The sequence below is a fragment of the Tenrec ecaudatus genome, chromosome 6, assembly GCF_050624435.1.
Source record: "Tenrec ecaudatus isolate mTenEca1 chromosome 6, mTenEca1.hap1, whole genome shotgun sequence".
In the NCBI taxonomy this organism is placed as follows: Eukaryota; Metazoa; Chordata; class Mammalia; order Afrosoricida; family Tenrecidae; genus Tenrec; species Tenrec ecaudatus.
Genome location: NC_134535.1, coordinates 4375549 through 4446578, shown reverse-complemented (window position 1 = coordinate 4446578; position 71030 = coordinate 4375549). Strand labels below are relative to the sequence as shown.

The following is a 71030-nucleotide window of genomic DNA, read 5'->3' as shown; positions in this document are numbered from 1 at the left end:
GCAATTCCACTACTGGGCACATAGCCAGGAGAATAAAGAAGTAGACAACAGCCAGCCATCTGTTCTCCAATGTTCACTGCTGCACAGGTCACTGTCACAAAAAAACTAGAACCAGCCTAAATGTCCACCAATAAATGGATGGATTTAAAAACTCTGATTTAGGGGTGGGGAAATAAAAAACCCAAAAAACAACTCTGATATACAGACACAATGGAAAACTACACATTCCTAAAAAATAGTGATGAAACGAGGAAACGCCTCATGGAAATAGTTGGGGGGGGGGGGGTATTCTGCTGAGCAAAGTTAGCCAAACACAAAAGATCAAGTACAACATGAGCCCACAGAGGGAAGTCCAAACAGCAGATGGGCCTAAGGGAAAATTCACGAAGCACACAATTCCTGGGCTGAGGACCAGATACTCTGGCATGAGCCAGACCAATCTTAATGATACATATCATCAAACAAAAAATAAAATAATATATTGATGCAGATAGCACCTGTGTGGAATGGCATCTTTTCCACCCCTCTCATATATTTTTTAATGGAACAATTTATTTTATTTTTTAAATAAATAATTTTATTGGGGGCTCTTACAGCTCTTACAACAAACTATACATCAAACATATCAAGCACATTTTTATACATGTTGCCACCATCATTTCCAAACATTTTCTTTCTATTTGAGCTCTTTTTACCACCTCCTCTTTTTAAAAAAAAATCATTTTATTAGGGACTCATACAATTCCTATTACAATCCATACATACATCAATTGTGTAAAGCACATTTGTACATTCGTTGCCCTCATCATTCTCAAAACATTTGCTCTCCACCCAAGCGCCTGGCATCAGGTCATTTTTTCCCCTCCCTCCCTGCTCACCCCTCCCTCATGAATCCTTGATAATTTATAAATTATTATTTTTGTCATATCTTGCTCTGTCCCATGTCTCCCTTCCCCCACTTTTCTGTTGTATGTCCCCCAGGGAGGAGGTCACATGTAGATCCTTGAAATAGGTTCCCCCTTTCCAACCCACCCTCCCTCCACCCTCCCAGCATCGCCACTCTCACCACTGGTCCTGAGGGGATCATCCACCCTGGCTTCCCTGTGTTTCCAGTTCCCATCTGTACCAGTGTACATCCTCTGGTCTAGTCAGACTTTGCAAGGTAGGATTCGGATCATGACAGTGGGAGGGGGGGGAGGAAGCATTTAGGAACTAGAGGAAAGTTGTATTTTTCATCATTGCTACATCACACTTTGACTGGCTTGTCTCCTCCCCAAGACCCTTCTGTAAGGGGATGTCCAGTGGCCTACAAATGGGCTTTGGGTCTCTACTCTGCACTCCCCCCCTCATTTGCTATGGTAAGATTTTTTGTTCTGATGATGCTTGATACCTGATACCTTGACATCTTGTGATTGCACAGGCTCGTGTGCTTCTTCCATGTGGGCTTTGTTGCTTCTGAGCTAGATGGCCGCTTGTTTACCTTGAAGCCTTTAAGACCCTTGTTTACCTTGAAGCCTTTAAGACTCCAGATGCTATATCTTCTGATAGCCAGGCACCATCAGCTTTCTTCACATTTGCTTATGCACCCATTTGTCTTCAACGATCATATCATGGAGATGAGCGTGAAATGATTTTTTTTGTTCTTTGGTGCCTGATAACTGATCCCTTCAGCACCTCGTGGTCACATAGGCTGGTGTGCTAATTCCATGTGGACTTTATTGCTTCTGAGCCAGATGGCTGCTTGTTTACCTTCAAACCTTTAAGACCCCAGATGCTATCTCTTTTGATAGCCGGGCACCATCAGCTTTTAAGGCACACAGAGGGCTGGGGGAAGAGAAACTATGACAATGGGGGACCAGAGCACTAATCCACCCCAGGGGAGGGTATATTTATGTCTCACAGGAAAGGGAGGCTGAGAGTAGACCTTATTCCAGAGTGCCAATCCTTAGGTGTGATGTTTCTGTGCAGAGCAGCTCATTCCCAGAGATGACTGCCGTGCTGGCCTTAGCTTGAGATGTGACTTCCTGTCCCTAGATGATGGCGCAATAGAGGATGTCCCTGAAGACACAGTTCAGGGAGAGTAGCCGGGTTGAGGTGCACACATGGAGGCAAACTAAGAACACTGAACCAGACCAGCGATGGGAGCAAAACCTCGAAGTTCCAAGAAATCCTAATTGTAAACTTCTGATTCTGGGGGCACACTTGGCATCCTACCCAAACTGGTTGGGGGTTACTCACTAGGGGGCCACACTTAAAGTTTAAAGGTGTTAACAGGATGGGAGGGGACACTAGACCCCACCATCCCTAACTGCAGAAAGAGCAGTGGAGACCTGCAGCATGTGTTCCTATCAGAGACACAGGCTGAGGACTAAAGGTGTAAATGCTGTTAGGTAAGCAGGTCTAGGGATGGAACCCTGAAAGAAAAAGGGATTGGGCTGAGGTCCTGCCTGCTGTTTAACAGAGAGATATTCATCTGCTCTGAGTCAGGACATCAGTTTGACTTGGAACTATTCATATATGCTCTCTCTCTCTCTCTTGGTTTGTTGTTGATCTATATAAGATAGACAAGCAACCCATGGAGACAAGCAACCCATGGATACAGCAACAGGACCAACAGTTCAGAGGGTGAGGAATGGACGTGGGAGGAGAGGAGGCAGAAAAAGGTGAGTGGTAAGCCAATAATGACAAGGACAGGAATAATAAGAGTTATAAAATTGACAGTGAGGCGGGTGTAGCATTCCTGGTCCAGTTAGAGCAATCAAAGAGAAGAATTACTGAGATGTAAACAATGAGTAAGCATAATAGTAGGGCAGGGTGAAAGAAGAAAAAAATCAAATATGTATATATAGGTATATAAATATATAAACATAATTATAGAAATATATGTGTATTTGTCTTTACATGTATACATATATGGAAATGCAATGAGGAAGCATGAACTTTGGGCTTCTACTAAAATCTCATCTAAATACAGAATGGTTTGTTCTAATAATGTGGCACTGTGTTATGCTCACCTTCCCAACATGATCACAGAAGATAAAATGGGAGCATGAGCAAATGTGGTGAAGAAAGCTGATGGTTCCTGGCTATTAAAAAATATAACAAATGGGGACTTAAAGGCTTATAGTCTAACAAGTGGTTATTGAGCAGGGAAGCAACAACACCCACATAGAAGAAGCAACACCAACCTGCCTGTGTGATCATGAGGTGTCGACAGGAATAGGTATCAGAAATTCAAAACCAAACAATCAAATGGATGTGAAGGAGTGTTTACTAAATGAATACCCAAACCCCACCTACAAGGCAATTGGATAGGCTCTCACAGAGGGTCCGCATGGGACGGCGAGGGGGATTGAGGAAGTCAGGCTGCAGTATAGCACTGATGAAACTCATAACTATCCTCTGGTTCTTTAATATGTCCTCCCCTTACTATTAAGGCTTATGTTTCACTTCATTAATACTGTTAACCCTACATATGTTCAGGAATGCCAGGATGGATGACCTTACAGAAACAACAATGGGAGTAATGATTCCCTGATTATATGGGATACAGGGGGCAGTGGGGAGAGGGGAGCTGATAGCAATGATGACTGTAGAATTCCACTCGAGGGGAGTGAATAACAGAATTGTAGGTGAAAAATAAAAATATATAATAGAATATATATATATATATATATAAACAAGGGAGCAAATAACAGAATTGTAGGTGAAAATATATATATACAATAGAATATATATATATGTATGTATATCAACAAGGGTTCCTGGGAAAAAGGGTAGGGGAGGAAGGGGATAAAGGGGAGCTGATATCAAAGAGTTCAAGAAGAAAGAAAATATTTTGAAACTGATTGTGATAGCAATTGTACAATGACGCTGCAACTATTTGAATTATGGAATGTTATGAAATCTGTAAGAGCTCCCAATGCAATGGTGGACTCAAAAAGGTATGCTAAGTAAATTATGTGCCAATGAACCTTTAAAAATATATAAAATTTTTGATAATTTTAAAAGAAGTACAATCACAGTGCTCCTTAGAGGCAAGGATGGAGAGACATTGTCTAATGCACTTTAGGAGAGACCAGTCCCTGGAGAAGGACATCATGCTTGGTAATATAAGAACGCAGAACAAAAGGGAGCCCTTTGAAGAGATGGACGGACACAATAGCTGCAACAATGGGCTCAAACATAACGACAATGTGAGGTGGTCTTTCATTCTGCCCACACAGCATCATGAGGAGTTGGAACACAGTCTTGGGCACTTATGAACAGTGCTATTGAGCACCTTTTCCTGAATTTGTCAGTCATTTCTACCTTCTGTGGAGAATCATGGTTCGTTTTTAATTAGCAACTGAAATTTTGGGTCAGTTTATTTTCACTGGACTTTTGCTTTCTAACACATGCCATCCCTACTCATTTTCCCCCACTCCCTGCTCCCCACTCTGCAGTTCGATCTGTGAACCCAAATGGATGCATGGTCGGTGCACACCTTGGCCCATTTCCACGAAATGAAAGCAGAAATAAAGGGTGGCCTGGAATTCATGCAGCGCTCAGAGAACAGGAAGGTACTGTTCCATGGTGGGTCACCTGCCTGAGAATCGCACTCAGCTGTGGCATTCTGGGGTACGTTTGGGTTCTTGGGATACTTGGAGAAGTCCTTAGAGGTGTTTCTTCCTCACAAGTCTCCCCTGGAGGCTGATCACCCAAGACCATCTGTGTTAGCACTTTGCAGGGGGTTCTAGAACTGGTGTTCACTGAAAGACCTGGTTGTTGTTGTGGCTTGGTGCCATCAAATCATTGCCTACCCATAGGTACCTATATACAGCAGAACAAAACACTGCCCGGTCCTGGGCCATCCTCACCATCGCTCCATGCTTGGGCCATGGCTGCAGCCACCGGGCCAGTCCATCTGGTCCAGGGCCATCCACTTTACCGAGCGTGAGGTCCTTCTACGGGCACTGGTCTCTCCTGACCACAGGTCTTATCGTGCTAGTCTCTAAGGAGCCCTCTGGCTTGTCTCTAAGGAGCCCTCTGGCCGTCCTTCTTCCAAGCCAGCTCTGGTTGTTCTTCTGGCAGTCCGTGGAGCTTTCAGTGTTCTTCTCCAGCACCTCAGTTCAAATGCATTGATTCTTCTTCGGTCTTCCTGATTCAATGCCCAACGTTCCCGTGTTCCCGAGGGCTGCTGTACGTAAGTGTCAGCACTGGAGGGGTAACACAACAGAAAGGGACGGTCTTGGGCTTCAGAGGCCAGACGTCTGCGGCCAGGAGGAGGCATGTGCTCAGTGAGGCTCTTGTCTTTTCTATGTTCCGGAGGTTCCACCTGCACCTGGCTCATCCTGAGTCTCTCCGTTGCCGCATGGCCATCTCCGCGCTGAGTCCCTCCACCTTGTCTTACAAGGACACCACTCTTGTCGAGTCGGGACTTGCCCCACCCCTGGATGACCTCCTAGGAACCAAACTGATAACATCTTCAGAGACTATATCCAAACAAGGTCAGGTGCTACAGTTAGGATTTCAACACATTCTTTTATATTTTTTTTAAAAGCTTACTGTGCTTTTGGTGAAAGTTGACACATCCATGTGGGAATATTTATACACTTTGTTCAGGGACACTCGTTACACTTGGACATTGAGTTCACAGGCCCTCTGGATTGTGGGCTGGTGGCTCCATTTCTGGCACTCAAGTCTCCCCCTACCCCTTTTCTGCGTACCTTTGCATTGTACCTGGCTTCTTGGTCACGCACAGGCGGCTTCTTCCCAGAGCACCACGCGCACAGGTAAGCCCTGGGTTTGGTGAACCTATCGGTCATTTCACCAACGAGACCTCCAGGAGCACGTTCAGTTCAAGGTTTCAAAGGATGCTCAAGGGGCTAGTTTCAGAGGATCCTCTGACCTCAGTAATAACTATGATGCTGGCAAAGAATATTGAAAGTACCACAGACTGCCAAAAGAACCAAATAACATATTTCAGAAGAAGTACAGCAAGAATGCAAGGGTGGCAAGACTTCATCTCACATACTTCATTCTGTTGTCCGTCGGTCGCTGTGAGTCGGCACTCCCTTGACCGCACCTCGCAGTGACACACATGAACCCCAGGACCTTTGCTTTCCAGGGGGAGCATGAGGCTACGCTGACCATTTATGACAACCACGTGAGTCCACCTCCTCCTTGGGTCCTGGTCCCGGTCCAGGCAGCCACAGCCTCGCTTATCCCGAGGCCGGGGGCGGGGTCAGCCGGAACAAACCTCCAGAGGCCAAGGGGGGAAGCCTCCTGTGGAATGCCTCCTGGGTCCGGGTTGCCCCTCTCACTGATGGAACCCAGCAGGGGCAGCCAGTCATGGGCTGATTCTGTTTCCCCATGGGTGTGGGTCCATTTATACATGCAACTAGACCACGTGGGCCGTCTCCGACTTTCAGGAATGTTCTAGATTGGTTTGCTTCACTAAGAGTTGCTCTGTGACTGGCCTTCCTTTCAAGGAGAATAAAAACCCCCGTCTTAATGACTTCAGAGATCCCTAGACCCAGGACAACCAGTTGCTGTCAAGCTGACTCCTGCTGCTGACGACCCCGTGTGGCTCAGACTAGAAGTGCACCCGCAGGGTTTTCTGTGGCTGAAGGAGCCCTGGTGGCCTAGTGGGTTCCTGCTTTGGGCTGCTCACCAACTGCATGACCAGCAGTTTGAAACCACCAGCCGCTCCGAGACAGACAAACAGAACATTCTCCTCGCCTAAAGACTTCCAGTCTCAGACACCCACAGTGGCAGTTCTACTCTGTCCTACAGAGTCGCAATGAATCTGCATCAGCTCCAGGGCAGGGAGTTTGTTTGAGTTTCGGGATCTTTGGGAAGTGCATTGCCAGCCCCTTTACCTGAGGCTCCCCTGAGACTCAAAGAACCAGCCTTTCAGTCAGGCGCCCGGCGTGTTAGCTGTTCACACGAGGCGTATGTCCTGGACACAGGGGACCCCAGTGGGAAACTCATGATCATTGCAGCAGGGACCGTGCTGGAAGGAATCCTTTGGGGCTGTCAGAGACCAAGGGTGAAACCTGCCCAGAGGGCTAGACCAGGTGGCCCACTGAGCACTGCTCAGTCCAGTGCTGTGGAAGGCAGCCCTGTCCATTGGAGGGTTGAGCCTTGGGGCTGGGCGGCAACAAGGTCAGAGCCACCCTAGCCGAGGCTCCACACCTCTGGGTGCCCCTGGTGAGGTCGCATGGTCTGATATGGATGTGGTGGGAACCATGGAGGCGGGTCCCATTGGCTGAGGGGCGTCTCTGGGCCAGGGTCCCCTAGGCATGGCTGTCCCTCTGACCACTCATCTCTGTTCCCTGGGCGCTGCCACTGGTGACCTTGTCTTCCAGATCTTGCCCAGCCTGCAGGCCAGTGGCGCCATGCTGGACGTGGTGGACAGTTGCTCCATGCTCTACCGGCTGCAGCTGGAAGGTAGCCCCAGCCCTGATCCCACCCCCCACCCCAGCCCCCACTCCCACAGAACTCGGGCCAAGGGCACAGCAAGAACCCATCCAGACAGCAGCCAGACCCAGCCTCTGGCCTGAAGACAGGTATGCTAGCACTAATCACCACCCCCTCCACACACACCACCTCCCTTTCCCCCAGTTCCCCCTCCCCTCTTCACCAGACTTTAAGCTGTGTATCCAGGGGAGGCCTGCCATACTCACACCTGCCCTGCAGGTACAGGTGGCACCTGGCCGCGGCCTTAGAACACAGTAGGCGAGTGTTTCTCAACTCCCTGGAATCTGAGAGGTTTCTCATGCCAGGACCGCATGCTCTGCAGGGCGTTGGTATGGGGCTGGCCATGACTCCGGGGGACTTCTTCCCTTCCCCAGGCTCAGCATGTCCAAGTCTGTACCCACACACACAGGCCTGGGGCCCTGGGGCCAGTGGGCCATGTGGGGATGGAGCCTGGGCAGGGCACTCTGAGGGCCTGAGCAAGAACACAGCGAGCTGTTTCTGGAGAGTTCTTAGAAGCTTCCCTTGTGTGGGTGAAATGTGACGGCAGAGGATGTGTGGTATCTTTGGCAGGTTCCAGGAAGGCTCCGTGGTGGAAGTGAAGTGTGAGGCCAGAGGATTCCTGGGTCTTGCGGAGGGTTCTGGGAAGGCTCTTTAGTGAGGTGAAGTTGAGACAGGATGTGTGGGAGAGTGCCGGGCAGATACAAGGAACAGACATTACATGTGGTGAACATGGCAGGCTGCCACACTGGACCTAGCTGTCAGTGGCTCCTTGAAGGGCGGAGGGAGGGAGGATTGGTGTGGTCAGTGGGGACAGGAGGAGGCTGGAGGTGGTAGCACTGGAGAGTCCAGCAGAGAGAGCCCTCACGGGAGGACAGGGCTGGGTGGCCTGGGAAAAGGGCCCCTCTGTGGCAGGCTGAGGAAGGAGGCTGAGGCCCAGAATTCCCAGGGCACAGCTGAACTGAAACCCCGAGATGATGGGCACAGGGAGTTTGTGTCTCGTTCATTAAACGTCCCAGAAGCTGATGGAGAGGAAGGGGCCTGGGGCTGGTCTGCACGGACAGAGCTTGAAACTATCCAGAATGTTAGAATAGTTGTACTCAACCTTCCTAATGCCGTGACCCTTTCATACAATTCCTCATGTTGTGGTGACCCCCCCAACCATAAAACTATTTTTGTTGCTATTTCATCACTGTAATTTTGCTATTGTTAAGAATCGAGCCGACAACTCCTGTCAAAGGGTTGAGAACCTCTGCTCTAGAAGTTGACATGTTGACCTTGGACCACCTGATTGCAAGTGTGAGGAAGGCTTGCAGAAGGGCCAGGGACCCCATACTCAGATACAGGGTTGGGGGAGCTGAAAGGCAGGGGTGTGAGTGTCAGTTTCCTCACTGTGCAAAGAAGGCACCTCAGAAGACTTGTCTGATCTGGTGGGTTGCGAAGGATGGTGAGGGCAGCGTCTACACACACGAAGGAAAGATGGACTGAGAAACACTAGGAGTGCTCCCAGCCCCCACCCTACAATCAATCATGGCACCTTCTAAGAATTTCCCACACAGTACTTCAAGGCCAGACCCTAGCTGAGCTGCCCCTAGCCTCCTGGAGGTAGCTGGGAACCTCTCAGGCTCATGCCCTTCAAACCTGGGTGAGCTATGGGCACCCCTGTTCCTCTGTCCTGGGAAAATTTGGCTGTTGTCAGGTCGTTACCCGATGTTGAAGGATGACTTGGTTGAGGAAATCCCCAAGGTGAGCGTGCTGAAAATGTGAAAGGAGGAAGGCCAATCTAACTGAGGCTTCTGCTAGGAAAAAAACCCAGGTGACTGTTTCCAACCAGGGCATCATTTTGGCGTGACAAATTTTGTGGGTTTTGTTGTCTTGTGTGTTTTCGTTTTTAAGAAGCCAAGGCCAAAGTTGTACTGTCCAGCAGATGCACCAGTCAGCTGGTGTGGCAGGTACTAAGAATTGGGAACAAGTAAAAGCTTTTCTTCCTATGAAATTGGTCAGGAGGTCGCCCTCACCCAGAAAAGATCTCACCTCAGTCAGCAGGTACCCCCTCAGATGTCTTTTCCTCAAATGAGGCTGGTTGGAGGCTTGGGGAGCCGCGAACTCTGAGGAGCTGTTTTGGACAGAAGCTAAAGGCTCCGTGAGTCTGATCTACTGGTCCGCGTGGGCTGAAAAGGGAACAAAGACTGAGAAACCACGTTTGTCCCGCATGTGCCGTGCGATGGTGGCTCCCACACTGGCCACTGCACTGAGGACTTGTCCACGGAGCCGCCTGCTCGCGGAGGACAAGCAGAGCCATGCTGAGCACTGTCTGCACTGGGGGAACTGGGGCTCGAGGGCTTTGAGTGCTTGACTACTAAGCAGACCCATGGTTCCCACCCACCAAGGGCTCAATGGCACAAAAGGAGGGCCTGCTCCGGGGCAGATTTACAGCCATGGAAACCAGTGGCACAGTTCTATCCCATAGGGCCACCGTGAGTCAGCATCCGCTCCACGGGAATGTGTTTGGCTTACAGGATCTCTGTGAGTCAGCAGTGACTGCAGTGTGGTGGGTTTGGGGTTTGGGTAGGAGTTTTTAAAAGAAATGGTGGCAGCACAATGGTTCAGCCCGAGGCTGCTAACTGCAAGGTTGGTGATTTGAGCCCACCATCCGCTCCTCAGGGGAAAAGAAAGGGCAGTTGGCCTCTGCAGAGATGTCTTGGAAATGGACTGGGAGGACTTCTTCCATCCTACAGGGTCGCTGTGCATCAGAATCGACTGGAGAGCCACGGTTCACGTGTTTAAACTCTCAGTAGCTGGCCTGGCCCACAGGCGCCCTGTGATTTTTTTTTTTACAACACAGACAGGCTCATCAAGGCCTAGGTCAGCTTCCTGTGGTCAACAGTGTTTGCTTGGAGAATAAGCTTTCATGGATTTTTGTGAAATGAAAACAAATTTGTTTTCTTATTATATATGCAATATATGGTATGATTCAAAAGTGAAATTAAGATAGATTGATTGATGTCATCACAATTAAGGGAAATAAAAGATATCTATGTCCATTGGTGTCATTTTGATTCTGACTCATAGGGACCCAATCTGTTAGGACAGAGTTGAACTGACCCCCAGGGTCTCTGAGGCGCTGGTGATTTATGGAGTCAGACAGCGGCGTTGATGCTCTGCGGCAGCAGGTGGGTTCCAGTTGCTGATATTTTGCATCGCTGCTGAGCACTTGGCCATGATGCCGCCACAGCTCCTTAAAGGGAGGCAAACACTTGTATTTTACAAATACAACTCAGAATCCCCAGTGAAGTTTTCAAATCTAAATTCGTTAATACAATGTGAGATCCATTTTCTCAAATCTGTAACTCGTTGAGTTGGAGAGCCTCTTTTGACCCTATGTTATCACTTCATAAAACATAAAATATAACTGGTTATTAAGAAAAGGTTGCAGCGGACAATTGTTTTGTTCAGAGTCTCAGAGGGCTGAAATCTCCCTTTCAATGGTATCCAATAGACCTCTTAATTCCAGTATGTCCTGTGTATGCTGTCAGGAAGGTTATCCTCATGCTTCTGTGGTAGAAGTCGTTAGATGCCACTGGGTCAGTTCCCACTCATAGTACCCTGTGTAGAACAGAATGAAACACTGCCTGGTCCTAGGCTGTCCTCACAATTGTTTTCATGATTGAGCCCCTGGTTACTGCCAGCTTTCATGTTTGTTTGTTTTTTCTAGAGTAGGGGCTACACTAGCCTCATCCTCTTTCCCATCCAACCAGCATCTAAATGTGTTAGTACACCTGACCCCCCCAGCATCTTGCAAGCCAGCATCAATCCCCAGAACTTGCGCCTCCTCTGGAAAGACCAGAACACAGTCAGGGCACAGGGAGCATCCAGTCTCCTCCTAGCTCAGTGGGATACCTTTGGAGAGGCAGGGTCTCAACCTCAACCCTGCCCCCTCAAGAAAATGGGGGCACCAAGGGCCAGGGATGGCAATCTTACCTCCCGAGGACCCTTGATGCCCACAGGCTCTGTTGTGGCGAGCGCCCTGGTCTCTGCTTCATCTGGATTGCCTTCTGGGCACTCGCTTATCCCACATGCCCACTCAAGGTACCTTGCATCAGACTGGCCTCCTCACACCGTGCCCTCCAGCCAGCAGGCTAAGAGCACCAGAGGTGAAAGCCGGTATCTTCTGAGTGAGCATTTTGGAGAGCAGAGGCCCAGGTCTATGTGTGTCAGCAGAGGGACCAGAAGGGCTGAAAGAAGCAGCGCTGCCTCTTTGTCTCTGGACCCTCGGGCCAACCACACCAGGCCAAGACACAGGAGGAGCTGGACAGGGCCCTGGCTGGGCTTGCTAGCTGTCTGTTCCAGGTCTGAGCATTGCTGCTAAAGACCAGCTTCCCTGACCACGCGGGGCTACGAGGCAGCCTGGTGTGAAGGCTCCTATGGGCTGCTGGCCTGGCACCCACTGCCCTCAGGTCCTAGAGCTCGGTTTACTGCAGGGCATCTTTGCAGGGGTCTTCTGCTTTTCCTAGTCTTGCTGGATTTCCTGAGGGAAAGCAGCAATGTTCTCCCAGACACACGGGAGGCAGAATCTCTTGGCGAGGAACACACTGCACTCCTGAAAAAGGAGCAGAGCACCTGGGACTAGGAGCAGCTTTGCCTGGAACCTGGATCCCCTGGGATGGGCAGAAACAAGTTAGGGGTTGTGCAGGGGGGTGAGGAGAGGCCAGGGCTAGAACGAGGGGTGCGGCCTGGTAGGCTGCCACAAAATTGATTTTGGCCAACCAGAAAAGGGGAGTTGGTGACACTCTATGAGTAGAGGTGACAATAAGGCTAAGATGGTACAGGGAATTGGGTCAGGGCACACAGAGACTGGAAGGTGGGGGTGGGGTGGGATAATGAGACCAGAAGTGAGGTCACAGCCATGCAGGAGGGAGGGCATGTGACTGGTGGGGGCTCTGCTAAGGAGGCAGAAGCAGGAGGCAGCTAGGGGGCTCGGCTGGGGCTATGGACACCCCAGGGAGTAGGATGCTGTGAGCAGGCTCTTAGCAAGGGTAGAACTCCAGCAGGGAAGGGACAGCATGAGACAGGTAGAGTTGACACAGAGGCTGATTCTTGCTTTAAAAGCACTGCCTTGAAGGTCCAGTAACAGCAGGAACCTGCAGCTGTGACCCATCTCAGGGACAAAGAGAGTTGAGACCCTGGACCCATGAGAGTTCCTCTTGACCTCCCAGGACTAGATCCACAGGGCCAGACCCCAGGCTCAGACATGACCCTTGTCCTTGACTACTGAGCCCAAACCCTTTGGGCACCAGGGCATGGCCACATGCCTACATGTATCCTGGTTGGGATGTCATCGGAAGTTGTGCCCACCACTTTTTGGTCACCCTTCAAGGGAATGAGCACCAGGTTCTCAACCCTTTCCCGGGGCTGGGAGTCAGGTGGAAGGTGGGAGATGGAAATGCCACAATGGACCCGAGAGAGGACCCTCCCCACCTTGGACAGCCTGCTTCTGGGTTCACATACAGAGGAGTAAGAAAATGCCCCTTTCCATTAGTGAGGCCAGTGTTTGGGGTGTCTTTGTGACAACAGCCTAGAACGCACCTCTGGGACATGAGACCCCACTTCCTACTGTTCTTAGAGTCACTGCCAAGGTCAGATCAGGGAGATGAGGCCGTCTTTCTAACAAGAAGAATGTGCAACTTCCTCAGAGCTGTATGGACCCCCAGTTCCGAAGTGTGGGGTTCCAGGGTCCTCACCACCTTGGCCCCACCTGCCCTCCTTCCCCAAGTGGTTCCACACACTCCTCAGGGACTCCTGACAAGGCTGCCACAGCCTCCTCACTCCTGGACACAGGCAGACCTTTGAGGTGGAGCCTGACTTGAAGCATGGTCTGTGCCTCAGATCTCCTTGCTGCCTGCACCCCCAGGGAACAATACTGGGGGATTCCTCACACCCAAGTCACACAGGTCCACTGCCACGAGGCAGCCAAGGGTCTCATACAGAAGGTTTGGCAAACGAGGCCCACTCTGCCTCTCTGAACCTCAGAGCCCTCAATTCTACAATGGGTGCAGTGTGCTTTCCCTGACAAGCTGTGGGGGGATGGATGAAGCTTCACCTGTAACACAGGCCCCAAGCCCGCACCTGGCACACAACAGAGATCCACGAAGAACACATAATCCTCCTCACCTCACCGCCAATCCCAGGAGCAAGGAGTGTGTGTCACCATCCCTAGCAATGCAGGGAGGGCAGGGAGCACTGCAGAACCTCCAAGAATCAGTTTCCCTGCATTCCGCAGGCCACACAGAGATCCTCTAACTGGCCCCTTCCATGCTGCCTCCCAGGCCCCACCCTCTCAGGGCTGCAGGGCCTCATCTATAATGGAGGAGCCTGACTGCTCTCCCACCTAGTGTCTGCAGGGCTCCTGGGGGTGACCAAGGTGAAGCAGGGGAGCACTAACCACCCTTGACAAGGCTCATCTCGTGGCCACCAGTGGGGGTGCCCATCCCGAGTCGCTGACTCACCGGGGCCACACACACCAACTTGCTACACCCATTGCATTGTGAGCCAACGACTAGGAATTTGTCCTTGGTGGTGAAGGGGTCATTCAGGACATAGCTCTCCTCAAGCAGACTGCAGAGAAGGGCAGCACCTGACAGAAGGGTGGGACACTTGTCATTGGGATGGTCAGGGCTGGTCACCCAGGACAAAAAGTGTGAGAAAAAGAGCCCATGGATGTTATGGAAATTAACTGGAGCTAAACAAGGAGCTCTGGCAGCATAGTGGTTAAGCTTGGGCTGCTAACCACAAGGTCCAAAGTTCAAACTCACTAATCACTCCTGGGGGAAAAGACCAGGCTTTCTACTTCCATAAACAGTGACAGTCTTGGAAACCCACAGGAGGTCCCTTTGAGGCAGAATTGACTCGATGGAAGTTGAGTTTGGTTTTCTGGTTTTTCTAGTCCCATAAAGAGTTACAGTCTTGGAAAACCACAGGGGCAGTCTACCCTGTCCTAGAAGGTCCGAGAAGTCAGCGCTGACTCAATGGCACCAAATGTTTTTTATAGCCACACAGGAGAAACCAGTCCCTGGTAAAGCACATCCGGTATATACAGTCAGCAGTCAGCAAAAACAGAGGAAGACCATCAAGGAGATGGATGGACACAGTGGCTGCAACAGTGAGCTCACATATAGCAATGATGGTGAGGACGGCGCAGGGTCAGGTGACGTCTCCTTCCTTTGTGCATGGGAGGTCTAGCAGTCAGAACCAATCTGAAGGTACCTAACACCCCCATACATTCAGGATCTGGGCACTGCGCTAGTTATGGCATTGATTCTTGAAGACTGATATTGACAATATTATCGATCATTGAATTGCAAAATGGAGTACCGGCTGCTATCTTGTCACTTGGCAGTGTGCTCGTTTATGGCCTTAGGACATTACGCTAGCAGGAAATGTGGTTTCTTCTATGAGGCTAGCAGTGATTCCGCTGTGGAGGCCATTACAGAGATGTGGGCTGGATAGGGTCCCTGGGTGGAAGCCAGAAGATTGGGAGTAGGTGCTGTCTTCTGGGGTGCAGGGGAGGGTTTGGGAGGCCCCTCACCAATCCCTAGTGGAGTCAGGCTGGTGCCCTTTAGGCTGTGGAGGTGCACTGTGGTCTCCACTGTGAGCTGTCACCAAGTCTGCTCGGGTCACAGCTGCAAGATCCATGGCCTGGGCTGGAATAGGCCTACACCACCTCACTGCCTGGTACCTACAGGCATGATGGCCAGCCCGGCCAGCAGCTTGGGGCAGGTGCATCCTAGGCCACAGGCTAAGGAAATATGAACTCACAAGACCGATAGGAGTTGGGGAGCTTTTGCTCCACAAAACTGTATGGAGTTGACAAAGCACAGAGCTGAAAAACACACCCAGGACGTGGCACTCTGCCTCAGATGCCATTTGCAAGATGGAGAAGCAGGGCAAAGAATTGTGTCTTTAACTGTGGTTTCTGGCAGTGTAAATAAAGTTGGGAATTTGTTGTTGTTGTTTTTCAAAATTTACTACGTCACCCATGCTTCTCAGGGCAAAGTCTTTGGATAAGGATTTGATATTTATTATTTTTTAGAAACGTGGGGGCAATAATTACTTCAAGTAATTCTGCCCATTCTCTTTCTCCTTCTGGGACTCCTTCTGGGACTCCAGCCGGAAATACAACGGAACCTGTGAGTGCCAGAACCGCATGCAACGGTCTTGTTTTCCTGAGTCTTCTAAGCTTTCATCCTTGACCGGCTAACATGTTTGTACCAGGCAGTACCATCTGACCACTTCTCTGAGTTTTCCTTCTCTGGCAGATTAACACCTTGTACAGTGTGTTAGTCCAGGCAGACTAGAGAAACAAATTCATAGACACTCATATGTGTAAAACAAAGAGCTTTACATACAAGAGCAGGTGAACATTGAGAAAACATCCCAGCCCAGTCCAGATCAAGTCTTTAAGTCTGATGTTAGCCCATATGTCTGATATCAATCGATAAAGTCCTCTTCAGACTCATGAAACACATGCAATTGCACCTAATATAGGACAATCACAGGCCAGTGGGTAAAAAGTCTGTGGGTCCAGTGATGTTGTAAGCATCTCAGTGCTGGCAGAGGTCTCTACATGGTTTCTCCAGCTTCAGAGGTCTGATTGCATCAGGGTAGGTCCGTGTGGCTTCTCTATGTGGGCTTTGTTGTTTCTGAGCTAGATGGCCGCTTGTTTACCTTCAAACCTTTAAGACCCCAGATGCTATAGCTTTTAATAGCCGGTCACCATCAGCTTTCTTCACCACATTTGCTTATTCATCCGCTTTGTCTTCCACGGTTGTGTCCGGAAGGTGAGCATCATAGAATGCCAATTTAATTGAAGAAAGTATTCTTGCATTGAAGGAGTACTTGAGTGGAGGCCCAATGTCCCTCTGCTATCGTAATACTAAACCTATAAATATATGCACATAGATCTATTTCCCCATCCTCATATATAAATATATTTGCATAGATACATGTCTTTAGCTAGACCTCTATAAATTCCCTTTGCCTCCCAACTCTTTCCTCTATTTCCCTTGACTTTCCTCCTGTCCCACTATCATGCTTAGTCCCCACCAGGGTTTCAGCAATTCCTCTTTGTTACATTACCCTTGATCATGCCCTACCAGGCCTTCCACACCCTCCTCACCACCAATTTAGATCACTTGTTGGTCCCTTGTCCCTGAGTTTGTTAACACCACTTCCTTTCCCCCCCACCTCCCCCTCTCCCATGTCCCCCCGGAACTGTCAGTCCTGTTGTTTTCTCCTCCAGATTGTTCATCCAGCCTATATTATTTAGACAGACCTGAGGAGATAATAACATGCACAAAAACAAGACAGAGGAAAACCAAGCAACAATATACAACAAAACAACAACAAACCAATGACAAAAACAAACAGAACAAGAAAGAAAAGCTTGTAGTTAGTTCAAGGATCATTTGCTGGCCTTGAGGAGTGTTTTCCAATCCAGTCTCTTGAGGCACCATGCCCTGGTCCCAAAGTCCACCTTCAGCATTCCCTGGGGACCTTGCCGCTCCATTCCCTTGCTGTTCTGTTGCATCCCCTTAGTGTTTTGCCTCAGGGTGGTGGGAACAGATCGGGTGCAATTTCCACACTGTGTCTTCAGTGTTGTCCTCTGTAGAGCTATGGGTCAGTGAGGGGCGTGATGTCTCATAGTGGGGCTGGCCATGTGGTCATCTCTGGGGATTGGCTGCTCTAATTGGGGTCATAGTCCTCAAGGCCTGGTGGGCCAGGATGTGCTCCACTCTCTCCTCCTCCCCCTTCATCTGCTCCTGTGTGCTCCAATCAGATATTTCCCTCTCCCGGATCTGCAGATTCAATGCCGTCTTTTGAAATAAATTCTTCTGGGGGAAGGGGCAGGTGTCCACTTAGTAGTTGGGATTGGGCCGGCCCCCCAGACCTCTCCACTAGTTCCCTACTCCACGCCAGCATGTTGCATTCACATCTTGGAGCACTGGGTTGAAGGCTGGTCCCTCTTTCCCTGTGGAGATATAAACAATACCCTCCCCCTTGGGAGTGTTAGTGCTCTGTCCCCCTGCTATCCTTTTTTTTTTCCTTTCCCCATCTCCTTTTTACTTGACTACCATGTGTATCCCTGTATTTGTTCTGGTCCCTTCCATATTACCTGGTCCTCACCCCAGGAATGTTTGTATATAGTAGCTTTTTCCCTATATCCTTTTTGCATTTTTTTTAAAAGCTTACCTCAGTGTACTCATAGTGTACTTGTCCTTTTGTGCTTGACTTACTTCTCTTAGCATGATTTCCTCCAGTTCTTCCCATGCAGCGATGTGCTTCATACGTTCAGCACTGCATTTTAGCGATGCATAATACTCCATTGTATGTATATACCAGTTTTTTAATCCAATCGTCAGTTGATGGAAATTTGGGTTGCTTCCAACTCCTTGCAATTGTGAACTGTGCCGCAATAAACATTGGAGCACAGATGTCTGGCCTTGGTTTGTTTCTTGCCTCTTCTGGGTATATGCCCAGTAGGGGGATTGCTGGGTCGTATGGTAACTCAATTTCCATCTGTTTTAGATATCGCCAGATCAATTTCCATAGTGGTTAAACATACTTACAAATCCACCAGCAGTGGATGAGAGTTCCTGTCTCCCCACAACCCCTCCAATACTTGTTGCTTTCTGATTTTTTTGAATTGGGCTACCTTTGAGGGTGTTAAGTGGTACCTCATTGTTGTTTTAATTTGCATTTCTCTTATGGCTAATGATCGGGAACATTTTCTCAAATGTTTGTTGGCCATTCGGATTTCTGCCCCTGTGAACCTTCTGTTCAGATCCTTTGTTCACCTCTCAAGTGGGTAATTAGGTTTTTTTTTTTTCTCTTTTTGGAAGCTAGCAGAGTATTGTAGACTTTAGTAATAAGGCCTTTGTCTGAGGTGTCATTGCTAAAGATGTTTTCCCAGTCTGTAGACTTTCATAGCTCTCTTGGTGAATTCTTTTGCTGTACACAAGTGTTTTATCTTCAGTATATCCAATTTGTCAATTTGTGCCTCCTCTGTGTTTGTGTCCTTCCCTATTTTTGAAAGCCTATGTATTCCCTGTGCCAAAGGTCTCAAGTTGGTCCCAATTCCCTCATTGATGGCTCCAATAGTTTGGGGCTTAACTTCAAGGTCTGTGATCCACCTTGTTTATTCTTGTGTATGGAGTGAGATAAGGGTCTTGCTTCATTTTTCTGCAGGTAAATATCCATTTTGTCTAGCACCACTTGTAAAAGAGGGCATCTGCTTCCCATTTGATATTTTTGGGACCTTTATCAAAGATCAGTTGTCTGTATGCTGATGATTTTATTTCTGGGTTTTCAGTTCTTTTCCATTGGTCTGAGTGTCTGTCATTGCACCAATACCATGCGGTTTTGACAACTGTGGCTGTATAGTATGTGCTAAAGTCAGGTAAAGCAAGCTCTCATACTGTGTCCTTCTTGAGGAGTTCTCTGTTAATTCTGGGCTTCTTCCTCTCCATATGAAGTTGGTAATCAGTTTTTCCATTTCTTTGAAGAAAGATGAGGGTAATTGTATTGGGATTGCATTAAACTTATTTAGTGCCTTTAGCAGAACTGACATCTTGACTATATTGAGTCTTCCAATCCACGAGTATGGGATATCCTTCCATTTGTTGAGGTTGCTCTTGGTTCTTGTAATAGTGTTCTGTGATTTTCCCCGTACAGACCTTTTGTTCTTTTCATCAGGTATATCCCTAGATATTTCAATTTGTGTTTGGCTACTGGGAAGGGTACCACCTTTTGATCTCTTCTGTGGTCTTATCTGATGTGTATAACAGTCCAATGGACTTCTATTTGTTGATTTTGTATCCTGCCACTCTGCCAAACTCCTCTATTGCTTCCAGTACTCCTATTGTGGAGATTTTGGGGGTTTCCATATATAAAATCATATCATCTGCAAATAATATTTTCACCTCTTCCTTCCCCAGATGAATACCTTTGATGTCTTTTCTTTGTCTTACGCTGTTAGCTAAAACCGCCAGCACGATATTAAATAAGAGTGGGGACAAGGGGCATCCTGATCTGGTCCCCTTTTTCAGTAGGATTGTGTTAGTCTTTTCTCCATTGACTACCACATTGGCTGTTGGTTTTTCATATATAGCTTGTATTGTCTTAAGGAATTTTCCTTCCATTTCTCTTCTCAAGTGTCTTAAACGGGAATTGGTGTTGGATGTTTTCGAATGATTTTTCTGCATCTATCGACATTATCATGTGGTTCTTATCGTTTTTCATGTCAATGTGATGAATGATACTAATGGTCTTTCGTATGTTGAACCATCCCTGCATCCCTAGTATGAATCCCACTTGGTCATGGTGAATTATTTGTTTTATATAATTTTGTATTCTGTTGGCTAGTATTTTGTTAAGGATTTTTGAATCGATGTTCATTAGGGATATTGGTCTGTAGTTCTCGTTTCTTGTGGAATCCTTGACTGGTTTGGGTATCAGAGTTGTACTAGCTTGATAGAAGGAGTTCAGAGTTTGCTGTCTTTTTCTATGTTCTGGAAAAATTTGTGTAGGATTGGTGTTGTTCTTCCCTAAATGTTTGGTAGAATTCTGCAGTGAAGTCATCTGGTCCAGGGGATTTTTTTTTTCCATTGGTAAACCCTTGGTAACCTTGTCTATTTCTTCTATTGCTATGGGTCTGTTGAGATTCATGATGTCCACTGAGGATAGTCTAGGGAGGGGTTGTTTTTCCAATAATGTGCCCATGTCTTCCAAATTGTTGAATTCTTTGGAGTACAATCCTTCGTAGTACTGTGTAATTATCCTTTTGAGTTCATTAGGGTCTATTGTAATGTCTCCTCTTTCATCCCTTATTCTTGCTATTGAAATTTGTTCCCTCCTTTCTTTGATTAGGTTTGCTAGTAGTCTGTTGATTCTGTTTATCCTTTCAAAGAACTAACTTTTAGCACCATTAATTTTTCCCAGTTTTCTTATTTTCCCTCTCCTGATTTTTATAATTTTTCTTTTACTATTAGTAGGATTGTCCTGCTGACTCTGCTCTAGTTGTTGTAAATTACAACTCGTGTTGTAAATCACGAGTCTCTCTTAATTTCTCAGGTGTGCATGTATTGCTATGAAACATCTTCTGATAACTGCCCTTGCTGTGTCCCATAAGTTTTGGTATGTCATGTGCTCTTTCTCATTGGTTTCTAGAAATTTCTTAATTTAATCTCTGATCTGTGCCAGTATGCACTCCTGTTGCAGTAGAGTTATTCATCCTCCAATTGTTTGCTCTTTTCTTCGTCTTCCTTTTGTTGATTTCTAGCCTTATAGCACAGTGGTCAGAGAAAGAGGGCTGTATGACATCAATGTGCTTAAATTTATGTAGATTCGCCTTATGCCCCAGCATGTGATCTATCTTAGAATATGTGCCATGTGGGAATGAAAAGAATGTGACTTTTTTTTATTTGGATGAAAAGCTCTGTAAATATCTATCAGGTCAATTGTCTAATTGTAGTGTTTAGATCTCTAGCATCCTTGTTGAGTTTCTTTCCCTGTGATCAATCTTTCTCAGAGAGTGGTGTGTTGAAGTCACCCATTATAATTGTTGAGGCTGTGATTTCTTTTATAAACTTTTGGAGTATTTGGTTGACATATGCAACAGGTCTCTCATTTGGGGAATATATGTTTACAACCCTTAGTGGTTCTTTGTCTACCACTCCCTTGAGCATTATAAAGTGTCCCCCCTTATCTCTTTTTATGGTTTGCACTTTGAGGTCAATTTTATCCGAGATTAGGATTGCAACCCCTGCTTTTTTTGAATTGTTGTTTGCTTGGTATGACTTTCCCCAGCCTTTGATTCTCAGCCTATTTTTGTCTGTAGCCTTGAGATGTGTCACCTGTAGGCAGCAGATTGATGGGTTGTGTTTTCTATGCCAGTCTGCTAGTCTCAGTCTTTTAATGCCTGTATTCAGGCCATTGATATTCCGATTTATTATCTCCATCTGCAGACTCTGTGATGTCATCTTATACCTTTTGTGTTGGGTGTTTTCGTACTTTCCTTTCTCATTAGCCTGTTGTGCATGTGTAATGTGTATCATTCTTGAGTTCTTTCCATCTTAAGCCAATGCTATCTTGGGGTCTGTTATCTCTCTGTTGCTCTCTGGGTATGGTTGTTCTATGTGGTGGTCTCTTATTTATGCTTGGTGAGTGTTGTTCTTCTGCCCATACTGGGTCGGCAAGGATCTTTTGTAGGGCTGGGTTTCTTCTAACGTATTCTTTGAGATTTTCTTTGTCTGGGAAGACTCTTACTTCTCCATCTATCTTGATCAGTAATTTGGTTGGGTAGAGTATTCTTGGGCTTGCATTGTTTTCCTTCAATTTTTGGAATATGTTATTCCACTCTCTCCTTTTCATCATAGTTTCTGCTGATAGGTCTGAGCATATTCTTATTTGGGAATCTTTATATGTGATTGCTTGTTTTTCCCTAGCTGTTCTCATGACTTTCTCCTTTTCCTCAAAGTTGGATAGTTTAACTATTATGTGCCTTGGTGTCTTCTTCTTGGGATTCAGTATAGCTGGTGTTCTTTCAGCCTCCTGAATGGTTGCCTGGTTTTCATTCATTAAGCTGGGGAAGTTTTCCTCCAAGAATTCTCTCACTATTGTTGCAGATGACTTCTTGGTTGTGTCTTCCTCTGGTAAGCCAATAATTCCAATGCTGTTCCACTTCATAGCATCAGACATAGCTCTTAGGTTTTCTTCAGCTTCTCTCATGATTTTATTAGATTTTTGTTTGTGTTTGGTAAAGTCTGTTTGGCTGTCCTCTACGTCACTGATGCGGTTCTCTGCTTCCTCCAGTTGATTCTTGAGGTCCGTGTTTCTGCTACTGGTTTTTGTTAACTCCTCCCTAAGCTCCTGTATTCCCCTTTGGTGTATGGCCTTTATCTCCTCTATCATTGCATCCTTTTTCTGTATTGTTTCCTTCATATCCTGTATGACTCCAAGCAGCTTTCTGAAAATTTCGTTCTGTGGCAGCTCAATGTGTGCTTCTTTATGTTCAGGACATCTTCTGCCATTGCCTGTTGTTTCTCCGTTTTTTCATTGAGGTCGTTGGGACTGATGGCTGTTTGCGTTGCATTGTTTTAGAGGAGACAGGTGCCATTTTCCAGGGAGTTGAAGAGCATTGGCTCTCTCTGGGAGACTTATAGGAATGCTTCTTCGAACTCTCTACAGCTAATTTCACTATGGAATTAACCTATCACTTCATCCTCCTGTGGCTTCCCTCTCAGCCTTCCCTGAAGGCTGGTGGGTTGCCTGCTTTGGTGTTGTAGAGGTTGGGCAGAGGTTCCTGCAACCACTTGGAATGTTAATGAGTGTTGGCCGAGCTTCCTTATGCCCCCAGGTACACAGGCAGGAATTCCCTGGTAAGAAGTTGGGCAGAGTAGCCCCTGGAGGGAAAGCAGGGCTTTCCCTAGCCTCAAGCTAGCTACCCAGGGTGGAGCTCACCTAGCTGGCTATGATATGCTAAGGGAAATGGTCTGGAGGTCAGCTAAGAGAAGTGGTCTGGAGTGGAGTGTTAGAGAACAGGAAAGAGACAAAGAGGACAAAAATAATTTAAAAGTAAGACTGCTTAGACTGTGTGGGGAATATAGAGAAGAGAAGGAAACAAAAGCAACAATGTAGATGAGTCCCGATCCCTGCCCATGGAGCTTCAAGTATTTAGTCCCCACCCTGAGGTGGCAGCAGCAAGGCAAGCCACCACTGAACTGAGAAAAAGCCCCAGCGCAGCCCTCCAAGACAGTGGGGGGACAGAGAGCCGAGACAGAAACAAAAGCAACAATGTAGCTGAACCTCAATCCCTGCCTGTCGAGCTGTAAGGATCCAGCCCTTGCCCTGAGGCAGGTGGGAGTAAACTGTGGCTGTGTTGATACCAAGGCCTCCTATGGGCTCCAACTGGTCCCAGCTCGGCAGAGACAGTGGCAGGGCCAAAGTCAAGCCCCAGCCATCTTCCACTCATGTAACCCAAAAGCCCCAACCCCTCAAAACCCCGTAGGTCTGTGCCTCATCTTGATGATGCTCCTCCAGCGTTCCAGCCGCATTACATTTCCCTCTAAGCAACTCTCCTCCTGCTGTTTATTTTCAGCACACCCACCTGGCTGTTCCCTTTCTGATGGAATCCCCATCGGTTGATGCATGGTGTGTCTTTAAGTATAAATTCTGTTCAGTCTATACTGTAATCATTCTAATATATTCACATGATTAATTCTAGTGACTGTTTTGTCCTTGACAATGGAGTTTTTGTTCTTGTCTCAATTGTGGCGGAAACCTGTGAATCATTGTAAGATAGTAGAGACCCAGGGAAGTAGTATTTATGCCTGGAAATGGTCCCTCTTTCTTTGCTAAGTCTCATGTGTGGAATACTGAATCAATGTAGTCAGTTGAGGTTGGTTTGAGTTTTGCAGTTGCCATTCTTTGTCGCAGGGCAGCACTGGCTTCAGATTTTTCTAGCACTGCCTTATGCTTTGGGCTGGGGTTCATTCATGGAGGTTTCTTTCCCTACCCTGGGCTCAAGGTCTTTGTGCCTCACAAAGGGCCTCTCTTGACTTCCCCGGTGGTATAGCCACTCAATCCCTGCTTGACTAGTGGGGGCAGGTTCTCTGTTGTCCTCATCCAGCATCCATCCATCTTAGACTGCACCCTGGGTCCCTAGGTGTTGGGGTGAAATGTTCTCAGGAACCCTCCACCTTCTCCACCAGCAGTCAGTGACCTCTAGCAATTTTGACAGTTTCTGTCCTCTCCCTTAGAGGTAGAGAGGGTTTCTCCTTTTCTTTATTCCCTAGCTGCAATAGGTCTTCACTTAAATACAGTGAGGAACAGGGTGGGCTGCCCATCCCTCGGTGGGTTAAGGTTTTTGTTCCATGAGAGAGAAGCATCTGGGCTGTGGAGAAAGACCCAGTAGGAATCCAACCAGAGATAAGAGGACCTGATGCAAGGGGCTTAAGTGGAGAGCAAATGCATTGAGAATGATTGGGGCAGGGAATGTATGGATGTGCTTTATACAATTGATGTATGTATATGTATGGATTGTGGTAAGAGTTGTTTGAGTCCCTAATAAAATGTAAAAGAAGAAAAGAGAAAAAAATGATTAGGGCAAAGACTGTACAGATGTGCTTTATACAATTGATGTATGTATATGTATGAACTGTGAAAAGAATTGTATCAGCCCCAATAAATTGTTAAAATAAAAAAATTAAAAAAAAAAAGAATCCAACCAGAGAAACAGTCATCTGCTGCCTCCAAGCCTGCACCAGTGGGATTTCTCCCGTCTCCTTTCCCAAGATCTCCAGTGAAGCTTTGTGGAGAACAAAGAGCCTACTAATGAGGGCAAAATACCCATCTCTGTGGTGCCAAGTTTCTATTCTCTCTTCATATACACTATAGAGTATATTTTAAGATCAAAATGTATGGTAAACTGAGCGACTTGATGAGAATGTAATGCAGCTAAATCATCCATGCTAACAATTATGGGTCTGGAAAGCCAACTCTGGTGGGGAAAGCCTCTCTCAGGCATGAGATATAAATAAATCTTAATACACATGCCCATGACTGGACATTCTTGCCATTAACCCCTATAGAGGAACTATTATAAAGGAGCTACCACATAAGGTGAATCAATTCTGTGTCTGGCTACTTCACAATGCCTAGGGTTATCTGTAGATAAAAGCAATCAGGTTCTATAGCCAATCATAAATGTAGCAGCCTCCTGGGGAGGTCTCAGGGGGTGTTGTGGTCAACTAGCACTAGGTCAAGACACTAACTCACCTCATTGCTTATTATATTACTCACCTATGATATTAACTATGTAATGTTAGCTTTATGATGTACATGCCTTATGAAAGATCTGTAAGCCTCATTATATATACCCATTGGTAAATATATTCACTCACTCACTCATGACATGGGAAGAGGAGCCCCTGTGACCAGTTTTCTGTCTTTCACAATCGCAAAGTGCCTCCTGAGGACCCATTTGAGTGTTGGGGATCCCCTCATCCCAACAGAAATATTTATATTCAGTTGTATGGAGTTGTGGCAGTTACATAATCTACTGTCAACTTGAGGAAGGAGTGGAGTCTAGCCTGTCAATCAAGTCATAGCCAATGAAGTCTCTGGGTGGGCATGGCCTTCTCCTGCGGTTTCTGGGAACTCCTGTCTTCCTCCTTGGAGGAGGAACACACTCTCTGCTTCGTCTTCCTGCTGACAAGCCACATGGAGTCAGATTCCTGGAGCTGAAGGAACCATGTGGAGACCCATGCCAGTGCTTCCACTGCCACTGGATCTACAAGACTATCCACCTATTGGTCTGTGATCTTCCTTCATTCGGCTTCATTGCTTGTGTTGTGCGAGTCTGAAGAGGAATTTATAGACTGGTATCGGACATATGGGTTTATGGACTTAATGTAGACTGGGCAGGGATATTTTCTCAATACACAATTACTCTTTTATGTAAAACTCTTTCTTATACACATATGAGTGTCAATGAATTTGTTTCTCTAGCCAACCCAGACTATCACAGAATTCTCACTCATTTTCAGGGGCCCCTACCCTCTTTACAAGTGTAGTTAACTAGGTGGCATATGAAGGAGCTCTGGTGATACAGTTAAGCCACTTGTCTGCAAACTACGCAACTGGATACTAGCAGGTACTCTTGGGGAAACCTGTGAAACTTACAGGCTAGAAAACCGTATTGAACAGTTCTACTATGCCCCTTGGGGTCATAAAGAATCAGAATCCACTCAACAGCAACAGGTTTGTTTCCTGGGGTTAACCTGTCATGTCAGTCATAGAGCAGGTTCAAGAAGTTATGGTTTTTTAAGATTGTCCACCTTTTCCTTTGCCTATGAATTTCTACTCCTACTTCAAACTCCTTGTGAGGTTTCACTTTCTGCTATGATCTCTCTACTCTTCTGAATCTGTGTGTATGTTATCCCTGGGAGCTTTGAAATTGGACATACACACATTTAAACACTGAATGCCATGCCAGCTCACTGCAACTGCCTAGAATTTTTTTTTTCAATTACCAAACCCACTACCATGGAGTTGATTTCAATTCAGCCACCCAGTTGGTCAGAGAATTTCCCCACAGGTTCTGCATGGTTTTTGGTAAGGTTGACTGTAGCAGACTGCCACATCTTCTGAGAGACTGATGAGTTTCAACATCCCTACTTTTCATTCACAGCTGAGGACTGTAACTACTACACCATGTATTTCAGCTCCTATTCTGAGAAAGCCCATTTGTAAATGTCTATAGATGGCAGTAAAGACCAAAATCCATTTTTGGAGTCCTAAAAAAAGATTAAGACTCTATTAAATTCCTTCTGAACATTAACCAAGCACAGAGATCATTCTAAAACAGTATCTTAGGAAGAGTGAAATGGATAGACTATCTCCACCCCTCTCCAGCTAGCCTAGGGGGCAATAGTCTCTTAGGGGATCACCTGGGTGTATCCTTGATGGAGATCTCTCTCCTGAGGGTCTCAGTAATAATGCCCAGACTGCCTAAGTCAGAAGGCCCCAGATCAATCTTAAGAGCACTTCTAACATAATGTATATTTTCTACTCATGGTCCTTGACTAAGGGGCTCCCGGCTCAAGCCATGGTATTGCCAATTGCCTCATATGCATGTTCAAGTTGAACACTGAATAAAGAAGACAGAAGAACACATGCTTCTGAATCATGGTGCTGGAAAAGCATATTCAAATTATCAGAGACTGCCAGAACAAACAAATCTGTCTTGGAAGAAGTACAGCCAGAATGCTCCTTAGAATCCAGGCTGCCCAGACTTTGTGTCGGGTTCTTTGGATATGTTAGCAGAAGAAACCAGTCCCTAGAAAAGGGTATTCTGCTTAGGAAAGGGTCGGTGATAAAAACGGAAAAAACATCAAGGATATTGATGGAGTGGCTGTAACATTGGGCTCCAACACAATTGTGAGGATGATGCAGGATCAGGCCGTGTTTCCTTCTGTCGTACATGGAGTCATTGTGAGTCTAAACCACCTGGACAGCACCTAACATCATGGTGCTGTCCCACATCTGCAGTCCTACCTGTAAGGCCATGTATTGATCGGCTGTCAGTCACGAAACTGTGAATTCTTTGTGTTCCATGTCTTATTAAGTAGCTCAGTGATTGTAAATCCTTGGACAACATCACAACCTCATGCTAAAGGTACCCACTGTCCAGGTACTTGTTTTACTTAAGGTGCAATGCTTTCCTTAAATCTGAGACTAGGGGTATTGGGTGGCTAGTTCAGGGACAACGGACTTGTCTCTCCCATGCCTGCAAATGCCCCCATAGAGGAGGTTGGACAGAAATGGGGCACCCTAGTAACACACCAATGGGGGGATACCCAGAACTGAACATGCACAGACTCGGATCCCCTAGGCCCAGGTAAAACCATTACCTTGGGCACACCCATCTTAGGTTCCAGCAAATGACATCACACAGGTGAGACTAACTAAGCCAATGGGATTGGCCAATTCCTTTACCCAGGCCTCCCCAGCCAGAGGTGTTAAAAGTCAGAAGCAGGAAAGCTAATTTCTCTTTTTTTTTGCTGCGGTCTTGCAGCAGGTCAGAGGTGGGGGTGCTCACATGTACCACAGGCATACCCACTTCTCAAAGCCTCCTCTGGGCATACTCGGGGCCCACATGTGCTCGGGCTCTTAGGCTCTTGCTCACCCACTCTCTTGACCTCTTGGTCCTCGGGATTCCCCAGTTCCGTAAGGGTGTTTCACATAGTATTTCACACCCAGTTGTGAATTCCTGCGTGGCTTGGCATGCTTTCGTGTACCCTACTGAAACTGTAAATCCTGGGACTTTTCTTGTCCTTCTTAAAAACTCACTTGGATGACAGAAAATGTGCTTCAGTGTGAATTATTTCAGCATGTGAAGCAAAGAAATGAGGTATAGCTGACTCCCGAAACCTAACTGGGGTCTCCTTTACTCCCAACAGGGTTCCTCCCGTTTGGGCTCAAAGGAATAGTAAATCCTATTTTATGTGGTTACGTGTAACCTTAATTCCACTTCGCAGCTGTATGATGCCAGTCACAGGTGCTCCCCGAGGCCGCTGGGCGTTTTCCGCAGTGCCACATCCTGCACGCACGTGCCTTCACCGGAAGCCCGGCCCACTCCGGCCCTCGCACACCAGGACCCGGAGGTACACGGAACTCGTGTCCGCTGCCCCCTCACTCCCACATCCACACGCGCGGCCGCACGGGCCAGTAGACCTCACCCATTGAAGTTCAGGGGGCCCGGACGCTGGCTGAGGGGCTGAGCGTGGAATGGAAATGACACCTGGAGTTCACAGGGAGGGACAAACTCCTCCCCCTTAATGCACAATGGAGGGCGGGCGCATGCGCAGCGTGGTGGGAGCGGGCGCATGCGCAGCGTGGTGGGAGCGGGCGCATGCGCAGCGTGGTGGGGGCGGGCGCATGCGCAGCGTGGTGGAGGGCGGCGCCTCACCGCCGTCTCAGTCTTCCAGAGGCCCTCGCTGAACTGCGTGCTCACAGCCGCAGCTACAGGACCAAACATCAGGCACATGCGCAAGGCGGGTTTTCTTCCTAATTATTTTGGCCTTTTTGGTAACGCACATCGCACGCAAGCTGGGAGGGGAGGGGCTACGTTAAGAGGTCCATCCCTAGATCACTGACCCTGGGCGCACGCTGGCCTGGCGCGGGCAGAGACTTGGTTCCTGGCTCCGTCCCATTGCGTGCTTCACGCTTTCGCGAGGCTCACCTGGGTTCTGACGGGGGAAACTGAGGACTCCGCCTGAGGGAAGACTCGGGCACTTGCAGGAGAGCACGATCTTGGTCGTCTCCCGAGGCCGCTCTGAAATGGGCCTCCCTGTGCATGCTGATCCTCCGAGTCTTATCTGCGGCCCGCGCATCGCGCCCAGGTGCACAGTGTCTGCTCTAGTTGGCCAACTGTGGCTGCGCCCCTCAGGTAGGCTGCAGACTTGGAGCAAGGGGGAGTACCACCTTCGTGACAAGATTTATTCCCCCTCAGTCTGAAGTCCAGCTGTAGACGAGGTGTGCCTATAGCACCTGCACTGTGGTCAGAAATCCTGGAGATTGGTGAGGGGCCTCCACCTGACCCTGTCCTTGGGAACTGGAAAGCTCACCTCTCATAGGACAGCCTCACCCTCCTTAACCCTGAGGAGCGAAGCAAGTTCAATCCTTGCCCCAAACCCTTGTACAGCTCCTTGTGGAGGGGTGCAATGGAGGTGGGGGTAAGAGGGACCCTTGAGGTTAGCAGAACAGGCAATGTCAATGTAGCACAGACACTGTATTGCAACACAAAATGGTGACCCTTCCCCAGAAACGTCTTGCCTAGATGTGGCTCAGCCACTAGACACAGAGGCCAGAAACCATCTATGAAAATGGACCCCCACCGGAATCATTGCCAGTCTAAAACTTTCACAGAAGAAACCACATTTAATGCGGATCAAGCTTAACGGCCTAAGGATACATACCTACAGAATGATACTACATCAGCTGGTACCCCTGTTGTGCTTAAATGAAATATGCCATTTTATCCTTTTTAATTAAGGGCCAAAACTTGTACGTTTGTATGGCTATTGTCAACGAATATAAAAGATTCAGGTTAAACACGTGAACAAGCACGTAGGCAAACCATTTTGATATTTGACAAAGCCATGTCTTTTCCCCATAAAATTTTGGTTGACATCTAAATTTCAAGAGGGCAAAAGAAGCTACAGACCCTTGATATACTTCTCTCAAGCTCACCCACCTATTCCCAAGAAAGAGAATAAATAAACAGAGTGGAGTTCTAATATGACCCCTCCAGTCCTGGCCTAGCTGAAATATGAGAAAAAGGAAGATGGGGAAGAGGCTCAGTAGCCCGGGTCTGCAATGGGAACTTCAAGCAAGGCTGAGGAGCCCAGCATTCTATTGTGAAGCAGTCAGCGTGCCCATTCAAGCCTGGATTGAGCATAGAAGGTGCCGTTGGAGTCTTCAGCTCTCTCGTTCAAATCTGGTTCGAAAGCTGCTGCAAACTCCGAGTAAGAAAGGGTTCCCTCACAACCAGGAGTTACACAATTCTCTGCTGAAGGGAATTTAGCGCTGAAATTGGATACTGTGACCCTCCTCTTCCCAGGCATTACATTCCAGTCCAGGATAATCCTTATATGTGCTTGAGAAGAGAGGCCAAGAATGGAGATACTCTGAAATGTGGAAGGTGTGCACTAGGAAGGGCATGGGTGGAAATCAGGAGATAGCCACTATATATGCCTGATGCTCTCCAACTGAACATGGGTGTCTGTGAGGTGTCTTCCTAGAGGCTCCTGACATTTTCATTGCTCAAACAACAATGTAAGCCATTTTCTTGCCATTAACGAGTCTGGTCTTCAGCCCCAGATACTGACGGCTATTCTTCTCTGGTTGCCCATACAACATGTCAGTGACAAACTCAGGTTCCTCTTTGGTCCTGGGTTGGCAGGTCAGGAAAAGAAACAGCATTCTTAGTTTACGACACAAATAGGCCATTGCTTCTGCTTCATCAGATGGCTCTTCATACACAGGCTGCTTCATCTCCTTGTAGGTAGATAGAATCACAGCCCGAAACAAGTTGACCAAAATGCAGATCATGATGAGCATGAAAGACGCAAGGAACAGAACACCGAGAACCCTGTTACTAGAGAATTTGGTGTTCTGAAAAGCTGAGACGCAGTAAGAGAATACTGTCTGTGAAGCATGAATCAAGTTACTGTAGTTCCATTCGTGCTGGCCGAATACCAGGTAGCCAAAGGCCATGTATACAAAGAAATAAAGTGACACCACAAAGGCCACATGAGTGATGCCAGGAAGAGCGATTTGGATGGCCCTTTGTGCCAGTCGCACATCATAGAAGCCTCTGGAATACCTGAGGGTTTTCAAAATTGTCAGAAAAACCAGGAAACCCAAAAGTATCCTCACAACGTGATCAACTTGAGCAATGGCATGGAATGGAATGAAATTTTTAGGGTTCGACAAATAAAACGGAATTATTTCAGTGGCTAGGAGGAGTTTCCAGAGAAAGAACACAATCAGAACAGTAAAGATACATTTTAAAACCAAGTTGAGTAAATTATACACACTTCTCACATAGGAAGCTCTTTCTAACACAATGGTATAGGCCTCATCAACAGTGTAGACTACGAAAAATATGAAAATGGCGAGGTACAAGTAAATTTCCGCGGACCTGTTCCAGTTAAGATCAGAAAGTAAGAAAGAGTGTACAGATGCACTTGAGTTTACAACTCCTAACTGAGAGACCTCAAAGATGATGGAAACACAACAAAACAGATTCACATTTGGATTGAAAGTCGTAAGTTCCAAAATCATAGCCCATGTCTTCTCATCAAGCCAATGATTTCCTTGGAGCTCTTTCAGCCTCAAAGTGGAATTGAACTGCTGCTGGTCTGGAAAGAAATAGAATGCATATCCCCCTGACCCATAGGTATGTAGCAGTCCATAGGAATGATATGGCCATTTATTTTCGTGTGGCTTATAAGTAAACCCATTGGGATTCGTGCTGACAGCCTGCTTACCAACATCTTTCCAAAAGCTGGAATAGTTTTTTGTATCTTCTGGGTCAACACCATACTCGGGATGACAATGAGTTATGTTTTTGATGCCATTCAGAACTGGGTTTTTGTCAGACAGACACCCTTTTGCATCAGGGGTGGCTCGAACTTGCCGCATCAGTGGAAGGCCTAGGATCTGAGAGGAGCTGTCGTAAAGATACGTTGGGTTCAGATCATTGTGGAACAAAGGCAGTGGTACTTTACTGAGCCACGTATAGATGTGATCGAGCTTAGTGACTGTGGTAAGGTTCATGGAAAAATAATCACGGATAAACTGGTTATAGTGAAAGCAATCAGCGTGGCGCAAACGTGAGATGAGGCCCAGCAAAAGGGCTAGGAAGATAAAGTGCATGAGCAGGTAACTCAGGAAGAGGAATGCTGCTCTCTTGATCCTCTTCTGCCTTTTGAATATTAGAATTTCATCCTCGGTGAGGGGCTGATACATCCTAGAGCGCCTGAGGCGTCTGATGTGGACATGTTGTCTGTGTCTTCCGGCTTTATTCTTCTTCAGCCCAGGAAGCTTGATCTCCATGTAATGATATTTCACTGTCCATGGAAGGTTTTTACAGTACTTGGCCTTATTTGTTCTGATACTTGTCCAGAGTAAAATTTTAGTTGTCTGCACTAGAAAAATGGACTGAAAGAATGAAAAAACCGATGTGTAGAGCCATCTTATTGACATGTTATAGCCATAAGTCAGTCCATAAAACACAATAAAGAATGACGATATGCTACAGATGGCAAAGAACAAAAGCCATGCAATGTAAACACACCACCGAGGTAAAAGAATCCTGGTCTTAGGCTTTGGTTTCTTTTGGGAAGTGGCCTCTTCAGAGAGCGCGTCTTGATTATCTTTCCCCTTGGCATTTTTGTTGTTAGAATTGGTATTTTTCTTGTAGGTCTGAGGGGCCTTGCTTTCTTTTTCTTCAAGCTGTTGATTTGTTTTGGAGGTTGTCTGCTCAGAAGCCTCCTGAAATTCAGGACTGCCACTAGATGGGAGCTTTTCAGCCGGCCTGGTCTCCTCCTTGTGAGTGGTTTCATAAGCGTACCACTTGACCAAATGTTCATCCCAGAATCCGCCTTCTTCCGACACCACAGGATGATGTTCTTGCGGTGCTACTTCATCTAGAGTCATGTCAGTAGGTTTCTTCTGAGAATACGTGAACAGAAAACTTAGCAATAATTGTACGGGGACTGTAATTAAGGTGCTTTGTATTGCAATCATCATTAATCTGATTTGGTATAACTCTTTTGACTCAATCTCTTCTTTGCGATTGGCGTTAAAGAACATAATATTACACAGAAGAGTGCTGAGCAACACTGCTAAGCAGCAAGACAGTCTTTGTAGCCGGTTGACCGGTTTAGCAATGATACCGGCAAAAATAGAGAACAACATGTGGCTTTTCCCAAGCTCATAAGTTGAAGTGATCAAGAAAAAATCAATTCTGTTCAGAGGCTTCTCTGGGTTGGTTACAGGAAATGTCTGGTCCAAAGAAGTTCCAAGAGAAAGCCATTTCCGGCACATGAACAGCCAAATGCGTCTTTGGAACAGGTTTTCCACTTTAATTCGACTTAAATACCAACTGGGCGCTTTGCCCTCATTGTTGTGCCACAGGCGAATGGAGTGGATGTCACCCAAGTCACTTTTTGTCGTTAGGAGGAAAGTATTAGCACTGCCTCTCAAGAGAGTTTTATATTCCGGATGGCTTAAGCAGTGCACATCACTGGCACCTTCGGATCCCATCAGCTGGACGAAGACATCAGCCCTGGTCCCAGACCCCCAACGGCTTCCTGTAAAAATAGTGATCAAGTAGCTCTTCTTATCATAAGGGTCATTATCAGGAAGAACCACCACAGAATGCCGCTGAAACTGGTCCGTTTCATCCCTGTGCAAGGCCCAGAAAGCAAGGACAATGTAGATGAGCAAGATGAACAGCACCGTGAAAAGGGTCACTAGGTTCTGACTGATTTTCTTCACCACCTCCAGCTGAAGATCCACAAGATTAGGGACCACAATCACCTTGGCTGTGACAAAGCTCATGCGCATCGGCATTGTATTCAGATTAAAAATGGAGTTCACCTGCCGCCTAGGCTTTCCTTTAACCTTGCAAACACAGTGGACTTTGTGCCAGTTGGTCTTCTTTCCCAGAACGCAATTGCTTTCTCCCCATTCACTCTGGATGCCAAGCATGTCCAAGCAATGAACGCTGAAAACAGAGATCCTTACTAGCCTGTCACTGGGTTTCAAGACAAAACGAGGGGCCTGCAGAACCACGGTGACAGCACACTTGGGAGAATTGATGAGGTTCACTATCAGCAGCAGTAGTGACTGGGAAAGGCAAACCACTCGGGCCTCCTTCACGGAACAGGCCAAGTCTAACAGACCGCTGGGGCTGGCAGTAGGAGGCATGTCATGGGGCACTAGGAAGGTGGCCACCAGAGCAGTGGGGGTGACCTGACTGCCCGCGTACACCAGCACCTTGAAGACCACCGTCACTTGGGTATCAATGTGGATCATCAACTCCTTGACTAATCCAGTGTCCACTTCAAAGTGAAATCCCCCTGTCGCCTTTTTCAGTGACTCGTCAACCTCATCGGGCTCACCAGTGGGACCTATTGTAAGGTTAAAAGCAGCCGAGGTCAAGCTTCTCCTGCTCAGGTACATTTCCACCACATCAGGTCTGACATGAACCACATCACCATTAGCTTTAGTTCCTGTTATTCTAAATCCAATCACCTGGTCTGAAATCTGCCCACTGTAAGTTAACCAAGGAAAGGGGTCATCGGCAAACTCACAAAACATCGTCGAGATTGGAGCACTGGGAAGCAAATCAGGAACATTTTGGGCCGTCACGATTGGGTACAAACAATTTTGGCAGTGTGGCTCATTGGTGTAGACCCTGTGAGCATCCTTCAACTCAACTTTATTTACACGGACATTCAAGTTGGAGATACTCAGGGTGGTGGCTTCACTCCCTGGCACTTTAATACCCAGCATTGTGTCGGTTAGAGCTTCCATGGTATAGAAAGGATCTTGAAAAACTTCATGAGGAGTAATCTGCATCAGGACCTTAGACAAAACAGTAAAGATCCCAGAACTCACGATCTCCATTTGCTCAGAGCGGAAATTTTTGTCGTTTTGTTGATAAACCTGGAGTGCTTGGGCTGCTTGCCGTATCCTCACAATGGCCAATCTCTGAGCAACTTGGGTGAGCTCAGAAATTTTCTGGGTTAATTCAGTAATAATGGTGACGACTTGGTTAATTTCTGACAACGTTGTCAGAGGAAGAAGGAAGGTTTGGTTGACAAGGTGTTTTCGGAGACTGTTTTTCTCACCTATGAGGCTTCTGTCATTTCTCAGGCTGTTCAAAACTGAAGCTACTAAATGTATTAAGTAACCTGCAGATAAAAATTCCTGCTTCTGAAGCAAAGTCAAAAGCAATGAACCATTTCCTTTGGTGTCATTGAATAACTGCTGAATCACGGTGCTGGGTGACTGCTCATTCGTAGGGGGCTGCACCGTGGCATGCAAAGTCACCTGGGAAAAAGATCCCAGGGTATCATAAACTTGGACATAGAGCTTCACGTCAAACTGATTGGCCATTATCCCAACTGGGAGATAGAAAGAGGGTGTTCTAGGCTGAGTCCCCAAGTACAAGATGGCCCCCAATGTATTCTCTTCTAAAGTACTTATTTCACCAAGATTGTACAAATCAGAAACTATGACTTTATATGTCAGAGGGAGATTCCTATCCTTAAAGTTATAACAGGCGACAACAAATTTAGTAACAAATGCAATTCCTTTCACTGGGTTAATTTCACATTGTCCCATTACAGGAGCGTGGTTAATAACAAAGCTGTACCTCAAGTTCACTCTCATAGCACTCCACGTGTCCAATCTCGATGAAATCCAATATTGATTTTCTGAAAACATCAGAAAAGCGAAAGCTTTCATAGACAAATAACTACCATGTCGCCCAGTTACCGTTTGTCCATTCCAGTTAAACGGTATGTCTGTACCAGCCGCTGATTCAAGTGACCATGTATACCTGTCCATCCAGTTGCTGCCACAATTGGGACAATTTAAAAACAAAGAAAATCGATCGGAAACCATTACAATGTGACCACAATTTTCTAGACATTGAATTTCTGCTGTGGGTGTCGGTCCTGGGAGCACGTACACACTTCTATCAGCAAAAGTTGTCCTGTCGTTTTTCTCTACCACCATTCTGAAAAAATAGCTAGCACCCCCTTTAAGCAATTCTGGTGTTAATTTTAGTACTGGGCCTGTGGCCCACATCCAGCGCAGGTCAGTCTGCCCTGGATGACAAGTCTGGCTACTTGCTATGTTGATGTAACTTTGGATGTAGTTTTGTGGATTTGTGGTGCAGTACCAACGGAAATGGAGTCCCTCCTGTGGGTTGTCATCCTCTAGGTCTACGGACTGTTCACCATTCAGAACCAGCTTATCGGTGAACTTCAGTGTAAAATTGGAAGGCCCAAGGATGATGGCCATCAAGGGCCTTCTGAAGACCTCGATGTAGATGTAATCAGTGGAGTCAATGATAGGCGACTTTTGTATCGTCGTGTTGACGACCATCCTGAATCTCACCACATATAGGCCCCACATTAAAGTGTTCTTAGGGATAAATAGGGATGTTGAGTTTCCCATCTCGATCTCTGGTATGTACATAGGGTTTTTCCAGGTGGGCAACTGGTTTGCGTTTGACACCTTATAGATTTCCCACCATTGCTTCCAAGTCAGGGCGCTGGAGCAGGAGAATTGCACAGTGGCTTTGATGGTGAAGTCTTCTTTCCTGCTCACCTTCATGGGGTCCTTGCCGCTGCCTTTATGGACCTTTACGTTGACAAGACAGCTTTCCTGAGGGGAAGACACTGAGGTCTCCCTGGTTTTGTGGGGGTGCGAGTTAATTGTCTCTAAAATCACTGCTTGGGCCAGTCCCTGGGGCCCTTGGTTACCGTGGTGAAGCCACTGTGGGCCCTGGTTCCGGTGGGCCAGGTGAGTTGGGCCCGGAGACGCCAGGTCTCCGCGGAGCAGCGCCCGAGCAGCAGCAACAGGAAGATTCAGCGCGGGTGGCGAGGCGGGCACTGCAGAGGCAGGAACCAGGCCAGCAAGAGGTGGCCTTTGGGCGCAGTCTGGAGCAGGTGCAGGTGGCTGGGCGCGGCGGCCTTGTCGCGGGTACGGAGCAGGGCGCGCAGACCCAGGTAGGGGCCGCGGGACACAGCCCCCATGGCGTCCCCGGGTCTCAGGATGCACAGGCTGCGGCAGGCGCTCAGGGTGGAACCGCAGGCAGAGACGGGTGCGGATGCCAGGCCCTCTGAAGCCCGGGCCAGGGGGAACCTGGCTTCCCTGCTCACCAGACACAGACACAATGGGCGGGCCCTCTGACCGCCAAGTGAGAGGCTCGGGGTCTGTGGCCTGGGCCCCGCATGGAACTGAGGTCGGCTGGAGGCAGCCCTGGCCCAGGCCCAGCCCCAGGAGCAGCAGCGCGGGTCCTGGCCTCATGTGGAGCCCGGAGAGGGACAGAGAGGCTGGGAGAGGGCCAGGCAGCTCAACGGCTGAGGGGGCTCGAGACCAAGGGGCGGGCCCATCTCAGTGGAGGATGGGCAGTCTCGGGACCGTTAGGGTTGAGTAAGTGGGGGCGTTGAGGATGCAAGGTCATGGCATGGGTGAGCTGTCTTCATCTCAGCTGCTTCTCCATCTCTACTGCTGCTAAACCACAATGCAAATAGCCTCGATAGGCCGTTAGTATCGGTGCACAGAATCAGTGTTGAGAGGATTATGATGTTCTTTCTTCTCCTTGTTCTTCATTTTTCTCCACATGGGGTTGCATCCTCCTAAGGGAAATCCAATTGTTTCCTCCCCCATCTGCAAAAAAATGTAAGCCTCACCTCAGCCCTCAGAGGTTAGTAGTCTACGCCTGCACAGTTCCATTCTTGTCTTCCCACCAAATCTTTAATGGATCACTTTTCTCTGTTAGGGTAGAAAAAATGTTTCTCTGCCCTAGTATTGTTAGAATGTTGGGAGGGATTAAAAAATTAGAGTTCATGAAGCTATATGAAGTTTGTCATGTATAGACTCACCTTTGGATTCCCCCTTCTGTTTTAATAATTGAGATTTGTAGGGTGCCATGTCCCCATTTAATGAGGGCCTGGTCCTGAGTGTTATAAGGGATGCCTGTTATATGACGAATATTCCAGTCTTAACAAAAATAACTAAATCCTTTGCTAGTGTAAGTAGGCAATTGTCTGTTTTTAGATGTATTTTTAAAAGTGCCCATCAAAGAGAAACAGGACCCAAATGACTGCTGACATGCTGAATGGATTTTCTAATTGTGGTACCTACATAATCTCGTGTCAGTTTGACGACAAAGGGGTGGAGTCTAGCCTGTCCATCAGGTAGTAGCTTGATGACCCCATTTGGAGGCACTAAGGAGATCAATAGCTCCCTGGAGGTGGGACACATGCACACTCCTGGCGAGACATCCCTGTGGAGAAGACCCATGGGGAGAGGCTGATAAGCCAGATCTTTAGAGCCAGAGAGCCACGTGGAGACCCCTGCCAGTGCTGAGATGCTCATAACACACTGGATCCACAAGAATTCCCACCCACAGGCCTGTGATCTTTCTGTATTCAACATCATTGCATGTGTTTCGTGAGTCTGAAGAGGACTTTATAGATTGGCATCAGACATATGGGCTAATATTGGACTTATGGACTTGATCTGGGCTGGGAAGTTTCCTCAATATTCAACTGCTTTTGTATGTAAAGTTCTTTCTTATACTCATATGAGTGCTATGGAATTGTTTCTCTAGTCTCCCCAGACTGACACACCAGTCTTAGTTGACCACCATAAAAGTCCTTAGAAGCCTGCTTCCTCCTCTAGCCTTTTGTGGGCTTTCATTGTATGCCAATTTATAGCATTTTTAATAAAAGCCTTTGATATTTGTAATGGGTAAATCTTGCCCCACCCCCACCTTTACTCCTCCACCCTGCCTGGTGCCCAAAGAGAACAGTAACATTTTGCCACTTGAAACAATAAAGGTTTTGGGGAATTCAAGAAAAAAAAATCCTGAGACGGTACCTATCATAATATGCACAGCTCCTAGGCATCCAGAATAGGATATTTGAGTGTGTGGTAGTTACATAATCTGTTGTCAATTTGAGACTTAAGACTGAAGGGGTGGAGTTTAGTCAGTCAATCAGGTCGTAAGCTTGATGACTTCATTTGGAAGCACAAAGGAGACAAATAGCTCCCTGGAGACCGGACACACAGACACTACCTGGGAGGCATTGAAGCTGACAATGGAGCTACACTAGTGCCCTGAGCTGGAGGAGTGCCTGAGAGACCCCCACCAGTGCTGAGATGCTTATACCGATGTTGGCGCCACATGACTTTCTGCTCACTGGCCTGTAAACTTCCTGCATTCGGTGTCATTGCATGTGTTGCATGAGTTGGGAGAGGAGATTGATATCAGAGATAGGGGCTAATATCAGATTTATGGGCTTGATCTGAACTGGCCTGGGATGTTTTCTCAATATTCAATTGTTCTTGTATATAAAGCTTTTTCTTCTACACATATGAATGTCCATGGATTTGTTTCTCTAGTCGACCCAGACGAATACAGAGTGACTTCCATTTACCAGAGTGCTCTGACTGGTCTCCTCTTAGATTAACACCATCAGGTCCCTCCCAAAATAAGGGAGTTTTGTTGCCAGTAAGTGCCTTCACTGACAATCTGTCTGATTTGGGCCCATGTTCGATTATACCTTTATTCGCCGAGCAGTGTTTTCGTGTAAATTTTGATGCTCTCTCTTTGAGAGTGTAAGAGTAGTGGATGCCTATTTTTTTTAAAGATCATTTTACAGCTCTTATAACAACCCACACATCAATTGTATCAAGCATATTTGTACATATGCTGCCATTATTTTTTGCCATTATTATTTTCTAAGCATTAACTTTCTATTTGAGCTCTTGGTATCAGTGACTCTTTTTTACCCTCCTTCTACCCAACCCCCATCATGACACCTTGATAAATTATAAATTATTATTTTCACATCTAACACCAACCGCTGTCTCTCTTCCTCCATGATTTGTTGCTTCTCTCCCTCGAGGGTGGGGGTGGTAGTTATGTGTTGATCATTGTGATTGGCTCCACCTTCCTTCCTTCCTCTCCCACTTCCCCTCTACCCTCCTGCTATTGCTACTCCCATTTCTGTTCCTGTAGGGTTTATCTAACCTGGATTTGATGTGTTATGAGCTCTTATCTGTACCAGTATACATGCTCTGGTCTTGCCAGGACTGAAGTCACGATGAGGGGAGGGGGAGTGAGGAAGTCTAAAGAAACCAGAGTAATATTGTGTGTTTCATCAGAGCTGTACTATGCCCTGGTTGACTCATCCCTTCCTTGTGACCCTTCTGTTAGGGGATGTCCCATTGTCTACAGGTGGGCTTGGGGTCTCTGCTCCAGTCCCCCTCATCTTCAGCAATTTTTTGTTTGTTTGTTTGTTTTGAGTCTTCTGATACCTGTTACCTGATCTCGCCTCATGATAGCACAGGCTGGTGTGCTTCTTCCAGGTGGGCTTGTTGCTTATCTGCTAAATGGCTATTTGTTAAACTTCAAGCCTTTAGACCCGACACTATATCTTTTGATAGCTGGGCACCATCAGCCTTCTTCACCATATTTGCTTGTGCACCCATTTTGTCTTCGGCAGTCGTGCCAGGAGGGTGAGCATCACTGAATGTCAGGTTGTTAGAACAAAGTGTTCTTGCATTGAGGGAGGGCTTGAACAGAGGCCCAAAGTCCATCTACTGTCTCAGTGTATTGCCATATAAATATATGTACATAGGCCAATACCTCCATTTTAATGAACTAATATTAATAATGAATTAATAATATAAAGACCTGCAACTATGTGTATTTTTGATTTTTTTGGCTAGTTATATATTTTCCCCCCTTTTTATTCAATCTTTTTTGTTGTTTTTTTGGTCTCTGTTATTATTGGTTTGCCTACCTATAAAAGATAGGCATGGGAAGCAAGCCCAAGAAGAAAGCAACAGGACAGACAGTTCCAGAGAGATTTGGGAGCAGGGCAGGTGGGGAAGGGAGTGGTGAGCAAACAACTCCATAGACAAAGGAAGGACTAGGGAATTAAAGTCAACAACAAGAAGGCCATAGAAATCCTGGGGTTGTTAGAACAAAAGTAATCTAGCTGAGAGAAATTACTAACAGGCAGAAAAAGAAAGAGCGGTGATGGTGAAGGAGGAAGGTAAAAGGAAACAAAGGAAAGATTTAGGAAGCAAAGCTATGGATAGACGTATAAACATAGGTGTGTACATATGTAAATATATTAATTCATAAAAATAGCGAATGCCTTTTGAGTTAACTTATCTGCATTAGCATTTCCCTTAGAAACTAGCCATGGCAACTGGGTGTGTGCCCTCCCTCGTGTGTATGATGAAAAAAGGGTGGAAAGCGGGACCTTATTTGAGTATGTAAGGTGAAGGATAACTTACCAATCTCAGAGTATGGATCTGATTTTAGTTTTACTGTTTCATTGCAAGAGCGGCCTTGTACAGTATATGTCAAAACATTAATTATATTAAGAGGATGCTTTACATATTTGAACAGCAGAATGAGAGCAAATATGTCTGTTTTCTAAGCAGAAGCATAACAAGTTTGCAAGGATTGAGAGGAGAGGCCCAGTAGGCTCCAAGGCCATTATCGGAGTCATCTATAAAGCAAGTGGGGGAATCCCTCAAGCGGCTTGTGGGATGAGACTTTGTTAATGACCCACAGAGTCCATTTTAGGAACTCCCAGAGATTCCACGGAAGGTAATAACAATCCACCTTCCCATAAAATTCCGCTAACGGTACCTGAAAATCTATAGAAAATTCCAAAAAAAAAAGTTTTATCTGAGCTGGAGTATAAGGTAGAATTATAGTTGATGGATCATTACCCTCAGGCGCCCCGAGTTGCCAGCCTCTGGATATCAGCTGTGCTATTTGTTCCCAATAAGTCCCAACAACGTTTGGACTTGAATTGCCAAGATGTACACACTCCATTGCCTTATCCGCTTGCGCTGGGGTAGTAGTGGGGATAATAGTATGTGAAAAATGCCAAGGTGAATGTTTTCATCCAGGCCAACACAATAACTCTTTCCTTGGCTGGTGCATTCTTCTACAAATTAACTCGAGGAGAGCTTTAGGGATGAGCTTCTAGGCTTACTTACCTGTGTGCTCACTTTTAATGTGTCAAACAAGTGTTTGGCCTTTTCTGTGAGGAGCTCCAGCAAAGGTCTTATCCAATTTATAGCTCCTAGTAGCTTTTGAAAATCATTTAATGTTCCTCAATGGTCTTTCCAAGTTTCTGTGGTCTAATAGTTGTCTGACCTACTATCATTCCTGAGTCTGAATGTTATCAGGAGCTGATGAGATGGCTTTTGGGGTGTGAATATGTTTGTTGGAGCACTTTCTTATCAGGTGCAACTGTAAGGTCTCTCTCTTCGGTCTAGATTTCAGCCTCGGTCCTTGGCTCCGCACGAGAAAAGAATTCACGCCGAAGCCAAGTGAATTGAATGAGAGTTAAAAGAAGCTTCAGGTTTTACACGGCACCCAGAGGATTCCTTTTGACCATGCAGCCTGGCAGAGACTGCTCAGGGTCATGCAAAGATCTCTCTCCCAAGTTTTCCTTCCACAAAGACGACCAGACAAGACCCCTCTCCCTCTTGGTTCCTGCCTTTTCAAGGATTCCCGGGGGAGGCGTGAACGACCCCAGGTCAGTCCCATTGGCTGAATTGCAATCACCTGGCTCAGGTGGGCTGATCCAGGTTTAACGCCCATCCTTGCCCACTGGCGGGAAAATCCAGCTTTGTCCTATGCTGGCTCTCCTGGGCATGCGTCAATGGACATCCCAGTCTCTGTGCTAGCTACCTAACACTACTAATGTAGCATCCATTTCGTGGATGATGTAATCCTCAGAGAAGTACTTTCTAACTGGTTTTAATACTTCTCCTATAAAAACCGACATATCGTGGCACTATTCACCATGCCCTGAACAAATGTTTTTAAGTGCTGTGATAGCTACGTTACATGGTCTCATGTCAACTCAAGGATATTATGAATGGAGTGGAGTCTAGTATGTCAATCAGGTCATAGCTAATGGTGCCTCTGTGTGGGTGTAGCCTTCTCATGAGGATTCTAGGAACTTCCTTTTTATCTCCTGGGAAGTAGACCACATACTCTTTGCTACACCTTTGTGATGACAAGCCACATGGAGCCATGCTGATGGCAGCCAGATCCCTGGAGATGCTTTCACCACCATTGGATCCACAAGATTTTCCACTTACAGGCCTGTGATTTTCCTGCATTCAGCATCATTGCATGTGCTGTGTGAGTCTGAAGAGGAATTTATAAACTAGTATCAGACTCATGGGTGGATATTAGACTTATGGACTGGGCAGGGATGTTTTCTTAATATACAATTTCTCTTTGATGTAAAACTCTCTCTTACACACAAATGAATGTCTCTGGATTTCTTTCTCTAGTCTACTCAGACTAACACATTATGGTACAAGGAATGGGGTAATAGCAAAACAAATCATAAAGATGGAGAGTAGACACTTGTTTGACCTCTGCCTCATGGCAGTTTTTCTTCTTTGACTAGCCAGAGGTCAGATAATGCTATGCAGTTTAATGAGGTTTTTTCTGGAAAGGACATGGAAATGTAAAGTTTCCATTATTTTCTTTAGTTAGTCCTGTATGAAATGGCGAAAATGAATGTGATTAATGTATATTTTGCACTCGGGGTGAAATCGCCCCTTGAATTTCTCAGAGGCCACGAGGCTTAATGAAAATGGCTGACAGAAGATCAAGATGGCTGACAGAATGTGCTGGCTTGATGGAGTCAGAAGCCTAGAGCCATATTTTGTATCAATGGAATATTTTAGATGAAGATTAAAATAAGGTAGTAAGGGGATTCTAAAGCTCAGCCATGGCCAGGATTAAGGCCTGGGACCATAGTGGCAAGAAGAAGGAAGTGCTGCTCAAACAGGTCCAAGACCTGAAAGTGGAGTTGTCACGGATGCACATTGCCAAAGTGATAGGCGGCACGGCCTCCAAGTTCTCCAAAATCTGAGTTGTCCACAAGTCCATTGCTTGAGTTCTCACCATCATCAGCCAGGCTCAGAAGGAAAACCTCAGGAAGTTCTACAAGCGTAAGAAGTACAAACCCCTGGATCTGCGATCCAAGAAAACATGGGCCATTGATCAAAGCACCGTAGAACTCCCTTGAAAGACGTTGAGCCTCCTCAAAAGAAGCAAACACACACTCCACTTTAAAGAAGAAATAAAGTGTGACATTAAGGCGCAGCCAAGAAGTTGGACCATCACCAAGAAACAACGGCTGGTCCAAGGAGCCACCGCAAAAGTGTGGGGAACCCCGAGAAGACTTGGCTAAACCTGAGCAATGCCCAAAAGCCAGCCAAGCCACCTAATAAGTGTGGAAAAACCCAATACGTAACTGGGACATTGGTGACGTCAAAAAGCCAGCCAAATTGTCCATTTAAACCTGGGTAGAGACACTGACTTTTCAGAGAGCTAGGACATCAACTCTTGCTCTCTCCCACTCTACATAGGTTGAGTACAAGGATGAAGGCAATGCTTATTGGGACTATGATGCTAGAATGATATATGTAAAGAGTCCTGTTATTATGCCCTTATGCGCATACTTGCCCCAATACTTTTATCCTTAGTAGTTTGTTATTTTTAGGTTGTTTGAGTGTGTTTGCAGTGAATAAACCGAGCATTTGAAAATGTCTAAGAGCGTTAAGTAATTATTAATCGCGCTGCTCGTGACAGCTATGCACTGCCGGCCCAACAAGCACGGGAGAGCTGAAGACCAGGAAGGAGCAGCTGAAGAAGGGGCTGTACGCAAGTACGCAAGTGTACGCAAGTACGCAGGTACGCAAGTGTACGCAAGTACGCAGGTACGCAAGTGTACGCAAGTACGCAGGTACGCAAGTGTACGCAAGTACGCAAGTATACGCAAGTACGCAGGTACGCAAGTATACGCAAGTACGCAGGTACGCAAGTATACGCAAGTACGCAGTCAAGGCCTGAGCTGCGCGCGTCAATAAAACAAACTGGCTGGAGAAAAAAAAAAAGATAAGGATTGAATTTGACTGTTTTTTTTTAACTTGACTGTTTTAAGAATTGTGTTTAGGATTAGGTTGTCATAGGTTTATATACTGTTTTCTTTTGGCTATTGTTATTGCTATAATGGTTGATAGAAATTATTGGGAAGTATAGAGTTTGTAAACTGTTTCAGCGACCAATCTGAATCTTTAAATGGGTTCAGTGCAGGCCTACAAAGACGGCTCTGAACAGCTAAGTCCCACCCAGTATCTTGAGTGCTCAGGACATTAGAAGGTGAAGAGACTTGCCTAGGGGGCCGTTGACTGATTGAAGGGACCCTTGGGCTTTTTGAATTTAGAACTAGTAGTTTGTGCCCACAGCTGGAAAAATCTGGAGCCATGAAGAAATTCCACTCTAGGACTGAACTTTAAAGCAAGCCAGCGAGCAGCCTGAAATGCTTGCTAGATGACCACCTGATGTTGATTGGAAGTGGGAGAATCTCAACAATAAAGAGATGGGTTGAGTCTGGCCACTGACACCTGTGGATCTGGTCCACAGGGACTAGAGAAGTTCATGATCTAGTCTAAGGGGGCTGGGAATTTGTGATGCTGCCCTTGGGTGAGGAAACCAATGAGCACTCCAGTGAGGCCAACCAGTTCCTTGACCAGAACCCAACCAGATGAAGAGATTTTGAGCCTGTTTATTAGTGCATATTGCTGCTCACTTTATGGATGGCCTGTCCTGATTTGACTTTGCTTATGGATACGGACTCACAAGGTTCCAACTGGCATGAAGATTCTACACATCAAGGAACATGCTTGTCTCCTCAGAGCACTGGGTTGATCTAAGTGAGCAAGATAGAAATTGGATACCTAAAAGGGGGAGGATAAAGGCACGAAGTAGCTGGCTTACAAACTTTCATATGGGGGGTGATGTGATGATAGGATTAGAGGATTATGGTATAGGTGTTCACATTACTGTAATTAAGTATAGAATTTTTTTTTTGTTCACAGAGTACTTTCTTTAAATGAGGTTGTCACATTTTGAGTGAAATTCATTTTTTATCCTATTAGGTACAGATATGATTTTATTATTGTTTTTTAAATTACATATGGCTAAAGAATTATGTAAAAGTATGAAGTTGACAAAGGGTGGTCTGTAGCAGTTACATAATCTCATGTCCACTTGTGGGTTTTATGAGTGAAGGAGAAAAGTCTAGCCTGTCAATCAGGTCATAGCCTGATTGTGACTCCTTGTGGGCATGGTCTTCTCATAAGGAGGGTCCTGGGAACTTCTATACCAGTGGTTCTCAACCTTCAAAATGCCGTGACCCTTTACACAGTTCATGTTGTGGTGACCCCCAAACATAAAATTATTTCCGTTGCAACTTCATAACTGTAACTTTGCTACTGTTATGAATCGGTAACCCCTGTGAAAGGGTCAGTTGACCCCCAAAGGGGTCGTGATCCACAGGTTGAGAACTGCTGCTCTATCCTTTCTGTCTGCCTTCACCTTCCTGCTGGCGGGCCACTCTGAGACCTGCCAGAACCCTGTGTTGCCTCCACTACCATTGAATCCACAAGACTTTGCACCCACTATACTATAATATTACTTCATCCTGCATCATTGTATGTGGCTGCATGAATCTGAAGAAAGACTTCAGTGGCACTTGGCTGGGATGTTTTCTCCATATATAAAATTTTATTAAAAGACAATCTTACAGTTCATAACAGCTCTGAGGCCGGGTCAGAGGGCGGCAGGCTCAGCCCTGGGTCTTGGCACGACTGCACCATTGTGTTCACTGGGACACAAGGCCACCTTCACCAGAGCCCTGTGACCACATCTGATGGCCAGTCTCAACACCTAAGTCATCCCCCTTCCCCTCTCGAGAGACCCCCTCAGAAGTGGCCAGTGTTGAGTCACCAAACTGTCGACCCCCATATCCCCTCAACAAAAACTCCCCACACCCGACGGCTGGGCTATTAAGAGAAAGCCAACCCCACCTCCCTCATAAGTACTGTGTCACCTGGTTAGAACTTTTCAGTGGAATGATTATGGAACAATGGGGTTCATTGATCAAGTCTGATATGCCAGGCACCCCTCGGACACTGAGCTGCTTCTAAGTCACCTACAAGACACCGAATGTGGTCCTCAGCCGCCCCTTGTTGGGACTCAACCGGAGGGATTCATTGTACTGCATCCTGGCGGGTGGGACGTCAGCCTGCAGGGCCTTTTTCAGACTGGGCTATACACCTATAGGAGAGGAGGTTGGCGCCCTGCATTGGTTGGGACTAGCAGTCGGCAGGTGGGCAAGGAGAGAGCGGGCCAGGTCTCTGGTGGGGAAAGGAGCCAGTGCAGGAAGGAGGCTGGCCTGAGGCCGAGGCTAGCTCCTGCAGTGGGCCTCCTCCCCAACGGGCGCTGCATGTGAGCCTGGGGCCGGGGTCCCAGGTTTGAAGGGGCGGGGCAGGAGCCACCTGACTCCTAGTAGAATTGATATAGACAAGCTTATGTCACTCGTTTGACTGACCTAAAGCAGTGGTTCTCAACCTGTGGTTCTCGACCGCTTTGGGGGCGAACAACACTTTCACAGGGGTTGCCTAAGACCATCGGAAAACACGTTTCCAAAGATCTTAAGAATCAAGTTGGCTTTCTACGCATACTGTCGCAAAATGTTATCAATGTAGTTTACTATTGTTCTATTAAGACTGTTAACCATGCTACACCATGCTTCAAGACAAATTTTCATTTGTAATTGGAAAAAATCTTTCACTATAGTTTTTATGATGTATCACTATGTTCACTTTGTAACCATGAGAACACATCTTGCATGCCAGGTATTTACTTACATGACGACTAATATGAGTAGCAGAACTAGTGATGAAGCAGCAACGAAAATGTTACGGTTGGGGGTCCCCACCGCATGAGGAACTGTCTGAAAGGGTCGCGGCATGAGGAAGGTTGAGGACCACTGACCTACAGGCTAAGCAGACTGTCAAAAAGCCTCCTGAATCCCAAAGGCCTCCTCCCCGCTCTTCAAGGCCTTATTGGGTCCAGGGGAATGTTTTATCATCACAGTGAATGCAGGTGTGTCATTGTCCTTAGGCCAATTCTCATTTCAACTCCCTCTCTCCAAATCAGAAAGAAGCAGTCTTTTCCCCCTCCCAGGGAGACTGGGATCATAAAACAAGGCGCCTAAGTCTTCACCTAAATATAGTCTTACTTTGCGCTTACTTAGTAATATATTACTTTTTAACTTGTTTTGCATTCTGTATTCTGCTCGCTCTCCAGATGTAAATGCTTGGTCAAAGACCAACCTCCACGGTATTGAGCATGGTGGACTGCTCCTTGAAAGGTCCCCTCTGCAGTCCAGCTCGCCTGATTAAATAGACTTCACATCACTGAATTGGACATTGTAGTGGCCTTTATTTACTCGAATCTGAAACATTTGGTGTTGACCAGGAAAGGCCACTGTTTGTCCTAAGAGCCTCCTCCCAGCAGCCACTTGAGGGAAGGTGGGAGGGGCGCGCACTTGAGACGACCAGGTCACCAGAACTCTCCTGAGTGCTGCTGGGGAAACGCAGCCAAATTCCTAGGGAGTCTTCTGCCTTATACCTCCAGAAGTGAGTCTGGTCTGCACTGTTCGGTTGAAGATGGGGCTCAGATATGGCCCTTACTCCCCTTAGCTCCTTCTCGCCAGGAGCTGCTCGAGCCGTCTGGTACCTTAAGTTGGCTGCTTGTCTTTACAGACCACTGCTTAACAAGTCTTAACCTTATTAAGTGGCTGTTTATCATTATTTTTTGTGTGCCGTTAAATTTTTTAAATCGTTTTATTAGGGGCGCATACAACTCTTATCACAATCCATACATACATCAATTGTGTAAAGCACATTTGTACATTCATTGCCCTCATCATTCTCAAAACATTTGCTCTCCACTTAAGCCCCTGGCATCAGCTCATTTTTTTCTCCTCCCTCCCTGCTCCCCTCTCCATCATGAACCCTTGATAATTTATAAATTATTATTCTGCCATAACTTGCCCTGTCCGATGTCTCCCGTCACCCACTTTTCTATTGTTTGTCCTCCAGGGAGGAAGTCAAATGTAGATCCTTGCAATCAGTTCCCTTTCCAACCCACCCTCCCTCAACCCTTCCAGTATCGCCACTCACACTGGTCCTGAAGAGATTATTCACTCTGGATTCCTTGTTTTTCCAGTTCCTTATCTGTACCAGTGTATATCCTCTGGTCTAGCCAGACTTGTAAGGTGGAATTGGGATCATGATAGTTGGGGGGGGGGGGGTGGAGGAAGAAGGATTTAGGAACTAAGGAACTAGAGGAAAGTTTTATTTTTCATCAATACTACATCGCACCCTGACTAGCTCGTCTCGGACCACTAGTCTTTTTTTTTTTTTGAGTTGAACTTTTTTTTCCCTGTTCAATAGGGCTTTTTTTATTAAACATTATAATTTTTAAAATCATTTTTTTCTTCTTTTACATTTTATTAGGGACTCATACAACTCTTATCACAATCCATACATATACATACATCAATTGTATAAAGCACATCCATACATTCCCTGCCCCAATCATTCTCAAAGCATTTGCTCTCCACTTAAGCCCCCTGCATCAGGTCTTTTTTTTTTTCCCCTCCCTCCCCTTTCTCCCCTCCCTCATGTGCCCCTGGTAATTTATACACCGTTATTTTGTCATATTTTGCCCTATCCGGAGTCTCCCTTCCCCCCCTTCTCTGCTGTCCCTCTCCCAGGGAAGAGGTCACATGTGGATCCTTGTAATCAGTTCCCCCTTTCCAACCCACTCACCCTCCACTCTCCCAGCATCACCCCTCACACCCTTGGTCCTGAAGGTATCATCCACCTTGGATTCCCTGTACCTCCAGCCCTCTTATGTACCAGTGTACAGCCTCTGCCCTATCCAGCCCTGCAAGGTAGAATTTGGATCATGATAGTTGGGGGGAGGAAGCATCCAGGATCTGGGGGAAAGCTGTGTTCATCATCGGCACTACCTCGCACCCTAATTAACCCATCTCCTCAACCCCTCTATGATGGGATCTCCATTGGCAGACACTTGGGCCTTGGGTCTCCACTCTGCACTTCCCCCTTCATTTAATATGGTATATACGCGTACATCTTTTTTTTTTTTTTTTGCATGATGCCTTATACCTGGTCCCTTGGCCCCTCGTGATCGCACTGGCCGGTGTGCTTCTTCCATGTGGGCTTTTTTGCTTCTGAGCTTGATGGCCGCTTGTTCACCTTCAAGCCTTTAAGACCCCAGACACTATCTCTTTTGATAGTCGGGCACCATCAGCTTTCTGCACATTTGCTTATGCACCCATTTGTCTTCAGCGATCCTATCATGGAGGTGTGCAGTCAATGATATGATTTTTTGTTCTTTGATGCCTGATAACTGATCCCTTCGGGACCACTCGATCACACAGGCTGGTGTGTTCTTCCATGTGGACTTTGTTGCTTCTGAGCTAGATGGCCGCTTGTTTATCTTCAAGCCTTTAAGACCCCAGTCACTATCTCTTTTGATAGCCGGGCACCATCAGCATTCTTCACCACATTTACTTGTTCACCCCCTTTGGCTCCAGACGTTGTGTCGGGAGAGTGAGCATCAGAGTTCCAATTTAATAAACGAAAGTATTCATGCATTGAGGGAGTGTTTGAGTAGAGGCCCAAGGTCCTTCTGCCACCTTAATACTTAACCTATAAATATAGACACATAGATCTATTTCCCCATCCTATATATATTTGCATGTACATGTCTTTGTCTAGACCTCCATAAATGCCCTTTGACTCCTAGCTGTTTCCTACATCTCCCTTGCCTTTCCTCCTGCCCTACTACCATGCTTCGTCGCCACCTGGGCTAGAGTATACCACTTCTCTAAGCAACCTTACCCTTGATCATTTCCCACCAGGCCTGCCACTCCCCCCTCTCTACCATTTGGGGTCCTATGTTTTTCCCTTGTCCCTGTGTTTGTTAATACCACTTCCTTACCCGCCCCCCCCCCTCGACCACTAGTCTTAATTCGATTTGTCTGTTGTCTTTTTGTGTGTCTGTATGGTCCCATCCCCCATCCAACTCTTCTGTCATTTTATTTTTTTCCCTCTCAGTGACCTGATGGGTGGCTATTAGCCTCACAGTCACAGACCTGACTGATTATAGACTTCTGGACAAAAAAAATCGCAAAATCTTTTGGCTGTTGTTACCAAACATTTTTGTGCTATAAAATTTAAACAATGTTATACACAGACCTGAAATTTGGATGGACTAAGTGAATGAATTATTAATTTAACCTTCCAGGGCCCAGAAGGTTTGTTTGGGATCGTTTTATCTGTGACTATGTTTTTGTTTGCAGAATTGCAGTGTTGGCTAAAATAGATAGGTGATTACATTGCTCAAATCTTCTCAGTTTATTAAGGCTCTTCTACAAGATAGTCACTGAACAGGCCCATTACTTGGGACCTGTAAACTGTACTGGAGTGAGTGGGAAATTTATTTTGGCAAGGGACGTTGTGTGATTTTTGACAAGTCAGAAATTTGTTTGTATGCTTTCCTTTAAGGATGAGACAACAGAAAATACTAGTGTGAAAGGAGCAATAATCGCCTCCAACTGGATGTTAGAGGGTTTTTTAAAATCTTATACCAAGGATTATGGTGTTAAATGGCGTGGTGGCAGACTATGAGCTTTTGTGAATTAGAGTGCCCCACCTTTGGAGCAGGCTGGCCTGAAAGTGGAATGACATAATTCTTGCTGCCTGGAGACATATAACTGGTGACCTAGGGTGGTCTGTGGCAGCTACATAATCTCCTGTCAACTTGTGAAGGGATGGAATCTAGCCTGTTAATGAGGTTGCAGCCTGATGACCTCATTCGGAGGCAGGAGATAAATAGCTCACTGGAGGACAGATACAAGCTCTGCTGGTCTCCCTGTGAGACATTCCTGTGGACAACCCACATGGAGCTACCCTGATGGAGACAGAGCCCTGGAGCTGGAGGAGCCACGTGGAGGCACACATCAGCACTGAGATGTTTCCACCGACACTGGATCCATGAGTCTTTCCACTTACTGCCCTGGCAGTTACTCAGAGGTCTGCCCATTCCTGCTATAGACCAGCTTCCCTGGGTCTCCCAGCCTGTAGACACAGCCCAGGAGCAGTGAGGCATTGCAGCTTGGGCTGCAAGGCAGCATAGTGTGGAGGCACCCACGGGCTGTTGGCCTAGCACTGACTACCCTCAGGTCTGAGAGCTGGGCTTGCTGCAGGGCATCTTTGCCATGGTCTTCCGCTTCTCCACGTCTTGCCGGATTTCCTGAGGGAAAGCAGCAATGTTCTCCCAGACACAAGGGAGGCAGAATCTCTTGGTGTAGAACACACTGCACTCCTGAAGAGGAAAGGAGAGGAGGGAGCTAAGTACCTGGACAGGGGCAGCTTTTCCCAGAGTCTGGGCCCCCAGGCTGTGGGGGTGGGGACAGGGGGTATCAGGGCTAGAACAAGTCTGGGACTTGGCAGGCTGCCTGGGGAAGTTTCATCTCTGCCAACCAGAAAAAGAAGTTGGTGACAGTGTGAGAAGTGGCAACAATAAGGCTGAGATGGTACAAGAAATTGCGTGGGGGCATATGCAAACAGGAAGTCAAGGGGACTGTTGATAAATGGTACCAGCTGTGATAAGGATCAAGCAAAGATCACAGCCATGCAAGAGGGAAGGCATATGACTGGCAGGGGCTCTGTTGAGGGAAGCAGGAGGCAGCTGGGGGTCTCGGCCGGGGCTGTGGACAACCTTGGGAGGAGGATGCTGTGAACTAGCTCTTAGCAAGGGTGGGACTCCAGCAGGGAGGGGACAGCATGAGAAGCAAGTTCAGAGAGGCTGGTTCTCGCTTAAAAAACACAGCCTTGAAGGTCCAGTAACACAGCAGGAAGCTGCAGCTGTGTAAGGGACAAGAGGTCCCCTCTCAGGGACAAAGTGATACCGAAGTGAGTGAGCCTAGACCCTGAACCCACGGGAGTCTGGCACAGTGCCCCTCCTGACCTCCCAGGATCAGGTCCATGGGGCCAGCCCCCAGGCTCAGGCATGCCCCTGTCCTTAACTACTGAGCTCAAACCCCTTGGGCATCAGGGCATGGCCACATGCATGCAGGCATCCTGGTCGGGGTATCATTGGAAATTTTGTCTGTCGATTCTTTGTCACCCTTCTAGGGAATGAGCACCATCAGCTCCCCGACCCTTTCCCGGGGCTGGGAGTCGGGTGGAAGGTGGGAGATGGAAATGCCACAATGGACCCGAGAGGACCCTCCCCACCCTGGACAGCCTGCTTCTGGATTCACGTACAGAGGAGTAAGCAAATGCCCCTTTCCATTAGTGAGGCCACTGAGCTTGGGTGCCTAGAACACATCTCTGGGACATGAGGATCCACTTCCTATTGTTCTTGGAGTCACTGCCAAGGTCAGATCAGGGAGACAAAACTCTGACAGGAGGAAGTTTCGGGCTTTTCAGAGCTGTATAGACCCCCAAATTCCAGGGGCGGGAACCCAGGATTCCTACAATCTGGGTCTGTCTTGCTCTCCTTCCCAGAGTTGCCCCCCTACCCTCCTCAGGTACTGCTGACCAGGGCTGCCACAGACCACGCCTGGCTCCCTCCCACCTGGCCCCAGGTTGAGCTGAGATGGAGCCTGACTTGAAGCATGGCCTGTGTCTCACCTCTCCTTGGTGCCTGCACCCCCAGAACAGAATGCTGGGGAGGCTCCTCACACTCCAGTCACACAGGTCCATTGCCACAAGGCAGCCATGGGTCTCGAACATAAGATTCCGCAAACGGAGTTGAGTGGCCCAATCTGCTTCTCTGAACCTCAGAGCCTTCAATTCTACAATGGGTGCAGTGTGCTTTCCCTGAAAATCTGTGGGGGGGTGGATGAAGCCTCACCTGTAAGACAGGCTCCAAGCCCACACCTGGCACACAACTGAGATCCACAAAGAACACATGTTCCTCCTCACCTCACCACCGACTCCAGGAGCAAGGAGAGTGTGCCATCAGACCTGGGCAATGTGGAAGGCAGGGACCACTGCAGAGCTTCCAAAAATAAGTTTCCCAGCATTCCACAGGCCACACAGAAATCCCCTTTAACTGGTCCCTCCCATGCTGCCTCCCAGGCCTTACCCTGCAGGGCTGCAGGGCCCCATCTATAATGGAAGAGCCTGACTGCTCTCCCATTTGGTGCCTGGAGGGCTCCCAGGTGACCAAGGTGAAACAGGCTGTGCTCACCACCCTTAAAAAGGCTCAGCTAGCTCCAAGGCCACCATTGGGGGTGCCCAGCCTCGAATCGCCGACTCACCGGGCCCACGCACACCAGCCTGCTACATACGTTGCATCGGGAGCCAAGGACCAGGAATTTGCCCTTGTTGGCGGTGAAAGGGTCCTTCAGGACATAGCTCTCCTCCAGCAGGCTGCAGAAAAGGAAGGCAGGTGTCAGAATGGTGGGACACTTGCTGTCAGGATGGCTGGGCTGGCCACCTAGCACACAGAGTGAGAGAAGAAAAGGAAGCCTACAAATGTCATGTGTATTGACTATATCTAAACCAGGAGCTCCGGTGGGTAGCCTTGGGCTGCTAATCACAGGGCCCAAAGTTTGAGACCACCATAGCTCCTGGGGAGAAAGACTGGGATATCTACATCCATAAACAGTAAGTCTTAGAAACCCACAGTCTAAGTTCTACCCTGTCCTAGAGGGTCACTATGAGTCAGCAACAGCTGGATGGCAGGGAGTGGTTGTCTGTTTTTTTGTATCCATATGGGAAAAACCAGTCTCTGGTAAAAGACATCAGGTTTGTACTATAATTGTACAGTCAGCAAAAACAGAGGAAGACCATCAAGGAGATGGATGGACACAGTGGCTGCAACAGTGAGCTCACATATAGCAATGATGGTGAGGACGGCGCAGGGTCAGGTGACGTCTCCTTTCTTTGTGCATGGGAGGTCTAGCAGTCAGAACCAACCTGAAGGTACCTAACACCACCATACATTCAGGATCTTGGCACTGCGCTAGTTATGGCATTGATTATTTAAGACTGATAATATCAAGGTTATTGATCATTTAAGAACATGGAGTACCAGCTGCTATCTTGTCACTCGGCAGCGTGCTCATTTATGGCCTTAGGACATTACGCTAGCAGGAAATGTGGTTTCTTCTATGAGGCTAGCAGTGATTCTCCTGTGGAGGCCATTACAGAGATGTGGGCTGGATAGGGCCCTGGGTGGAAGCCAGAAGATTGGGAGTAGGTGCTATCTTCTGGGGCGCAGGGGAGGGTTTGGGAGGCCCCTCATCAATCCCTAGGGAGTCAGGCTGGGGCCCTTTAGGCTGTGGAGGTGCACTGTGGTCTCCACTGTGAGCTGTCACCAAGTCCGCTCAGGTCACAGCTGCAGGGTCCATGGCCTGGGCTGGAATAGGCCTACACCACTTCACTGCCTGGTACCTACAGGCATGATGGCCAGCCCAGCCAGCAGCTTGGGGCAGGTGCATCCTAGGCCACAGGCTAAGGAAGTATTAACTTACAAGACAGACCGGGTGTTGGGGGGTTTCTGCCCCACATAGCTGTATGGAGCTGACAAAGCACAAAGATGACACTCGAACACTCCCAGGGGGTAGTTCTCTGTCTCAGATGCCATCTGTAAGAGAGAGAAGCAGGACAAAGAATAGCCTCTGTACCTTTTGTTTCTGGAAGAGTGAATACATTGAAGTTGGGGGAGGGGGTTGTTGTTTTTAAATAATTATCATGTAACCTTCTGTGCTTTTCAGGGCAAAGTCTTTCAATTAGCATTTGATATTTATTATTTTTAGAAAATCAGGAGCCATTATTACTTCAAATATTTCTACCAGCTCTTTCTCTCTCCTTCTGGGATTCTAGCTGGAAATACAATGGAACCTAGAAACATTGAAACTGCATGCATCTTCTTTTCCTGAGTCTTCCAAGCTTTTCATCCTTAACAGGCTAGCCTGTGTGTACCTGGAAGTATCATCTGACCACTTTTTCTACTAGTGGAAAAAATCTGAGATTTCCTTTTCTGGCAGATCAACACCTTATTCACATTCCAATTCATACTATTTAATGTAGAACCACAGTCCTTGAACACTTGATTCTATGTTCCCCACCCCTCTTCCTCTTTATATTTTCACCCAGAGGTATTCAGCTTTTACTGAATTAGCTTCAAGTTCATTCATTTTCCCCCAGTTTTACCACTAATGTATTCTTTGAAGGCATTCTTCATCTGCTGTTTATTTTCAGCACACCCACCTGGCTCTGTTTCCCTCTCTGCTGGAACCCCCCACCGGTTGATGTTTGTTGTTTAAGTCTTTAAGTATAAATTCTGTTCATTTTACACTGTAATATATTTACATGATTTAGTTCTGAGTGAATTCTCTTGACAATGGAGTTTTTGTTCTTTGTCTCAATTGTGGCGGAAACCTGTGCATCATTGTAAGGTAGTAGAGACCCAGGGAAGTTGTATTTATGCCTGGAAATGGTCACTCTTTCCCTGCTAGGTCTCATGTGTGGAATACCGAATCAATGTAGTAGGGTGAGGAGGGTTTGAGTTTTGTAGTTGCCATTCTTTGTCGCAGGGCAGCACTGGCTTCAGATTTTTCTAGCACTGCCTTATGCTTTGGGCTGGGGTTCATTCATGGAGGTTTCTTTCCCTACCCTGGGCTCAAGGTCTTTGTGCCTCACAAAGGGCCTCTCTTGACTTCCCCGGTGGTATAGCCACTCAATCCCTGCTTGACTAGTGGGGGCAGGTTCTCTGTTGTCCACACCCAGCATCCATCCGCCTTAGACTGCACCCTGGGTCCCTAGGTGTTGGGGTGAAATGTTCTCAGGAACCCTCCACCTTCTCCACCAGCAGTCAGTGACCTCTAGCAATTTTGACAGTTTCTGTCCTCTCCCTTAGAGGTAGAGAGGGTTTCTCCTTTTCTTTATTCCCTAGCTGCAATAGGTCTTCACTTAAACACAGTGAGGAACAGGGTGGGCTGCCCATCCCTCGGTGGGTTAAGGTTTTTGTTCCATGAGAGAGAAGCATCTGGGCTGTGGAGAAAGACCCAGTAAGAATCCAACCAGAGAAACAGTCATCTGCTGCCTCCAAGCCTGCACCAGTAGGATTTCTCCCATTCCTTTCCCAAGATCTCCAGTGAAGTTTTGTGGAGAACAAAGAGCCTACTAATGAGTGAGGATTACCCACGTCTGTGTTCCCAAGGTTCTTTGTTCTCTTAGCATGTATTATATAGCCATTTTTAATACTGAATACTTGTATTTGCTTGTTTGAAGTCCTCACTCATTGGTCTCAGAGGCACCTGCCTTTCTTTATAAGAGTAGCTAACATGGAAACATATTAAGAAGCTCTCAGATTCAAGAAAAGTTATGATTTTTTGGATTGTCACACCTTTTTTTTGCCTTTGGAACATTTACTCATCTTTAAAGGCTTCATGAGTTTTCACTCTCTGTATGCTCTCTACTCTTCTGAATCTGTGAAATGCATTATTCCTGTGAGCTTTGGAATTGGACAAGCCCACAGGTAAACCCTGGAAGCACATATTATGGGGTGATATGCCAACTGACTTGGACTGACCACATATTTTGTAATTACTATCACCAAATCCACTACCATGGAGTCTATTCCAATACACCAATCCTTGAGGTCAGAGAACCGCCCAAGTTTCTCCATGGCTCTCAGTTACGTTTACCATGGGAGACTGCCACATGTTCTGAGAGACTGCTAGGTTTCAAGAGGTGACCTTTTCGTACACAGAGGAGCACTTTAACCACTGTACCATGTATTGGAGCAAATTCTGAGGAGCCAGTATTCAATAGTCTATGGATGGTAGTAAAAGCCAAAATATATTTGTAGAGCCCTACAGAGATTACAATTCTCCTGAATTCCTTCTGCACATTAACCAAGCATGGAGATCATCCTAAGCCTGACCCTCATGAAGAGTGAATTGGATAGATTACCTCCACACCTCTTTACCTAGCCCAGGAGGCAACAGTTTCTCAGAGGCTCACCTGGGTGTCTCCTTCAGGGTGATCACTTGCTGGGGGTCTCAGTAGTCATGCCCAGACTGCCAGACGGCCCAAGGCCAATCTTGAATGCCCTTCTAACATAAGGTACATGTCCTAATATGGCCCCTAAGGGGCACCTGAATCAAGCCATGGTATTGTCAATCACCTCATATGCATGTTCAAGTTGAACACTGAGTAAAGAAGACAGAAGAGCCCATGCTTCTGAATCATGGTGCTGGAAAAGTATATTCAAAGTACCAGGACTGCCAGAACAAACAAATCTGTCTTGGAAGAAATACAACCAGAATTCTCCTTAGAATTCAAGCTGCCCTGACTCTATTTACATCAGGTTCTTGGGATATGTTATCAGGAGAAACCAGTCCCCGGAGAAGGGCATTCTGCTTGGGGAAGGGTCGGTGATAAAAACAGAAAAACCATCAAGGAGATGGACGGAGTGGCTGCAGCAATGGGCTCCAACACAATTGTGAGGATGATGCAGGATCAGGCCGGTGTTTCCTTCTGTCGTACATGGGGTCGCTGTGAGTGTAAATCACCTGGACAGCACCTAACCACATCATGGTGCTGTCCCACGTCTGCAGTTCCACCTGTAAGGTCATGTATTGATCGGCTGTCAGTCAGGAGTTTGTGAGCTTTCTGTGTTCCTTGTCTTACTAAGTAGCTGTGTGATTGCAAATCCTTAGCTACACGACCTCAAGGTAAAGGTCTTCCTCATCAAGATATGTCAGTGTGTTTGTGCTATTTAAGGATTGTTGAGATTTGAGGTGTCTTTTGTTCCCTATAACACCTATTAGGGTTCCTCCTACTTGGACTCAAAGGAAAAGAAAATCCTATTTCATGTGCTTACGTGTAATCTCAATTCCACTCCGCAGGTGTACGATGCCGGTCCCAGCTCCTCACCGAGGCTGCCGGGCGTTTTCTGCAGAGCCTGGGTCCTTCTGCACGCGCGGTCCTTCGCCGGGAGGCCGGCCCCCTCCGGCCCACGCACACCGGGTCCCGGGGCTCCGCAGAGACGGAGACTGCGGCCCTGTCTCTCCCACGTCCACACGAGCGGCCACACCAACCGTTGGGCCTCACCCACTGATGGCCAGGCACCACGACGCCCCCTGAGGCGCAGAAACCGCTCGCACGCACGAGCGAACTCCAGCACGCAAGCAGGATCCACGCGCACTCACCTGAACCCTGCAAGACGAGGTGGTTTCTTTGGGCGCACGCGCAGCGGACGAGAGGCCCCGCTTCGCCGCCGATAGGTTCACGCGGAGGTCCGTAAAAGGGCGGAGCTTCGTCTTTGCCTAGCGGCTGGGCCCACGTCTCAAGCGCATGCGCGGAGCGAGTTTCCTTCCTAGTTGCTTGGGTGCCTCGGCAACCGGTCTCCTGGGAACTAGCGGGAGGGGCGGGGCTCCCTTGAGGGCTTCGTCGGACGTTTACAGCAAAAGCACCGAGCCATGAAAGGTGAAGGGTGGCGAGAGGCTTCGTCCGGTTCAACCCCTGTGTATTTTCATGCTTCGTCTCCGAAGGTTCTCACCGGGGACACTGGTCTCCCAGCTGAGGGAACGCGAGCTGAAAGGTGGCTCGGAGTCTTGCGCGAGCGCGCGGTCTTGACTCTGTTGGGGCTGCTCCGAGGGTCACCTCCCTGTGCACGCGGCTCCTCAGAATCGAATCGGCCCGCAGAGCCCTGGGCTAGGTCTAAGCCCCGCCCCCTTACTGCGCCACGGGAGGACGGGCGCATGCGCAGGATGTGGAGGGCGTAGTCTCACCCAGAGGCCCGCGCGTAACTTAGCCCGGCGAAACGCAAGACCTAGTGTCACGGGCATGCGCAGAGCGGGTTTTCTGGCTAACTATTTTGGACCTTTTCGTAGCGCACGTCGCGCGCGCGCACCTGTAAGGGCGGGACTGCGCTGACAGATCCGCCCTTAAACCGCTAAGCCGCAGACGCCCTGCGGCCTTAAGGAGGCAGAGCCTTCGTTCCCGGCTCCGTCCCTTCGCGCGCTTCACGCTTTCGTGGGGCCCACCTGGGTCCTGACGGGGGAAACCGAGGACTCAGCCTGAGGGAAGACTCGGGCCCTTGCGCGAGCGCCCGATCTTGGTCTTCTCCCGGGGCCGCGCCGAAACGGGGCTCCCTGCGCACGCGGGTCCTCAGAGTCCTATCTGCGCCCTGCGCGCCTCGACCAGTGTAGTTCGCCCTCTCGGGCTGCGCCCCTCAGCAGCACCAGCACATCGAGGCTTTTGGCTTGCGGGGGACCTTCCTTAGGACTACGTTTGTTCCTTGTCCGCCTGAAGTCTGGCGTAAGAGAAGCCATTCCTAAAGCACCGCGCTCTCAAGAGGGAAGCCCAGGAACTTGGAGACGCCTGCCCCGGAACTGGAACCCCACCGCTGGCAGTGAAACCCACCTGGACACTGAGGTTCCAACTCTCTAGCCGGTTATTCATCCTTGTTCCAGCCCCTGGCGCAGGGGTCCTCAAACTAAGGCCCGCAGGTCACATACGTCCCACCGAGGACATTTATCCGGCCCCGGGGTTTTTTGCCCCATTTGTTTTTTTTTTTTTACTTTAAAATAAGCTTTGTGCAGTGTGCAAAGGAATTTGTTGATAGCTTGTTTTTAAACTATAGTCCGACCCTCCAACGGGTCTGAGGGACAGTGAACTGGCCCATTGTTTAAAAAGTTTGAGGACCCAGGTCTTGACGCGAGGGCTTGGGGGAGAGACTAGGTTGGCAGAGCAGCCACTGTACCCAGACTGAACTGTGACACAGAAGAGTGCCTCTTCCCCACATGCTTCTGCCCACCAGATGTGGCCCTTGCTCTGGAAACTGGGTGCAGAGGCCATCTATGCAAATGGACCCACACAGAAATCACTGCGAGTCCCAGACTTTCACAGAAGAAACCACATTTAATGCGGATCAAGCTTAAAGTCATAAGGATACATAAGCACACTGCGGAATGACACTATAACAGCTGGTACCCCCATGTATTTAAATGATGAATACCATTTTATCCCTCATAATAATCAAGTGCCAAACCCTCCACGTTTGTGTGGCTACAGTCAATAAATATAAAAGATGTAATGTGAATCTACAAACACCTTTTTCTTGTTAGACAAAAAAGCCATGTTCTTTAGTGAGAAAATGTTAATTAGTTTTATATCTTTACCTTGTAACTTTGAAGAGTGGATAGGAAACTTCAGCTGTTTATTCCCCTAACCCTCAAGCACTCATCCCTCTGTTCTAAAGTAAGAGGATAAATACAGTGGAATTCTATATGACCCCTCCAGTCATGGCCTAGCTGAATTATGAGGGAGAGGAGGATGGGGAAGAGGCTCAGTAGCCCTGGTCTGCATTGGAAACTCCAAGTAAGACTGAGGAGCCTGGCACTGTTGTCAAGCACTAAGCATGTCCATCGAAGGCTGGACTGAGTACAGAAGCTGCAGAGTGTTGTCCCAGGATTAGGAGTCTTCAACTCTCTCCTTCAAATCTAGTTGTAAAGTAAGCTTCTCGAATGACTCTCCACTGCTGCAAACTCTGAAAAAGAAAGGGTTGCCTCTGCTGGAAGATACACAGTTCTCTGATAAAGGGAATTCAGTCCTGAAATTGAACATTGAGAATCTCCTCGTCCCGACATTACATTCAAGTTCAACATATTTCTTTCACATGCTTGAGAAGAGATGCCAAGCATGGAGATACTCTGAAATGTGGAAGGTGTGCATGAGGAAGGGCATGGGTGGAAATCAGGAGATAGCCACTATATATGCCTGAAGCTCTCCAACTGAACATGGGTGTGTCTGTGAGGTGTCTTCCTAGAGGCTTCTGACATTTTCATTGCTCAGACAACAATGTAAGCCATTTTCTTGCCATTAACGAGTCTGGTCTTCAGCCCCAGATACTGACGGCTATTCTTCTCTGGTTGCCCATACAACATGTCAGTGACAAACTCAGGTTCCTCTTTGGTCCTGGGTTGGCAGGTCAGGAAAAGAAACAGCATTCTTAGTTTATGACACAAATAGGTCATTGCTTCTGCTTCATCTGATGGCTCCTCATAGACAGGCTGCTTCATCTCCTCGTAGGCAGATAGAATCACAGCCCGAAACAAGTTGACCAAAATGCAGATCATGATGAGCATGAAAGACGCAAGGAACAGAACACCGAGAACCCTGTTACTAGAGAATTTGGTGTTCTGAAAAGCTGAGACGCAGTAAGAGAATACTGTCTGTGAAGCATGAATCAAGTTACTGTAGTTCCATTCATGCTGGCCGAATACCAGGTAGCCAAAGGCCATGTATACAAAGAAATAAACTGACACCACAAAGGCCACATGGGTGATGCCAGGAAGAGCGATTTGGATGGCCCTTTGTGCCAGTCGCACATCATAGAAGACTCTGGAATACCTGAGGGTTTTCAAAATTGTCAGAAAAACCAGGAAACCCAAAAGTATCCTCACAACGTGATCGACTTGAGCAATGGCATGGAATGGAATGAAATGGTGAGGGTTCAACAAGTAAAATGGAATGATGTCGGTGGTCAAGAGGAGTTTCCTGAGAAAGAACACAATCAGAACAGTAAATATGCATTTTAAAACAAAGTGGAGTAAGTTGTACACACTTCTCACATAGGACGCTCTTTCTTGCGCAATGATACAGGCCTCGTCAAAAATATAAGCTAAGAAAAATATGAGAATGGCCAGGTACAAGTAAATTTCCACGGACTTGTTCCAGTTAAGGTCAGAAAGTGAGAAAGAGTGTACAGATGCACTTGAGTTTACAACTCCTAACTGAGAGACCTCAAAGATGATGGAAACACAACAGAACAGATTCACATCTGGATTGAAAGTTGTAAGTTCCAAAATCACAGCCCACGTCTTCTCATCTAGCCAATGATTTTCTTGGAGCTCCATCAGCCTCAATGTGGAATTAAACTGCTGCTGGTCTGGAAAGAAATAGAATGCATATCCCCCTGATCCATAGGTATGTAGCAGTCCATAGGAATGATATGGCCATTTGTTTTCTTGGGGCTGATAGGTAAACCCATTGAGGTTCGTGCTGACAGCCTGCTTACCAACATCTTTCCAAAAGCTGGAATAGTTTTTTGTATCTTCTGGGTCAACACCATACTCGGGATGACAATGAGTTATGTTTTTGATGCCATTCAGGACTGGGTTTTTCTCAGGCAGACACCCTTTTGCATCAGGGGTGGCCCGAACTTGCCGCATCAGTGGAAGGCCTAGGATCTGAGAGGAGCTGTCATAAAGATACATTGGGTTCAGATCATTGTGGAACAAAGGCAGTGGTACTTTATTGAGCCACGTATAGATGTGATCGAGCTTAGTGACTGTGGTAAGGTCCGTGGAAAAATAATCCCGAATAAACTGGTTATAGTGAAAGCAATCAGCGTGGCGAAAACGCGAGATGAGGCCCAGCAAAAGGGCTAGGAAGATAAAGTGCATGAGCAGGTAACTCAGGAAGAGGAATGCTGCTCTCTTGATCCTCTTCTGCCTTTTGAATATTAGAATTTCATCCTCGGTGAGGGGCTGATACATCCTAGAGCGCCTGAGGCGTCTGATGTGGACATGTTGCCTGTGTCTCCCGGCTTTACTCTTCCTCAGCCCAGGAAGCTTGATCTCCGTGTAACGATATTTCACTGTCCATGGAAGGTTTTTACAGTACTTGGCCTTATTTGTTCTGATACTTGTCCAGAGTAAAATTTTAGTTGTCTGCACTAGAAAAATGGACTGAAAGAATGAAAAAATCGATGTGTAGAGCCATCTTTTTGACATGTTATAGCCATAAGTCAGTCCATAAAACACAATAAAGAATGACGATATGCTACAGATGGCAAAGACCAAGAACCACGCTATGTAAACACACCACTGAGGTAAAAGAATCCTGGTCTTAGGCTTTGGTTTCTTTTGGGAAGTGGCCTCTTCAGAGAGCACGTCTTGATTATCTTTCCTCTTGGCATTTTTGTTGTTAGAATTGGTGTTTTTCTTGTAGGTCTGAGGGGCCTTGCTTTCTTTTTCAGGCTGTTGATTTGTTTTGGAGGTTGTCTGCTCAGAAGCCTCCTGAAATTCAGGACTGCCACTAGATGGGAGCTTTTCAGCCGGCCTGGTCTCCTCCCTGTGCGTGGTTTCAAAAGCGTACCACTTGACCAAATGTTCATCCCAGAATCCACCTGCTTCTGACAAAACAGGATGTTGTTTTCGAGGAGCTACTTCATCTAGAGTCATGGCAGTAGGTTTCTTCTGAGAATACGTGAACAGAAAACTTAGCAATAATTGTACGGGAGCTGTAATAAAGGCACTTTCGATTCCAATCATCATTAATCTGATGTAGTATAACTCTTTTGACTCAATCTCTTCTTTGCGATTGGCGTTAAAGAACATAATATTACACAGAAGAGTGCTGAGCAACACTGCTAAACAGCAAGATAGTCTTTGTAGCCGGTTGACCGGTTTAGCAATGATACCGGCAAAAATAGAGAACCACATGTGGCTTTTCCCAAGCTCATAAGTTGAAATGATCAAGAAAAAATCAATTCTGTTCAGAGGCTTCTCTGGGTTGGTTACAGGAAATGTCTGGTCCAAAGAAGTTCCAAGAGAAAGCCATTTCCGGCACATGAATAGCCAAATGCGTCTGTGGAACAGGTTTTCCACTTTAATTCGACTTAAATACCAACTGGGCGCTTTGCCCTCATTGTTGTGCCACAGGCGAATGGAGTGGATGTCACCCAAGTCACTTTTTGTCGTTAGGAGGAAAGTATTAGCACTGCCTCTCAAGAGAGTTTTATACTCCGGATGGCTTAAGCAGTGCACATCACTGGCACCTTCGGATCCCATCAGCTGGACGAAGACATCAGCCCTGGTCCCAGACCCCCAACGGCTTCCTGTAAAAATAGTGATCAGGTAGCACTTGTTATCATAAGGGTCATTATCAGGAAGAACCACCACACAATGCCGCTGAAACTGGTCCGTTTCATCCCTGTGCAAGGCCCAGAAAGCAAGGACAATGTAGATGAGCAAGATGAATAGCACCGTGAAAAGGGTCACGGGGTTCTGGTTGATTTTCTTCACCACCTCCAGCTGAAGATCCACAGGATTAGGGATCACAATCACCTTGGCTGTGACAAAGCGCATGCGCATCGGAATTGTATTCAGATTAAAAATGGAGTTCCCCTGCCGCCTAGCCCTTCCTTTGACCTTGCAAACACAGTGGACTTTGCGCCAGTTAGTCTTCTTTCCCAGGATGCAATTGCCTTCTCTCCAGTCACTCTGGATGCCAAGCATGTCCAAGCAATGAACGCTGAAAATGGAGATCCTCACTAGCCTGTCACTGGGTGTCAAGAGAAAACGAGGGGCCTGCAGAACCACTGTGACAGCACACTTGGGAGAATTGTTGAGCTGCCCTATCACCAGCAGTAGTGATTGGGAAAGGCAAACCACTCGGGCCTCCTTCACGGAACAGGCTAAGTCTAACAGACCGCTGGGGCTGGCAGTAGGAGGCATGTTATGGGGTACCATAAAGGTGGCCACCAGAGCAGTGGGGGTGACCTGACTGCCCGCATATACCAACACCTTGAAGACCACTGTCACTTGGGTCTCAATGTGGATCAACAACTCCTTGACTACTCCGGTGTCCACTTCAAAGCGAAATCCCCCTGTCGTCTTTTTCAGTGACTCGTCAACCTCATCGGGCTCACTAGTTGGTCCCATGGTAAGGTTAAAAGCAGCCGAGGTCAAGCTTCTCCTGTTGAGGTACATTTCCACCACATCAGGTCTGACATCGACCACATCACCATTAGGTTTGGTTCCTGTCATTCTATATCCAATCACCTGGTCTGAAATCTGCCCACTGTAAGTTAACCAAGGAAAGGGGTCATCGGCAAACTCACAAAACATCGTCGAGATTGGAGCACTGGGAAGCAAATCAGGAACACTGTGGGCCTTCAGGGTTGGGTACAAACAATTTTGGCAGTGTGGCTCATTGGTGTAGACCCTGTGAGCATCCCGCAACTCAACTTTATTCACATGGACATTCAAGTTGGAGATACTCAGGGCCGTGGCTATACTGCCCGGCACTTTAATACCCAGCATTGTGTCTGTTAGAGCTTCCATGGTATAGAAAGGATCTTGAAAAATGTGGTGAGGAGTAATCTGCATCAGGATCTTAGACAAAACAGTAAAGATCCCAGAACTCACGATCTCCATTTGCTCAGAGCGGAAATTTTTGTCGTTTTGTTGATAAACCTGGAGTGCTTGGGTTGCTTGCCATATCCTCACAATGGCCAGTCTCTGATCAACTTTGGTGAGCTCAGAAATTTTCTGGGTTATTTCAGTAATAATGGTGACGACCTGGTTAATTTCTGACAACGTTGTCAGAGGAAGAAGGAAGGTCTGGTTGACAAGGTGTTTTCGGAGACTGTTTTTCTCACCTATGAGACTTCTGTCATTTCTCAGGCTGTTCAAAACTGAAGCTACTAAATGTATTAAGTAACCTGCAGATAAAAATTCCTGCTTCTGAAGCAAAGTCAACAGCAATGAACCGTTTCCTTTGGTGTCATTGAATAACTGCTGAATCACGGTGCTGGGTGATTTCCACTTCGTAGGGGGCTGCACCGTGGCATGCAAAGTCACCTGGGAAAAAGATCCCAGGGTATCATAAACTTGGACATAGAGCTTCACGTCAAACTGATTGGCCATTATCCCAACTGGGAGATAGAAAGAGGGTGTTCTAGGCCGAGTCCCCAAGTACAAGATGGCCCCCAATGTATTCTCTTCTAAAGTACTTATTTCACCAAGATTGTACAAATCAGAAACTATGACTTTATAAGACAGAGGGAGATTCCTATCCCTATAGCCATGACAGCTGACAACAAATTTAGTAACAAATGTAATTCCTTTCACTGGGTTAATGTCGCAGTTTCCAAATACAGGGGCGTGGTTAACAATAAAGCTGTAACTAAAGTTCATGCTCACGCCACTCCATGTGTCCAGTTTTGTCGAAATCCAATATTGATTTTCTGAAAACATCAGAAAAGCGAAAGCTTTCATAGACAAATAACTACCATGTCGCCCAGTTACCGTTTGCCCATTCCAGTTAAACGGTATGTCTGTACCAGCCGCTGACTCAACTGACCATGTATACTTGTTCATCCACTTGGTGCCACAACTGGTGCAATTTAAAAACAAAGAAAATCGATCAGATATCATTAAAATGTGACCACAATTTTCTAGACATTCAATTCCTGCTATAGGTGCCGGTCCTGGGAGCACGTACACACTACTATCAGCAAAAGCTGTCCTGTCATTTTTCTCTACCACCATTCTGATAAAATACTCAGCATCCCCTTTAAGCATTTCCGGTGCTATTTTTAGTACTGGGCCCGTGCTCCACGTCCAGCGCAGGTCAGTCTGCCCTGGATGACAAGTCTGGCTACTTGCTACGTTGATGTAACTTTGGACGTAGTTTTGTGGATTTGTGGTGCAGTACCAACGGAAATGGAGTCCCTCCTGTGGGTTGTCATCCTCTAGGTCTGCGGACTGTTCACCATTCAGAACCAGCTCATCGGTGAAGTTCAGTGTAAAATTGGAAGACCCAAGGATGATGGCCCTCAAGGGCCTTCTGAAGACCTCGATGTAGATGTAATCAGTGGCATCAATGATAGGCGACTTTTTTATTATCGTGGTGACGACCATCCTGAATCTCACCACATACAGGCCCCATATTAAAGTTTTCTTAGGGATAACTAGAGTTGTTGAGTTTCCCATCTCCATCTGTGGTATGTACAAAGGGTTTTCCCAGTTGGGTATCTCATCTGGGTGTGACACCTTAAAGATTTCCCACCACTTATTCCAATAATCTGCAGCTGGGCAGAAGAAGACCATTGAGGCTTTGATGGTGAAGTCTTCTTTTCTGCTCACCTTCACGGGGTCCTTGCCGCTGTCCCTTTCGACTGTTACATATGTAAGACAATCTAGCTGAGGGGAGGACACTGAGGTCTCCCTGGCTTTGCGGGGGTGCGAGTTCATGATCCCTAAAATCACTGCTTGGGGCCATCCCTGGGTTCCTTGGTTTCTGTTGCGAAGCCTCTGTGGGCCTCGGCCCCTGCCCCGGCGGGCCAGGTGAGTTGGGCCCGGGAGCGGAGGCGCCAGGTCTCCACGGAGCAGGACCGGAGCAGCAGCTATGGGAAGGTTCAGCGCGGGTGGCGAGGCGGGCACTGCAGAGGCAGGAACCAGGCCAGCAAGAGGTGTCCTTTGGGCGCAGTCTGGAGCAGGTGCAGGTGGCTGGGCGCGGCGGCCTTGTCGCGGGTACGGAGCAGGGCGCGCAGACCCAGGTAGGGGCCGCGGGACACAGCCCCCATGGCGTCCCCGGGTCTCAGGATGCACAGGCTGCGGCAGGCGCTCAGGGTGGAACCGCAGGCAGAGACGGGTGCGGATGCCAGGCCCTCTGAAGCCCGGGCCAGGGGGAACCTGGCTTCCCTGCTCACCAGACACAGACACAATGGGCGGGCCCTCTGACCGCCAAGTGAGAGGCTCGGGGTCTGTGGCCTGGGCCCCGCATGGAACTGAGGTCGGCTGGAGGCAGCCCTGGCCCAGGCCCAGCCCCAGGAGCAGCAGCGCGGGTCCTGGCCTCATGTGGAGCCCGGAGAGGGACAGAGAGGCTGGGAGAGGGCAGAGGTCGGCTCAACGGCTGTAGGGCTCGAGACCAGTGGGGGCGGTGCTCATCTCAGTGGAGGATGGGTAGTCTTGGGACAGCTAGAGTTGAGTCAGTGGGAACCTTCAAGGCTCGCAGGTCATGGGGCTGGCGTGTGGGCTTCACAGAAAACAGCTGGATGCCAGGAGCAGATGGAGACAAGTTGGCCAGGTTGCCAGATCAGGGACAGTATGGTCATGGGATCAACAGGCTTGGTAGGACATCAAGGACAGTGTAGATTGGTGGTGGTGGTGGTGGTGGTGGTGGTGATGGGATGTGGAGGGCACCAAGGCTCACAAAGGACGATTCTATTGAATTCCTTCTGCACATTAACCAAGCACGGAGTTCATCCTAAGTCTGACCCTCATGAAGAGTGAATTGGATAGATTACGTCCATACCTCTTTACCTAGGCCAGGGGGCAAGTTTCTCAGGGGCTCACCTGGGTGTCTCCTTCAGGGTGATCACTTGCTGGGGGTCTCAGTAGTCATGCCCAGACTGCCAGACGGCCCAAGGCCAATCTTGAATGCCCTTCTAACATAAGGTACATGTCCTAATATGGTCCCTAAGGGGCACCTGAATCAAGCCATGGTATTGTCAATCACCTAATATGCATGTTCAAGTTGAACACTGAGTAAAGAAGACAGAAGAGCCCATGCTTCTGAATCATGGTGCTAGAAAAGTATATTCAAAGTACCAGGACTGCCAGAACAAACAAATCTGTCTTGGAAGAAATACAACCAGAATTCTCCTTAGAATTCAAGCTGCCCTGACTCTATTTACATCAGGTTCTTGGGATATGTTATCAGGAGAAACCAGTCCCCGAAGAAGGGCATTCTGCTTGGGGAAGGGTCGGTGATAAAAACAGAAAAACCATCAAGGAGATGGACGGAGTGGCTGCAGCAATGGGCTCCAACACAATTGTAAGGATGATGCAGGATCAGGCCGGTGTTTCCTTCTGTCGTACATGGGGTCGCTGTGAGTGTAAACCACCTGGACAGCACCTAACATCATGGTGCTGTCCCACGTCTGCAGTCCCACCTGTAAGGCCATGTATTGATCGGCTGTCAGTCAGGAGTTTGTGAGCTTTCTGTGTTCTTTGTCTTACTAAGTAGCTGTGTGATTGCAAATCCTTGGACACCATCAAGACCTCAAGTAAAGGTCTTCCTCATCGGGTTATGTCAGTGTGTTTACGCTATTTTAAGGATTGTTTTCCTCAAATCTGAGATTTGAGGTTTCTTTTGTTACCTATAAGGACCATTAGGGTTCCTCTCACTTGGGCTCAAAAGAAAAGAAAATCTAATTTTTAATTAAAGACTTTTATTGGGGCTCTTACATCTCATCGCAATCCATACATTCATCCACGTGTCAAGCACATTTGTACTTATGTTGCCATCATCAGTTTGACAGCATTTTCTATGAAAATCGTGTTTGATTTGGTTGCGTGTAACCTCAATTCCACTCCGCAGGTGCACGATGCCGGTCCCAGCTCCTCCCCGAGGCTGCCGGGCGTTTTCTGCACAGCCTGGGTCCTTCTGCACGCGCGGTCCTTCGCCGGGAGGCGGCCTCCTCCGGCCCACGCACACCGGGTCCCGGGGCTCCGCAGAGACGGAGACTGCGGCCCTGTCTCTCCCACGTCCACACGCGCGGCCACACCAACCGTTGGGCCTCACCCACTGATGGCCAGGCACCACGACGCCCCCTGAGGCGCAGAAACCGCTCGCACGCACGAGCGAACTCCAGCACGCAAGCAGGATCCACGCGCACTCACCTGAACCCTGCAAGACGAGGTGGTTTCTTTGGGCGCACGCGCAGCGGACGAGAGGCCCCGCTTCGCCGCCGATAGGTTCACGCGGAGGTCCGTAAAAGGGCGGAGCTTCGTCTTTGCCTAGCGGCTGGGCCCACGTCTCAAGCGCATGCGCGGAGCGAGTTTCCTTCCTAGTTGCTTGGGTGCCTCGGCAACCGGTCTCCTGGGAACTAGCGGGAGGGGCGGGGCTCCCTTGAGGGCTTCGTC

The 71030-nt window shown here is 47.5% G+C and overlaps 3 protein-coding genes and 1 pseudogene across 4 annotated transcripts; all 4 read right to left on the bottom strand.

Annotated features, from left to right (window-relative positions):
• Positions 1–11914: 11914 nt before the first annotated feature.
• LOC142450676 (cysteine-rich DPF motif domain-containing protein 1-like) lies at positions 11915–15384 on the bottom strand (annotated as a pseudogene).
• A 15426-nt stretch (positions 15385–30810) lies between these two features.
• Positions 30811–37020, bottom strand: LOC142451786 (polycystin family receptor for egg jelly-like). Its single transcript, XM_075553498.1, has one exon. It carries the CDS (start codon positions 36937–36939, stop codon positions 30844–30846), a length of 6096 nt encoding a protein of 2031 aa, XP_075409613.1. The 5' UTR covers positions 36940–37020; the 3' UTR covers positions 30811–30843.
• An 11701-nt stretch (positions 37021–48721) lies between these two features.
• Positions 48722–60062, bottom strand: LOC142451785 (cysteine-rich DPF motif domain-containing protein 1-like). 2 transcript variants are annotated; one of them, XM_075553495.1, is made up of 4 exons: positions 59189–60062; positions 55830–55942; positions 54612–54723; positions 48722–52666 (listed from the first exon to the last, which is right to left on the bottom strand). In XM_075553495.1, exons 2-4 carry the CDS (start codon positions 55940–55942, stop codon positions 52520–52522), a joined length of 372 nt encoding a protein of 123 aa, XP_075409610.1. In that variant the 5' UTR covers positions 59189–60062; the 3' UTR covers positions 48722–52519. The 2 variants fall into 2 exon arrangements, with proteins under 2 accessions (XP_075409610.1, XP_075409611.1); XM_075553496.1 differs by having other exon boundaries at positions 48723–52666; positions 59517–60061.
• Positions 60063–62159: 2097 nt separating this feature from the next.
• On the bottom strand, positions 62160–68354 carry LOC142450616 (polycystin family receptor for egg jelly-like). The gene has a single exon (XM_075552603.1). It carries the CDS (start codon positions 68352–68354, stop codon positions 62160–62162), a length of 6195 nt encoding a protein of 2064 aa, XP_075408718.1.
• Between the last annotated feature and the right edge of the window lie 2676 nt (positions 68355–71030).

Bases quoted from the DNA above. Each gene is read 5' to 3' on its own strand.
- LOC142451786 (XM_075553498.1), bottom strand. From the start codon at position 36,939: ATGAAGGTGAGCAGGAAAGAAGACTTCACCATCAAAGCCACTGTGCAA.
- LOC142451785 (XM_075553495.1), bottom strand. From the start codon at position 55,942: ATGGCATCTGAGACAGAGAACTACCCCCTGGGAGTGTTCGAGTGTCAT. The intron at 54,724-55,829 runs GTAAGTTAATAC...CCTTTTCTGCAG, and splicing joins CCCAACACCCGGTCTGTCTT to CCTGCTGGAGGAGAGCTATG. The intron at 52,667-54,611 runs GTGAGTCGGCGA...TTTCCTCTTCAG, and splicing joins GGCTGGTGTGCGTGGGCCCG to GAGTGCAGTGTGTTCTACAC.
- LOC142450616 (XM_075552603.1), bottom strand. From the start codon at position 68,354: ATGAACTCGCACCCCCGCAAAGCCAGGGAGACCTCAGTGTCCTCCCCT.